Source organism: Haliotis cracherodii, unplaced genomic scaffold (genome assembly GCF_022045235.1).
Source record: "Haliotis cracherodii isolate W230 unplaced genomic scaffold, xgHalCrac1.p SCAF_5, whole genome shotgun sequence".
In the NCBI taxonomy this organism is placed as follows: domain Eukaryota; kingdom Metazoa; phylum Mollusca; class Gastropoda; order Lepetellida; family Haliotidae; genus Haliotis; species Haliotis cracherodii.
The window spans coordinates 24,692,028-24,755,941 of record NW_027266308.1 but is presented as its reverse complement, the minus strand read 5'-3'; the positions used below and the strand labels follow the sequence as shown (position 1 = coordinate 24,755,941).

The following is a 63,914-nucleotide window of genomic DNA, read 5'->3' as shown; positions in this document are numbered from 1 at the left end:
TCGATAGTAGAAGCAGTTGCATCATTGGTAGCTGAACTGCTTGCAAATATTACAAAGTTGGGTTTTTGTACCACACAGGATTTATTTTATCGTTTATCTTGACGAGTAGGAACACTCAAGATGTGACAAGAGTACGTGGGATGGAATAGAGGAGTCGAACACGACTCCAAGGACGTGTCGACAAAACGCTTTGCTTAGACTCTGCCCTTCATGTTTTGTCCCCATATAGTTCAGATCTTATTGATGGCAAATAATGCAGTAAGTTTCTTCAAAAACATAGTTTTTGTAGTAGGTCTGTTGTGTGGGGCATACGCTGTGATGCGGTCATGGGGGGCGGATGTCACAAATTAAGAATAAGGAAATATGCCCACTTAACACAGATTATACATGACATATGTACATATGCTTAAATTTATATACAACTTATGGACAATCATCGCTAAAGTGGTTTAGCTTGAGAATACCCGCACTGATTGAGCCGAAGAACATGAATCGCCATATCTTTGGGCATATATATATATATATACTGCTCCACTAAGTGGATAGTGATATTTATATCTTTCCATGATACATAAACTTATTCTCATTCTCATAAGATGTCAGGTGCTTATTTAAGAAATAAACGAGTGGGAGTTGTTTATCGTACAATAAAACACCGCAGGAAGAATAAACCATGATGGGCGCAGCTCAGAATGGTTTATTCTCCCTGCAAAGTATTATGTACAGCCTCTATAAGAATGATGATGAAATGTACCAGCATTAAACTTATTTACCAGTATTTTAATAATGAGGACTCCCTCTACTGAATCTGACCTCGGCTATGACCTCGGCCATTTTATGCACAGGAGGGTGGGGTGCTCGGTATATATACTAATAAACGTATAATAACAACAAAATGACATCCTTTGGTGATATAGGTTTCTCTTCCAAAATACTGTATCATTCCTTTCAAGGACACTGAATTACAACGAAACAAGATTGGAATCGCAGTTAGCAAAAGCCAGTATATAATAATGGTCATCAGTATGTGCCAGAGACTTGGGTATCGGTGCCAACAGCATGGTCCTTCAGGTGACCTACCCAGATCAATATCGTCAACTTCGTCAGTGGTGTCCATCAATGGCCAAACCAGCGATGGAAAACTGGTTCAGCGAAGAGCTAAGATTTATGCAGCATCCAGCTGAAGAGGGAGACAGGTGCACGTTGGCCCACGGTGTCGTCATCTTCCAGCACGACAATGCTAGACCCCCAAAATCACGTGTGACAGCAGCATTCCCAGAGAGGCATAGCGTACAGGGCCTCCCGTGGCCCTCTTAATCGCCAGATTTGAACCCGACATAAGAGTAACGGCACGAGCTGGATCACCGTACGACAGAATCTCCATGAACCACATACACTGCAACAGCTTGCACACGCGCTGATGACCGAGGGGGCTAACATTTCCCAACATGTGATCCATACTCTTAGTAGGCAGGGGGTGTCAAGTAGTACTTGACGCTAGTGGTGGACACACGAGATATTGAGTTCTCATGACCTTCACCTCTGTCATTTTCCGTTCAATGTCATGTGTCTACAGGTGACTTGTTTGCAATAGAACATGGAAATAATTTCTGTATATCCAAGTTGACATCTCTGTGTAGTCTCCCAGACCCTAGAGAATATATTTTTCATTTTCCGTTCAATGTCTTCATATTGGACACGTGTCTACAGGTGACTTGTTGCAATAGAACATGGAAATAATTTCTGTATACCCAAGTTGACATCTCTGTGTAGTCGCCCAGACCCTAGAGAATATATTTTATAAGAAATCCAACTCATGTCCAATATTATTAAAATCAGATCTCTGTTCTCGCTTCCGCTAAACAAAGATATGAGGACATCCCATTACAGAACGTCAGAAAGACTTTTCATCCGACCAATCAGAGCTTTGCTTACCAGATCGGGAAAGTGACAGTCGGAATGTGTTTTCTAATCATGCAACCTCGAATAGGATAACCCGAGGTATTCCGAAAGACAGCTACCGGCTGTACGACTGATTCCGTAAAAATCATCCCCTATCTCTCGCTTCAATGGGATAATCATTTGCAACGACTTTCCATAGTCTATGAGAATTACTGGAATACAATCAAGGTCATCTATTAGACATTCCAGAATGTTCTTTTGTTCAGTTTTCAAATTTTGAATCGAGAACTTTAAAAACAATTTCAAAATGCATTCTGGAATGGAAGTTTCCAGCTTGAAACTAATGCCGTAAAGGTCGAGAAAGCTGCTTCCTGATTGGAAAATGGAAAACTTCTTGTTAGTCCTTTCATTGGTAGGTTAAAGTTCGCGAAAGGTTGTTCAGACTGACCTGTAACGGGATGTCCTCCTATCTTTGTGTTGCTGTAGCGAGAACTTAGATCTGATTTTAATAAAATTGACTCAAGTCAAGAATGATTTGGCAAGTTCTTTCCTCAGTTCTAATTAAGCATTTTCTGGGCTCCATTTAAATTTTACTTTTTTTTATTTTGTGGATATATATATTTTTAAATGAGATAAGTTTATTTCTGGGACTAAATGTTGAGTGAATTGTGCACTTCTGTGTGTTCTTTGCCACGCGGTTCTTATATATATATATATGTAAAGTCTTGCATAATATCTGTTACTAAATGAGTTATACACAAACCTGCACAACGCATTCTATATTATTGGGGTGTACTGATAAATCGATCTATCGATGCCCCATAACTCTCGATGGCCCGATGGCAATACGTCGACATGAAGGTTTAAATATAAGGGGAAGAGAGTGGACCAGTCGTGTACGGTGAAGGTCACTGGGTATGCTGTTTAGCCGTGCCGGGTTCTGTTGTCGGGGTTCGAATCCTTGACATGTCCTGATTACGATCCTTGGTCTCACACGACCATATGTCCATGACTGTGGTTTTCAGTAAAGTGGGATTTTCCCACAATAAACTAATACGCCGGAATGTAAACAGTGAAACACTGTTGATAATGGCGAACCCAACACATTCATTAAAACACTCCCTGAGAGGTTAACGTAAGACTAGGTCATTTAAAGAATTTTGATCTACTCGTAGAATATTTATTTTAATTTTCGGCTTAGATCGAAAACAATCGCCAGCAGCTTGAGGGATGGTGTCAAACCTGCTGGGGCACCATACAGGTAACAGGTACCGTAAGTCCCCATGGTACCTCGTGATGTATAAATATGTAATATGCACGTGGCAGCCCAGCAAGAGGTGAATGATCAGTTCATTTACTTTTTTTGTAAATCAACGGATCGTTCCCAGTCATCAAAGGATTAACAGAAAATACGTTGATTGATTAATCACTGTTATCTTGCACTGTGGATATGTCAAAAGGGAGTGTTTACATGTCTAGGTTTACTAAAACAAAAGGAATACACTCATATCATGGCGTGAAGTGTCGATGTAAAAACAACATACTTTGTTCAAAGGGTTAACTAATAATACGATGATTGATTGCTCATTGTTATCTATCACTCAATGGATTTTTTAGGAAGCGTGGACGTTATGAAAATAGTTGTCACGTGGGCTTTCTCAGCCGACCCTTGAGACTTGACACCTATGTGAAACACCTGAAACAATCCAAGTGATCAGTTGAGATAGGAACACGGGTTATAATATCCCGAAACGATATATATCTTTTAAAATATGTGATTGTTACAGAGACACGTGACATCGAATAAGTTTCTTTGTACAGCTGCAGACGAGTGGGATATTGTTCCTTTGTGTGGATATTCACGGATACATTCCTCGAACAAGGAATCTGCCTAAAATTTATACACATACATTTGGTAGGTTGTAATTATGGTATTTGCATTTTGTTTTCCTTCATTTGCTGTAGCATTGAACCGATTCGTCCTTGTTTCTCTACGTCTTGGTTGGGAAATTCTTCAATGCGCGATAGACGTTGTTTTCACAGGCCTTTTCCCTTGTAAGCGTGTATATATTACCGTCAATTTGTAAAATGCAATTCTTTCAGGCAATTTATAAAATGTGTAAATATTTCAGTCATTTTGACTAAAAAATCTGTCCAGATTGATGAAGACGATCAAAAGGGCCTACAAACACCACAACAGATTATTATGTAGGATTAGAAGCCAAACAACATAGAAATGTACTTTTCAACGTAACATTTTCAGTCTCTTGGTGATGACATTAAACATCAAAATGTTTGGAATTCTTATCATCAGATACAGATGGAAATGTTTTTCAGTCACATTGTTAAATAACTGAATATTAAGGCGTTTAATAAATTTGAAAATGTTACACATTTTGACAGTAAAAGTTAAACACACTTTCAAATAGCAATGCTCAGGTGAAATATTTACTTTGTGTTGCAAGTCAAAATAGTGTATACGAAAATCGCAAAATTACCAAGCAAGTGACTTATCAAAACTTCGGCACCATTACCGATGCTACCCATAAAGATACCTACATTTCCTTATTATCTTGAAAACTGTATTTCATTTTGTTGATCAATGTGACCATACGCCCTTATTACTACCCATACAAGTGACTAATGCGCTTACGAATGGCGCAGCAGAGGTCGCGAACTAGTCTAGATTTCTGCTATACATCCGGTTACTCACTGGGAAAAAACAATAACAAAGGCAACAACCAGTCCCGGGGAATTGCGTTAGATCAGTGCCCCTTTAAAGTCAGTTAACTCCCTTGCCTCGGGAAGATACGTTTAGAGGTATAAACGTAAAAACCGATGTCCACAAATTGAGTAAATCCGCTTCTTGCATTTACACAGTATGCACACGGGTGTTAACATTTATACCACAATGAAAGCGAAAGATATTGAAGTCATTTTTAAGTAAACATCGAACTGCCCAGAGGTTTTGTGACACAGAGCCGGACTACAAGCCGTTCGTGCCGTGAGAGCTTGATGACTAACTTTAACTCCCTAACGACTGCCCTAGCAACCAACTGAACCAATGAACATTGCTGACGTATTAGGTGCTGCCTTATTCCTTGTTCAAAATACATCAACAATAATAATTTCACAGACTGTTTGTCATTAGAACAAAAAGACTGAAATCAATACGAAATCGGTGACATCGTTCCGCGCAATAATGCAACCCATGCCCCGCCCACCCGATTAGGAACTCATTCAGTCAGGAGACAGTCCGATAGTGGGCGTGGTTTGATTTCTTTTTCGGTTTGTTGGAAATTTGCTTCGTTAGCCAATCAAATGCAATGGACGCATTTGCAATTTATTTACTGCATACCCTACCACTGCATTGTGGGAATGTTAGGTTCTCATCACTAATTCGATAGTTGTACAAATATTCCAACACTGAGGCTGCCTTTTTTGGAACGCGGGATTCAGGGGATTTTCTATATATATTATATATTTTCAGTAATTTAACTTTAAATTGCACTCTTTTATGAGCCAAGAACATGTTTTCTAGGTTTTCATCAGTGATCAACATTCGGCCTTTCTATAGTGAATTCTGACAGTGCTTTCGAGATTTGTGTTGATAGTATTGGGAATCAGGGCAAGCAAATGATACTCAGAGTGATAAATTAAATGGTTTACGGTAGTGGGGTGTTGGCACTCTCAATATTATCTGCTTGTGATTTAAACTGTTGAAAGAGTACCAAGTGTCCTCAAATGACATTTAACAAATGATAATCGTGTTTCCTGCTTAACCATATATTAGAGCGTAGCAGTTCTGAAGGTGTATGCATGTCGTGGTCGCTATTTTATGGTGCATTGATTAGTTATGTACACTACCAAAAACTGGCAGTAGTCTACAATTGCATTAACTTGCCATTTGTTTTATCAGTGACATTAAAGACACTAAGTTTGTGTATGCGCAGGTGGGATATGTATAGCTGGTGTGGTAAGAGCAAAGTTCAACGTGGAATCACCAAATTAATTTATTTTTTTTAATTTATTTATTTATTTATTTATTTATTTATTTATTTATTTATTTTCTTATTTTTTTTTATTCATTTATTTATATCACATAAGAATATCAAATGAATTTAGATTCTTTTGAAAACATGATCCACCTAGCGTTTCAGTAACAGTTGAATGGATGCTCAAGAAAGGTACCATATCGATTCCGTTATAATAATGGTTGACTACATAGAACGAAATAGTTTTAGTCACGTAGATCTCGCGTTGTTTTGTGTGATTGATGCACGTGGGAGTTGACTGAAGAGCTTTCATGGACGTTCGGGTCGGGTTTCTATTGGTAAGTCCGCAACTGAGAAGAAGTGTTTCAATTTGAATATGACTGGAGTTCGATTATGCCAACGTTAACATATTTAGTTTATTCTGATAAGAGATCGTATTGTAACCTTAATATCACCACCTTAGAACTAACTTGCATAATCTCGAATGTCTACCACATAAAAGTCACAGATATGGGTTATGCCAAGAGCAAGTGGCTCGCCCATTTAGGTCATCACTCTTCACCATGATTGACAAGGTGATCATTGGGCCCAGCTTTCTCATCATCACTCAATTTTTGTTTGGGGGGAGGCAAGTTATTCCTGTTTGGTTCATGTAAATATTTTAGGGCCAGGATTTAAAAAAAATAAATCACAATAAATTGATTATTTGTTTTCTGAAACCCGAAAGTTCTGAACATTCTTGCTTGACAACGGTACAAGGATCTATACCGAAACGTCGTTTTTTACATTATTAAAGAAGTTGTTTTCCATAAAATTGTGTGTACCTTGTCATCCGTCAACTTCCAAGTAATCCCTATCAAACAATTCTGAACATTTGTCAAGAAAAAATAGATATTTTTTTGAGAGACACATCGTCAATTTTGGAATAAAGGTTTAATCTGCGGCTGTGGTATTTTCAGCTACTGACTTCAGCAAACATGCAGAGTTTAGGGCCGAACATAAAAACTCTCCTTATTCCTATTATGTCTTGTTATTGATATGCCAAGGTCGGGAATACGTGAATGTCGTGTAACGATACAATGAGCAACAGGATACAATATTACTGCGGTCATCGCGTGATTCGGACAGACTGGCTTTATATTAGATCTGTCACCCTCCCCATTTCATTACTGTCGTATAAGGCAATATGGAGCCAAAAAAATACTTCAAGCTTTTTATGCGATATGAGATTATGTTTTTCAACGGCGTAATAGCATATTCCCGCGCCCTCCCCAGGAAATGAATTTCTTTCCATGGTAAGCTAGTGGATTCTGCTCGACAGTCAAGTGTGCATTTCCAATCTAGATCATGTCTGTTGTTTAACACCGCACTCGGCAATGCCCCAGCTATGAGGCGGGAGTATGTAAATAATCGAATCTGGGCAAGACCATCCAGTGATTGACATCATGAGCAAAGATCTATGCAATTTGAATACGGTGACGTGCATGAACCAAGTCAGCGAGCCGATCCCGTTAGTTACATTTTACGAGAAGCATGCAACGGTTGCTGAAGTCCAAATCTAACCAGGATCTTAGCCGGGACTACATTCAGCCAACGACGTACGTTATCTTGAAGACTGATGGCAGTTATGGTAACTGCTAGGCTGATATGTATCATAAAGTTGAATACCCGAACAAACACTTGACGTTTGAGAGATCCGTCTTTATGTGTAGTGAGTGAGTGAGTGAGGTTATGCGCCGCTTTCAGCAATATTCCAGCAATATCACGGCGGGGGACACCAGAAGTGGACTTACCACATTGTACCCACGTCGGGAATCGAACCCAGGTCTTCGGCGTGACGAGCAAATCTTTATATGTAACCCGTTTGACATAGCAAATTGCATAGAAAGCATCCTGTTTACCCCGTCGGATGATGATGATGATGATGATGATGATGATAATGCTGCTGATGATGATGTAAACATTTACATAGCACTAAAATCCAGCTAATCTGCTCGAAAGCGTTGATGAAGACTGTATCGATGACATAACAGTGAGTCTACATATAGCCTTCATTGAACTGGTGAGTTTGAACAGAGACCATATACGGTATATGGTCTCTGGTTTGAAGTTGTGATTGGAAGATGGTTAGTTCTGTACCAGAATTGTGATGTGAAATATGTGAGGTGGGTGTTGGAAAATCCAAAATGGATGCTACTGACGATATACGGTCTCATATGAGGTTGTTAGTTCTGCTCTCTGATTGGTCAATCTCAGTTTGAGGCATAATAAACACATATATGTACACATATTTTTTTTCTATTTCTTATTAAATTTATCAATCCCAGAATTTATTTTTGGTAAAGTGTCTGGCAAATGTCTATGAACAAACAAACAAATTTCAACTTTTTGCAAATAATGTCTATGAACAAACAAACAAATTTCTACATGTGAATGTTCAACGTTAAACGCTAACAGTATTTGACTTTCAAGGTCGACTTCACGACGGGCACCTGTTCTTGTCACGTGGCATTTCAACCAAAACAAACCCACGTGCTCTGTTACTATACATAGCTATCAGCTATACTTCCGGTAGCTGAGGCTGGGCATTTTGGGAAGGGAAGTCTCCAGTCGATCGCAAAAACAACCGAAGAAATATTGTTTACAAAAACAAGAAATTTGCAAATATTTGCAGCATGGAGACTCTACTCTCCGCTGAGGCAGATTCTGCGGGGTCCGATACGGTCACCATGGAGCTGAAAAACGGTAAGCGAGTGCCATTTTCTGGGTATGCGCCCCCAGAACTTGTTGCAGTGTCGTGATGTCGCGAGTTGATCTCGAAATACGCAACTTGTCGCATCAACGTGCTGCACACAGGTGTTTAATCCGGTACAAAAATACGCGAAGCCATTCCATCGTGGACAAACACACTCTGATCACATTCAGTTATTTCCGGGATGTCGGTGTTTCGAGTAGGGAAACATATAGGTCGCGGTTAATAAAACCAGATCAAAATCGTCTGCAAAGGTTGAACAAGATGCACTGAAATTGACCTTTGGGTGCTTCGAGTGTTGTTAGTATAAGTTGTTTTTGTTGATGATACCAACCAGACTAGACTTGTATCGTTATGTTGGGCATGACTAGTGTTTAGAATGACGCAGCAGCTCTCTTACAAGGCGAAGCCTCGACGTTATGTCACGAATATGAAGTTGACATGTCACGCTTGTTTACATCTACCCATCCACGTATATAGGTGAGGCTGCTGAACTTTGTATTTGTTTCCAATTTTATAAAACACAGAACTAGTAAGTACTGACGAACTGGCGTCAGGAATAAGGTTATACCATAGAAACTCTGTTGGTTTTAATGATTTGCAAGCATTAATGATGAATTTTAACAGTGCTTCTGAGCAACATTATCAAATGAGAAAATGTAAAGAGTTACGCAATTTAGTTGGCATCTACCTGGCGGGTCTAGAGGGTGGGTGCAGGATTCCCAAACCCCCCATTCCCAGTTTGTAGACACCTTACATGTTAACTGCACCCTTGGCTAAGTCATTTATTTCAAAGTCCTGGATCTTGGGCCAAGTCTTTATTTTTCAAAGTCCTGGATCTGCCTCTGATCGTTTCATGTAGTAAGTGACATATTTTGAATCCATACCCAAAGATGTACTTGACCCTACTTGGCCTAGATTAGGACCAATTAAAGCAGCTTTGAACTAACACCAACCTGCTCACCCATGACATGTGTACTTTTGAATGTAAATTGTGGTCACAAGACCCTACTGGCAAGTTAAATCTCAAACCAGAAACAAATATTTCTGGATAAATTCAAGTTATTTTTGCATAAACATGATAAAGTAAGTTACAAACTCGTGAGTTCTTATCATATTTTTGTGACTATGATACTCTCTTACATGTCTTATAATTATATCTTCAGATAAAAAGGTACCCCTGCGCTAGTTGTATTCATCAGGGCTACAACTTAAGTAGTGAAAACGGCATGTTTGTAGCCGCTCTACCTCATCATTGTCAAAGCTGATGAAGCTTTTATGTTAATTCTTGATGCTGTAATTAGTGTAAAGGTGTTGGTGACCCTGAAGTCTCAAGACAACATTTAGGTCATAGTAAATATGGTTGCGGTGGGGTAGCCTCGTGGTTAAAGCGTTCGCTCATCACACCGAAAACCCGGGTTTGATTCCTGACATGGGTACAATGTGTGAAGCCCATTTCTAGTGTTACCCGCCGTGATATTGCTAAAAGCGGCGTAAAACCTCACTCACTGACTCACTCATAGTAAATATGGCTGAACGATTCATCAGTACACTGTGATATTTAACTCAACAATACAATATACTGTATACTTTATGTTGTATCAGAGCACATCGTATCACATTATATGGTTAACAAACTACTCCTCAGAGTGGCATCTTCCCGAGGCAAGGGAGTTAACTGACTATTAAAGTCCAGTTTCCACCCTTGCCGATCTAATCTGGAATTCCTGGGCTCGACCGTAGTGCCACCAGTGGTTATTACTAGTTTTGTTCCTTCTAAGCCTCTCCTATGGACCAATCAGATTCCACCTCTCGTATCACTTGCATTTGTTTCAAACAACATGGTGGCGCCCAATCAAAACGATCTGATTGATAATCAAGATCTATATTGTGATAAAACGGGTTTTACATAGCGAAGTGATTCAAATCACTTGAGCACCTTGATTAAAAACATGAAAAGACTTGGAAAATATCTGTTGACAGCAAGTTTGCGGTGCACATGCTTTGCATATCCTGCAATCAACAGAAATCTGCACGACATTTTACAAACTGGATTTCGATTCCGGTGCGCGATTTTGATTGGACTATGCATAGACTCGTTAGCCCAGCCAAAATGTAACTCCATAATACCAGCCTAGTTCGGCAAGGGTGGAAACTGGACTTTTATAGTCAGTTAACTCACTTGCCTCAGGAAGATGCTGGGTGAAAGCTGGACTTTAAAAGTCAGTTAACTCCCTTGCCTCAGGAAGATGCAAATTACTAGGATCTGCATTTAGCTGTATCATGTGATTTTGCCGAGACAAATGTCAGTAGGATGCTGAAGAAGATGCAACTTGCAAGTCACATAACTGTTTTTTTCCCTTGACTTACAAAACTGAGGGTCAAGAGGACCCCCAGTAATTAATTTCAAGGGTCCTTACAGAAAATATGAAGGTACTGTGAAGCAATAAAATGGTGTAATGTACTGTACTGTTAAGATTTGATAAGAACCTTAAGCACAGGGTCTTTATATTTCTTGTTAAGAATTTGTTATAAGGAATGTTACTTTACAACATACTTACAACGCCCTGTGTATTGTTTGTGTCCATTCTCTACATTTGTGAGTACTGGGTGCATATTGCTGCATTGTGTAAACCCTGCATAACCAATTTAACAAAAAAAAAATTGGCCAGAAATCCCATTTGTACTAGGTCAGATAATCTCACCCGTGTGTCTTTTGATATCAAATATATCAACACGAGTTGATACAAGTGGGAAAACTCCCTTGCCGAGGTTTTTTCCCCACTTTTATCAATGATTGTTGATATATTTGATATCAAAAGACATGAGGGTGAGATTTTATTTATCATCCAACTTTTTCAGTTTGTAGAAAGTAATAAGCAGTGTCTTAAGGGTAAAAAGTACTGCTAACAGCTTCACAGAGCCATTTGTGATGTTATTTGATTGTGGTAACCAATCAAATAACATTCGTCTGCAAAGCATTGTGATGCAGTTTCATTGCAGCGTTATCTACAGTGTAGATATTGCTTGATCTCACCCAAGCGATATCTCCTGTGGGAGCCATTTTTGGATGATAAACCACAATAATCATTATTCGACCTGACATTTTGAGGGGTGGGGTATTTACAGATTTTTGGTCCAAAAATTCCAGTTGGTAGGTCAAAAAAAATAGTTTTAAAAATGGAAATAGTTTTGTTGATCTCCTCAACATGCTCAAAATGATAAAAGTGTGCAGGAAAAAAGTGTGTGGAAACAGCAAGATGAGTTTAGAGTTACTTCCCTTCCGCTAAAGACACTGATCTGTCATGATTTGTCATAATATATTCAATATATTGTGTTTTGAAGTTTTTAAGCATCTTAAGATAGATTTTAAGCTGTTTTAATTTTAGTATATTAACTAATATGTTTGTATGGAAGCGACAGTAAATGACTGGTTTGAGTTGTTTTTTGAACATTTCATCTTTTGGGATTCTCAGATTTGTAAGCCAAATTGTAAAAACGTTGACCTTTTATGAATCAGTTATTCATGTTTGTGTGTCTGAAAACCACTTTACAGGACATGCTCAGGTACTTCTTGGAGATTTTGTGTATTCTTATTGTTTATTTTTTATGTACAGAGTGAGGTCATGCACCGTCTCGAGGTGGAAATGTGTTGTATTTGTTCACAAGTATTGTGAAGCATGTAAACACAAACTCACGAAATTCTGAGTAGTCTTTTACATGGTAATGTTGTGGCATTTTCTTCTCTATTAGTATTTTCACTATTGAAACTACAGTGGTATATGTTCTTTAACCACTTAATAATGCTCATGCTGCTACATTTGACTAGTTAACGGCAACAATAGAACAAAATAATTGGAGATCCATGGCACCTTCGGGATTCAGACCTTTTCTCCTGAGCAGCTGCATGGTGCAGCTGGAGCTCCCGGCATCTCTGGGATTCAGACCCCGCCCTTTCAGCTGGCCCCTCAATAGTTCCTCCAGGCTTCCTGTATTGATCCCACCTGGTTGCAGATGATACAGTCCATGTTCCAGCAGACGCCGACCCGAGCGTGGATAAACAAGACACTATTGGTCAAAGCCTACCTCCATTCCGCCAGACCTGATGCTGAAGGATCTGGTCTCAGCTTTGGATGAAGAATTTGCGATATTATCTATTTATCATCAATCTTCAAGGTTCCTCGGTTGAGGAAGGATGATTTCCCCATCCATGCTTTGGAGGTGGTGGACATAGCACACACCCAGGATGAACACGATCCTTGTGGTTACATGCTCTCATCCTCCAGGCTTATGAGGCCCCCAGATTGGGCCTCCCTAGGCCCAACACCCCTTCTGAGATCAGAGCACTTAGCTTTCATGCAACAAAGGTCCAAAGTTTTCCTCCACCCCTTGGCAGTACCTGGCCTCATGGTGAAAGTTCTGCCAACTCTCCCTGTTTCATCAGTGCTGATCAACATTGGCTGAATGATTCCACCTTATCTACTGGATGTGTCATTGATTTTATCATTCTTCCCACAACTGTTACTTCGACCTCCGATGACTACACGCACCTCGATATAAGAACAGGAGTGCTTATACGATGCCTAGGGGATGGAAATGATCACCTTTCTTGGGACGAGATGATCTTCCAGACCAAGGAACTATTTATAACAGTTCCTGGCGCCTTACATAAGAGTTCATGACCTTGGTGTATCTGTTGCTCTACCCCCTTACCTCATGAGTCATTTCAGCTGGTGGTGGTGAAGTTGAACGTCTTAGGAAGTGTCTCCATAACAGAGTTATCCCCAATGTCCCACCTTTTCATAGACACCTCTAAAGGTTTAGGTGTGCATCTTGAGGCACAGTGAACTTGGCACATTAACAACTTGGAGTTGAAGATGCTCGGGCGATATCACACTGGCAGGAGAGCCTCCGGTACACTCAACTCGCCATCTCCACCGACAACATCACGGTGGTCTGGGGCCTGCACAATCAGGGCATGACACACTCTCACTCCCTCCTTCAACAGATGTTCCATTTCTTGCCTCTGGTAGATTGGTTGGGCCTACATGTTCTGGTCCAGCACATTCCCGGATGTCAGAACGTTCTGGCAGACAATCCTACCAGGCCAGACAGGGAAGCTCTTGGTTGAATACCTCCCTCATCTGCGTTCAAAGCGACACCTGAAAGGAAGCGCCATTACAACCTATTTTGGTAAAGGCCAAGTTTCGTGTAGTTACATTGTTGAATTACCACACCAAGAAGACAATCATCTTATTGGCACTGGCCACAGTGGCAAGAGTTAGTGAGGTTCACACTCTCGCCGTTACCCACATACGCTTTGAGTGTGGTATGCACAGAGCTGTTCACTTCGGGTTGTGCTAGGATTTTATTGCCAAGAATCAACTAACAGAACATCATTGAATGTGGGAACTGAAGACGATGAGGTACTCCCATTGTGCCCTGTGCACGCACTGTTAGTTTACATCCATCGTTCTAAGACTCTGCACAGTGCTTGGACACGCATGTTGTTATTCCCGTCTTCCAGACCTCCACGATTGACGTCAGCCATAGCACGCAATCATCCTTCAGGCCTATGAAATCGTCAACCTTGATCCACCAAGAGCTAACAATCCTCATGTGATCTGGGCGGTTGCCTCAACACTGGCTCTTCACAGTATTTGCTCCATTACAACTATCATAGAAAGATGCTTTTGGATGTCTTTGCAAGCCACTACCTGAGGAACATGGCCTAGGAAGATGTCAAAGGCGTTCATAGTTTTGGCCCTCTGGTAGTAGCCCAATGCTCAGGTCAACAATCCCCCTCGCCATTAAGTAACTCCTGTCTAGAGCTAGCCTTACCTGACTTGCACAGTGTTCGCCCGACAGGGGGGTTGTTCTGCTAACCAGCAGTTTGGCTTTGTAAATCAGTTTCTAGACATTAGCAGATGCTAATTTCTCTTGCTGCCTTTTACTGGGACGTAGAACAAGCAGTAAATGTATTAAGGAGTAATGCAGGATAAGTATACAAATAGAAAAAAATCTCTAGATTTTACTAGGTTTGGCTCTGTAAACTTCTCCTCAGTTAGTTTACCTCAGTATTTATTCAAAAAATATTTGACAGGGGTTGACAATTCTTTCCAAAGTCCGCTGGTCCCGGACCTCTTAACAGTAATAAAACGTCCGACATGCAGGTTTATCTGGTCTCACTCATTTCTTTCCTTAAATCATAGGGGCAGTCGTGTAGCCAAAAGGTTAAAGCATTCCCTCGTCATGCTGAAGACCCTGTTTCGATTCCCAACATGGGTACAATGTGTGATGCCCATTTCTGGTGTCCCCTGCCGTGATATTGCTGTAATTTTGCTAAAAGCGGCGTAAAACCATACTCTCTCCACTCACTCCTTAAATCATAATTTTGTCAAAATCCACAGTTTAGGATACTGTGACCTAGAAATACATCAGACTTCTCCGTATGCAAATAATAATTAACAATCAGACTCTTTCACTCATGTTTGTAAACACATTTTGCAATGATAAATGGTGTACTTTTGATGGTATGATCATATCCAGACTTTTTTTTAAAAACAAGAAATTGTTTTTGGCTTCAGTAACATTCTCAGACAAATATCAGTTGCCCTAAATATACCACAATATTTTGATTTTTCAAGAGCCACCAACAGTCTCATTTTCTCCTATACGAACACTACCTCATCATACTCGGCCGATTTGTTCAATTAAACAATGTATGGGAGCGTGGTGCAGAACATGGAACATTCAGCTCATGATGTAAATCCCACTATTTGTGGTAGCCAGAATGTCGTTCAGAGTGAGTTGAGTTAGTTCATGAATGGTGTCATTGGTAGAATGCACAAACTGAAAAAGAAAAAATGGAATTGTAATAAACCCATTCTGACCCAGCTAGCTGTCATCCAATGACATCATATAACATAACCATTAAGCATCACTACATTAATTGTTTGATTGAAGAACATGGTATAAGTGGCATGTCAAATAATACACATGTACATGATGCAAGGCCAATGTGTTAGCAGAGGAAGAAATCGGCCAAAATCATGCATCTGTGCAATCAACATTGGCCTTACTAGAAGCCCTGAAGATATGTCTACTCTCTTTTGTTCCTGGATTCGAAAGTCCCACAGAAATCCATACAAAGAGAGATTTATAGCTAGGTCCAGCAAATGTATCACCACATCCCTGTTTCAAAAACTAGCCATCTTTATATCCACATAAAGTTTTTGAGATAAGCAATACTATGTGGATTCTCAAAAAGTCATTGGATTTGCTTTGAATTTTTGTATTCTCAGAAAAGAACCAAGTTTAATTATGTCAAAATATTTGTTTTGTCAACTTTTTGCACCACTATTCCACGTGACAAACTTAAGGACAAAACTGATTAGAAATTCTCTCATCAAGTTGGACTTAATGTGACCTTTGGAAAATTGACAAATGGAGGAATGTGTAGTGATGAAGTAAGGGCTGAACACCAAAGCCATCCATGGAAATATAAGTAAAACATTAGGGAAGGATGTCCCTTCCTATGCCTATTCACTTGGTACCACCACTACTAAAGAAGGCAAAGTCTGCCAGTTCAGTTGGATAGGTTATGGCCTCCATGTTCTTGCATGCCATCATGGTGTGCCAAGGGTACCATCATGGTGGACTATTGACCCAACAATAATGGTGCATATTACACTGCACTTGTAGGGCAATTAAGGGATGAAAACAAAGACTAGGATACTTTGGAAGGTGAGGAAAGGTGTGCTCTTCCATTGTTTTGGCAACAACCCACTGATGTGGCTTTGAACTCCTTCAGCACACACAGCATTCTCCTGACCTGGCTCCATCTTGTTCAAAACAGGCAGAGATTTCACTATATACCTCTGTAGTAAAGTGAGAATTTGGGGTGGTAGTGCATCAGGGTCAACATGCTCAATAGACAAGGTAGATGAACACTAACCCCCTTCTTGCAATTGGAAAGTTAGATAAACTCGTCTAAAAGGTCGCATACTCTGAATATTGACCAGAGGACATCTTTCAGCATGTTAAGAATGAATCAATGAACATGGAGCAGTTTTTTAAATTTGCACATTTTGTTTACATGTATTATGTGTCGGATGCATGTATTAAGGTCATTGTTTAGAGGTTATAAATGCATCCTTTCTTGCAATGGCTGCAAGTTAGGTTTGTGTCATGTAGGAATTGCTGTGCATACGATTTCAATGCACTGGCAACTTTGAAATTCAATTCATAAATATTCTTCATTTTGGAGAAGAAAACTGTGTTACAATGAAATAACGTAAACTTTGTATGGATTAAATAGAATTGAAAATGTCACCTGTCAAAGAAAACGTAATTTGATACTTGCCATAATTGAAAGGATGCTGAATAAACTGACACAAACCACCTTTGTCTACTCAGTAATCTAGGCAGTTTGCAAATGGAAGTCAGAAAGTCAATTTCTTTTTCAATCAATGTCAAATTTAATTACAAGTAAATGTAGGTCAGTTTGGTAACTTGTGAGTGTTGCAGTCCTGTCTCATTAATCACCAGCCTTGCTGCAGTATGAACAAACTATCTGCTCGTTTTAGATAAATAATCAATATTCAAGTTCCCCCGTAAGTCGTGGAATTGTTTTTGCCAAGTCATATTTTTAAGGATGTGTCAAGTGTGTCAGGTATGAAGTTTGGCTCGCAACTTACCCTGCTGACCTCGTTCTTCTGTGATCAACTTAATCTCCATTTGCTACAATACAGTTTAGTCAGCTTCAGAAAGTTGTTATTTTCAAGGGTAGTTCAGGGGAATTGTGTATCATACCACTCCTTATCAGTCCAGAGGTAGAAATTGCCACTAGTCCTATAGTCCTTGCCAAACTGCCCAATAGTTAAGGTATCCTAAGGACTAGTAGAAATTTGCCATTTTTAAGGGTTTTGCTACATGTTATCGTTATAAGGACTTGTGGACTTCAAATGGTAGTTTCTATCCCTGCAGTCCCATCTGAAGGCCCTTTCTCGGCTTCATGTTCTTCCATGAAACATTGAACAAGTCGATTAAATTGTAATGCTCTTCTTTTGGTGGCCATATATCGTAACACATCGTATGGGATATATCCTTGGGAATTTGAACTCAGTGTATCAAATTTCAGAAGTGAGGACGTGGTCATAGAAAAATGATGATCTTGACTTTTTGTAGGTCTCATTTCTGACTCTGATAGTAATACGAGCATGATTAAGAATGACTATCACAGACAGTTGGCAACTAGGACTGCAAAAGTTCAAGTACTATTGCTCTACTTCTGTAATAGTGGAGCAGGGTTGACTAACCGCTGGTCCTTTGGCCTCTGGCCAGGAGAAATAGCAGAGGGCATGCTGCTTGTAATACTTTAAGTAGAATGGACGGGCATACAGTAGGCCAGTCAATAATCTGTATGTATTGCGTCTTGCATTTTAGTTGTCTTTGGGCATGTTGAATATCTTTTAACTATACTTAAGTACCTCATCTATCCACAGACTGATTATTTAGACAGAATACGACACACCTTTTTAATCTCGTAGTGTAGGTCAGGATTCTACAACTCTCTTTACAGAACCGCACCTTTAAATCGAGTCATTGGCATTGATCCATTTCTTTCCAAGCCAAGGTGTGAATATTGTTGAAATAGTGACTGATTTGTGACAAGAACAGCAGCTGGTACCTTCAGACCAAACCCAGGTTTAACACTGAGGGCCTCAACATGAAAGTGCAATACACTGTGATACACAGAGTTTGAAATCAAGCATGAAAGTCAGGGGTCCTTGTCACTGACCTAGTGCTCATGAAGCTGAAGTGAGTGAGTTAAAGTTTAATGTCACATCGGCATTATTACAGTCATATAAAGAAGAGTCATGAAGCTGAAGTGAGTGAGTGACTGAATGAATGAGTGAGTGAATGAGTTAAAGTTAAATGCTGCATCAGCATTATTACAGTCATATAACGATGAGTCATGAAGCTGAATTGACTGAGTGAGTGAGTGAATGAGTTAAAGTTAAATGCTGCATCAGCATTATTACAGTCATATAACAATGAGTCATGAAGCTGAAGTAAGTGAGTGAGTTAAAGTTTAATGCCGCATCAGCATTATTACAGCCATATAGCAATGAGTCATGAAGCTGAAGTGAGTGAGTGAGTGAGTTAAAGTTTAATGTCGCATCAGCATTATTGCAGCCATACTGTGACAGTCTTGAAGCTTGCGTGAGTGAGTGAGTGAGTTAAAGTTTAATGTCGCATCAGCATTATTGCAGCCATACTGTGACAGTCTTGTAGCTGAAGTGAGTGAGTCAGTGAGTTAAAGTTTAATGTCGCATCCACATTATTGCAGCCATACAGTGAGTCTTGTAGCTGAAGTGAGTGAGTCAGTGAGTTAAAGTTTAATGTCGCATCAGCATTATTGCAGCCATACAGTGAGTCTTGTAGCTGAAGTGAGTGAGTCAGTGAGTTAAAGTTTAATGTCGCATCCACATTATTGCAGCCATACAGTGACAGTCTTGAAGCTGAAGATTAGTAGGTCCCTAGATTCAAATACTATGGGAGCAGACCTCAAGAACCCTAGGGCCATTCCCCACCCTCCTTATTTTGACCACTGAATATGCATGCTGAAATATTTTCTACTTATCAGACAGTCAATTTTGGAAGATAACTTGCTGAAGGACAATTAAGTTTGTTTTCATTTCTATGCACTGGCCTTAGACCTTGATAAGAACAAACATGATATACAAATTATACAATATCACTCAGTATAAATTATAAATACAAAGATTTTCTTTCAATTCAAACCAACTATCAGTGAATTTCTTTTTAAATGTTGTCATTTTACTTTCTAAGAATACCTGGCATAACACCCAGTGTAGCCATGGTAATAAGAGATGATTGATACATACAAGAGATGCTGAAGGTCAAAGTTGCTTGGGAACGTATGCTCTCAATTAAAATGATTAAAATGATTAAGGTTATTGTAATAGTGATGGAACAGTAAACAGGCGGTAAGTAAACTTGTTATGATATATGCACATCTAGTCAAGGTCGCTGGAACCGCTGTTGTTGTTGTTGGGAGTGCTGTGTAATACAGTGTTAGCTTCGGCGTATTGTGGCTGAGCACAGTAAATAACACTAGGAGATACGGAAGGTCGTTGTGATTCATCATCAGTAGTGATTGATGTGTCTAACCATTTTGTAGACAACTGTTTTTCATTATATTTTGATTGTTGAACCCACTGTTTTTGTATTGTTACTATAATAAGGGTAATCTTTGCAGTTTCTGTGAATAAAGCGATTAATATTGTGAAAGCGTAAACTCTTTTTTAACATAATTTTTACAAAAGAAACACTTTATTGACCTTGTGCCCTGTGGCCAAAAGCAGGAATTACTTTGTCGTGGGCCAATATTAGCATTCCATTATATGTATAATGTTTCATTGAGTGAAGGGGATTATTGATTGGTTGCGAGTGTGATTACCTTGACCTTTATCGATTGATGTAAGTGTCCATGATCAATTGTGGAGAAATATGGTATGTAATATTAATCTAGCTGCCATGATTGGTGTCAGCCTTTTCTATAATTATATCAAAGATTTATTCAGATGCAGCAGTGAACAAATGCAGTGTTTTGACTTGGGCATGATATTCATGCGTATAATATTTAGCCTGTTTTGCAATTTTTCCGTGCTGGATATCATGCTCAAAGAGCTCCAATATTACCCCAGTCAGTGGATCAGACGTTTTTCATTCTCAGCTCCCTGGGGAGTGTACAACCCAAGCTGACTGTGAGACGCTAGTAGGTTAACAGTCCCATTACCATCTCTTACCAGGTGCCCTTTCACTGCTGGGTGAACAGGCATATTTTGAAAAGTCACTTCCCCAAGGAGACACCAAATGTGCTACATGTGCTTCAGTGTCGGGCAGGACTGAAGCTCTAAAAACTCTCTGGAGTCAAGTGGCAACCACAGTCACCCATCCAACTACTCTCTGAGACCAGAGTTGCTTAGCTTCTCCTGATTTGTATGGAACACTGTGCACAGGACCATGTGCCTCCACATACACACGTATACACTCACCAACACTGTTCACTGTTCCTTTAGCATTTTTAGACAATATTTGTTGGGGGGTACATCATACAAAATGGTCTATGTTATGTATACATTAACCTATTCCTGGTATCTCCCATCCCCAGACTGCCTCTGGAGAGCAGAAGGTCCGGCGTTCGATTCCCGGCCAGGTCATACCAAAAGACATTAAAAGATGGTACTTGTTGTTTTCCCTGTCTGGCGCTCGGCATTAAGGCACTAAAACAAAGGCTGGTCTGCTTGAAGTCAGTATACTGTGTCTGAGTGGGGTATTCATGTCAAACTGTGGGATGGTATCTCAGTGTGCCAGCTCTATAAAAATGGCATTTAGTCCGGACTAGTACAAGCAGACACACATGCATGCAAGTAAAAGTGCAATAATCTTGGACACGTTGTTAAACCCCATTTTACCTCCCATCCCCTCACCTCCTATCTCCTCACCTCCCATCCCCTCACCTCCCATCCCCTCACCTCCCATCCCCTCACCTCCCATCTCCTCACCTCCCATCTCCTCACCTCCCATCCCCTCACCTCCCATCCCCTCACCTCCCATCTCCTCACCTCCCATCCCCTCACCACCCATCCCCTCACCACCCATCCCCTCACCACCCATCCCCTCACCTCCTATCCCCTCACCTCCCATCCCCTCACCACCCATCCCCTCACCACCCATCTCCTCATCACCCATCCCCTCACCACCCATCCCCTCACCACCCATCCCCTCACCACCCATCTCCTCACCTCCCATCCCCTCACCTCCCATCCCCTCACCACCCATCCCCTCAACTCCCATCCCCTCACCTCCCATCCCCTCACCTCCCATCTCCTCACCTCCCATCCCCTCACCTCCCATCTCCTCACCACCCATCCCCTCACCTCCCATCTCCTCAACACCCATCCCCTCACCTCCCATCTCCTCACCTCCCATCCCCTCACCTCCCATCTCCTCACCTCCCATGCCCTCACCTCCCATCTCCTCACCTCCCATCCCCTCACCTCCCATGCCCTCACCTCCTATCCCCTCACCACCCATCCCCTCACCACCCATCCCCTCACCTCCCATCTCCTCACCACCCATCCCCTCACCACCCATCTCCTCACCTCCTATCCCACCTCCCATCTCCTCACCTCCCATCCCCTCAACACCCATCTCCTCAACACCCATCCCCTCACCTCCGATCCCCTCACCTCCCATCCCCTCACCTCCCATCCCCTCACCACCTATCTCCTCACCTCCTATCCCCTCACCTCCTATCCCCTGACCTACCATCCCCTCACCACCCATCCCCTCACCTCCCATCCCCTCACTTCCTATCCCCTGACCTACCATCCCCTCCCCCTCACCTCCTATCCCCTGACCTACCATCCCCTCACCACCCATCCCCTCACCTCCCATCCCCTCACCTCCCATCCCCTCACCACCTATCTCCTCACCTCCCATCTCCTCACCTCCTATCCCACCACCCATCTCGTCACCTCCTATCCCCTGACCTACCATCCCCTCACCACCCATCCCCTCACCTCCCATCCCCTCACCAACTATCTCCTCACCTCCCACCTCCTCACCTCCTATCCCCTCACCACCCATCTCCTCACCTCCTATCCCCTCACCACCCATCCCCTCACCACCCATCCACTCACAACCCATCCCACCACCCATCTCCTCACCTCCCATCCCACCACCCATCCCCCTCACCACCCATCCCCTCACCTCCCATCCCCCTCACCACCCATCCCTTCACCTCCCATCCCACCACCCATCCCCCTCACCACCCATCTCCTCACCACCCATCTCCTCACCTCCCATCCCCTCACCACCCATCCCCTCACCTCCCATCCCCCTCACCACCCATCCCCTCACCCCCCCATCTCCTCACCCCCATCCCCACACTCCCATCCCCTCACCCCCTATCTCCTCACCCCCATCCCCTCACCACCCATCACATCTCCTCTCACCTACCATCCCGTCACCCACCATTCCCTCACCCCCATCCGCTCACCACCCATCCCCTCACCACCCATCCCCTCAGCCCCAACCCCTCACCTCAACTCACCTCACCTCCCATCCCCTCACCTCCCCTCACCACCCACCCCCTCACCTCCCATCCCCTCACCACCCATCCCCTCACCACCCATCCCCTCACGACCATCCCCTCACCTCCCAACCCCTCACCTCCTATCCCTTCATCTCCCATCACCATGACTGCAGAATTGTTACATACTGAAGCGAGTTGAACCTCAACCTGTCATAGTAGCTTGTACAATTATAGCTGAGAGAAAACACCTCAATATTATCATGTTAAAAGATGGATCCGTTTGTTTCATTTTCATTTCTGGAAATGGTATGTGCAGTTGTGTGTAATCTTATCAAACAGTTCTACCTAAAGGTGTGTTATCAGCATCTGTTTGAGGACTCTGTGATTAGTGGTCTATGTTTATGTACTTCCAGTATATTTGCTGTATCATCTTGTTATCACCTGAATAATATATTACCATCCCTTTCAGTGCATGGATTGTTATGTTATGTCAGTGTTCCCACTGGCCTTTGAAACTGCCAGTCCTCCCCTAATTTTTGTAATGATGTCATCTCTGAATTAACTTAGTTAGATATACATGTCATTCACACAAAGTTCAGTCACAGTTTTCTTTTCTTTTCTCAATCTTTCGAGACTAAGTCTCTACAAATATATGGTTAACCTCGAAGCAAAGCGAAATGTTATTTCCTTGCCCTAAAAATAAAGGGAAACCCTGATGGTAACAGACAAGCTGACTTCATTCGAAAAATATGCTTATATGAATAATGCCGGTGTTTTGTACAACAACAAAGGTTGATTGGATATTTTATTTGCTGGTCCACAAGGACTGGCAGTCAAATGAATTACCGATCCAAGCCTAATTTTACCAGTAAATAACAGTAATTACCGGTAAACGGAAACACTGAACAATGCTTCCAAATAAGGCTTTTTGTGTTCGTCAAGTAACTTACAACCGCTTCATTGTTATTACATGAAAAATATATAATACTCAAAAAAGGTTAAGGCCCACCCATTCATATTTAACTATTGCAGCGATGGAAACTAACAGTTTTATGGCAAATATCCTTGTAATAACAAATAGCATACCCTTAATAAGGCCAAATTTCTACTAGTCCTTAGGATGCCTTAACTATTGGTCAGTTTGGCAAGGACTATAGGACCCGTGCCAATTTCTAACGCTGTGTAGTTAATCTTTCATGCCATGTCATGATGTAATTTGCTACTCAAATGAAGTTAAGGACACCCCATCACCACCACCCATCCCTGATTCTTTCATATTAAAATAGTCTAGTCTGCCATGCCATGACTGATAAAAGATGGTAATATTAAAGAATCAGGTGGTCCTTAACATCTTTTGAGTAGTATATATCATTCCCATTCAGTGTGTGGACCATAATGTTGATTATTGTCACACAATGCTTCCAAATAAGGCTTTATGAATGTCACACTAATGATGTAGACCTGTCAAAGTTAAAACAATTGTCTGATCAGATACTGGCCATCTGGTGTGTTATGTCATTTATTGCCCTCCTGGAGCTATGGGCACATGGACCAGGAAGTGGGGGAAGTGCTGTTGCATGCTGGGACATGTGTAAGCAGCTCAGTAATGAAGATGTTTCATGTCTTGTGTTGTTGATGAGATATATATATAGTGCCTGGTCTTTGGGGACTATTTCTGGACAATTAATCTGTGGGTATTAAAGGTGTAGTCATTGGTGATATGGGGAGGGGGGAGGGATGACTAGATCTAGATCAGAGGTTGTAAGTCAGGCTGATGAAGTTATACTTCTGAATCAGGGTATGGCCATCATAGGGAGGATATTTTCTGTATTGACTGTTTATTGACACGTGGGAGTTATATTTTAGAATGCACATTATAACATGTTTCGTAATAATTTGGGCGAGTCCTATTTTTACACTTGGGATATGAATCTGCAGATTCCCAAAAATTGAAATGTGAAAAAAAAAAAAAAATTAAATATGACAAGGAATGTTTTTTATAACATTCCATCAGCCAGAGGCAACTTATTCCCTGTCAATATCAATATAAATAAATTATTTAGAGTACTATGATGAAAACTTGTTTAAATATTATCTTAAAAACTCCCTCCTTATTTTATTTTATTTTTTCAACCTAAACAAATGCTAAACATTGCTAAAGAAGTATTTGACATTGGATTTTATTCATTAATTCTATATATTTTTTTTCCGACCTGCCAACTTGAATTTTTTGGCAAAAAATCTGTAACACACATGCAACTATCAATTATCATCATTCATTTGGTTTTGGCAATGTATCTTTACAAGACTTTGCAATTGAAGAAAAGTATTTTGTCTCAGTATCATTTGTTTATGCAACTACTACCATAGGCCAATTGCCTGTATCTGTGCTGAGTAAACATGTTGAGTAAGACATTTATGCTGTGGGTTGCATTCATATGGGATTGGTTACCGTAATGTGTAATACTGAATAATATATTATGGTATTGAACCGACTCTTAAATTGGCCCTCAGTGAGTGTTTCTGCATGTTTGAATGTAGTGGACTTGACATTTAAAATAACTGACTGTAACAGTATATGATTCAGTCTACCTCTGCACAGTGGTCATAAACATAATATCTTATGTAATTCAGGATGAATTGGGTATACCCAATTACCAATTACTGGAATATCAAGTTGCAGCCTATTTAGATAAAGCTTAAATATGGCTAAACAACTGATTTATGCCAGATTATGTAAGTCAGTACTTCATGCTTGAATGATTGCACTTTGCTGTTGGCTAGTTACCCTTCACTGTGTGGGCTCTGTCCCTAGGGGTTATAACACTTCTGTCATGTCTGTATATCACAGCGGTCAGTTAGGCCATGTTGACCAATGGCCAGTGTATGAGATCAGGGTGATATAACAGTCAGTGGGTCAGCCAAGAAGCCTGGGGCAGCTGTAGCTTGAGGAAAGTACTGCCATGCACAGACCGTGGTCTCAGGGGCTGAGTCCGCATCAGGAAAAGTAGAATCGGCTGATTGATAGATGCTGTGCCTGCTCTGCCCTCCCAGTGTGGGTGTCGGGATGTGAATAGTATTGAGGAGGATTGTTGAGGTGTTCTGTGGATGTACTAGTGATACAGCTGTATGATGGTACCGTGTGATAATGGTATTGAGTGGTGCATGACCGAGACGAGACTGACTGCTGCTGCAGTCGCACCTTCAGGTGAGTTGGACACCTTTTATCCCGAAACCATTGATGTCATCAAGTGTTTTTTTAAATGATGGTTGGATTTAAGATGCAGGTACATCGCTGGATAGCCTTTGAAGTTTAAAGTAGTGTTTGTCTGTTGTTTTTACGCTGCACTCTGCAATATTTGGTAAACTTCCACTGACTTGAAATCTTTGAAAATTATACCCCCTGGCAAGAAGTATTAAAAAATCATCTTAGGGTTAGGGTTAAGTTGGTTTGAATTGAAAGCAGGGGTTATGTGCAGACATCTTTTAGAATATTCCAGCTGTATAACAGTATTCTGTAAATAATCGAGTCTGGACCAGACAATCATGATTGACATCACAAGTATTGATCTACAAAATTGGGATACGATGACATGCATAAACCCAGTATGCAAACATGACCTCTGGATCCCATTCCTGATGACAAGCATGGGTTGCTGAAGACCTATCTAACCTGGATTTTCAGGGGTTCTAAGTAGAGAAGTGTGTTTGAACTAACTCATGTATAAGTGACCCTGGTGTGGTAATAACAAAATCATTCATCTGCTGGTGAGCAGTGTCGGAATATACTTGATCGGATCAGGGGCCAGTTGCTTGTCCAGCAGCATAATATAATAGGTCATCTGGGTCAGGCATGGCATTTCCACACGCCTGTACAGCAGTTAGACGTTATGAAATGCTGCGTTATGTAATGTGATTATGATAAGAACATTGGCTAGAATTCTATATGTACTGTTACTAATCCTCTTTGCTGTTGAGTATGAATAAGTACGAATTGTGAATGATAACAGTATTATTTCCCTCAGGAATGTGATATGAAGACCAAACTTTACTGTTATACATTATGCTTTGCCTATTCCTTCATCTCCAATCATTATGGAACACTTATCTTCCCTTTATCAATACATTGTTCCTGGCATTGTTCCTGGCATAACAGGAAGTGGTATGTCAGGCAGATCAATTGTCCTTTTTGTTGGTAGTTTTTCAGAAGGATATTACAATTGATTGTGTTGATAATACACATGATGACACGTCTTGTCTCAGCTAGCTCTTGAAGTTGGACCTGGTGATTTTAGTATCGAAACGAGGCTTTTAACTTCACCATGATTGCTGATGTTCGGTTTAGAATTTAATTATTTTCAATTAAAATCACATTTATTTTTTATTTTCACTCCATTAGATGATGGAGGTTTCTACTTCAATGAATTGGTGCAAAGATCTAATCTGATTTCTTTATGTACATGATGCAGCCATCAACCTTATCCTCTCTCTTCTGTGTAGTGAAGGTTTTGGCTAAAGTATCTAAATCCAGGGAAAGAAATGTTGTTGTTTGTTTCTAGTGTGCCAAATTGCACTTGTAAAGATGTTTAGTTGTGCACTTTGGAATTTAAGTGTGTCAACTAGGAGACTAATATTGATCCATCATCGAGCTCGGTGAATGTCATTTCACCAGGGGGCGGTGGGGTAGCCTAGTGGTGAAAGCGTCGCTTGTCACACCCAAGGCCTGGGTACGATTCCCCAGAGGGTACAATGTGTGAAGCCCATTTCTTTTGTCCCGCGCCGTGGTATTTCTGGAATATTGCTAAAAAATGCATACTCCGTCTTACTCACCATGTCTAGACGTCGAGCTGTTGTCATTATGAAATTGTAGCCCCTTTCCTCTTCATCAAGATTGATAATAATCTTTTTCATTTTTGAATATCCAAATATATTTTATCAAATGTACTGTGTAATAAGGCTGTTACAATTCACTCGTGTATTTGGTGAATCGAACCGTATCCATTCATGAATTGAATTCGTTATTCAAGACCTATAGAATCGAATATTCATGAATATGCAGTCATGTTCATTTACATACCCTGTATCTAAAAATATCCATAAGAACATATTATGTGCATAGATTTCTTGAAAGACAACACAATTTGACAGTAATGTGGTCACTGGTCATTGTTGCAATTGAGCAGATACTAGCACCGGATAAGGGAAGTATATAAGTGTATAATATGTTAATAATTAACAAACCATGTCCAATAAGTTGTGTTGCTTTTGTTTCACCGAATATAACAAATAATACATCAACAGCTGACTTGTTATTGTATTCGTGAATTAATATTCATATTTGTTACCCTATATTCGTGATACGAATCACATAGTGTATACATTGCAGCCCTACTGTGTAATAATGTTCAAATGTTCATAATTTTCTATTTGTTTATTTGTGTGTTCATATTGTACATGTTGTGAACACGAGGTATGGTTGTTAAATACATGATTTCTAACAGTGGCATTCAGGTACCAGGAACTTACTGTAGCCATGCAATTGCAATGTTAACCATACAAGAGACGTAGAGCAATCTGACATGTGACCCGTGAAGATCCAGGGTGGAATAGGTCTTCAGCAACCCATGCTTGCCGCAAAAGGTGGCTTTGCTTGTCGTAAGAGGCAACTTTGCTTGTCGTAAGAGGCGACTTTGCTTGTCGTAAGAGGCGACTAACGGGATCGGGCGGTCAGGCTCCCTGATTTGGTTGATGCATGTCATTGATCCAAACTGATGTTCATGATGCCAATCGCTGGATTGTCTGGTCCAGACTCGATTATTTACAGACCGCCGTCATATACGAATGATATAGCTGGAATATTGCTGAGTGCGGCGTTTAACAACAAACAAACAAACACTCACTCTGACATGTTTAACTGGTCTCATGGTAACAATGGTCAAATGGTAACAATGGTCTAATGGTTCAAAGGATTTTTATGATATAAAATGAATCTTTGACTTGCAACCTTAATTCAAATCTTTTGATGTTTGCCTGACATGACAAAGTTTTTCTTTGTCTTTATTAAAACAATGCTAAGCAAGTTAGGGTGTTTAGTTAATCAGGTGGAGAGGTTATGATTTAAACCTGTGATCATCTTGGCTACACATGCAGACCTGTAGCTCCAGGAATCATGATAATTTTGGGAAAGAACTTCCTGTGTTCAGGATTGTATTACATGTGACAGTGGTAAATTAAATTTGGTTGTTCAGGTAGTCTGGTAGCTTGACCTTTATTATGTAATACATAGACCTACTTTAATGTCGGTGCAACAGTAAGAGAATTTCTTGTTCTGTTAACCATTGTTACATAAAGTGCTGTTCATCAGCAATGTCTGTGTAACGCTGTTTCCTAGACCACAGCATCAGGATCTTGGATCCTCATGACAAGGGTATGTTGAGACTTGTTGTATGTCAATAGACTAATAATGCATTAACATATGCAGTTAGTGCCAACCACTTTCGTGTCCACTCACCCGAACTTGACTACAAAAATCGTTTTTTGTAGATTTTGATGTTAGTCGACTATTACCAGCAGACTTTACAAGACCCAACAGAATTTTACTAGACATGGGCTTCGGACTAGTGGCTGATGTCATAGACTGATGTATGTCGCACTTGGGTTGACTGCAAGCTGGTTTTGATTTGTAAATTAATTTTTTTAGTTGATGGTCAAAACCAAGACCAAATAGCCTCTTTATTATGTTGGAAATGCTGCTCTGTTTGAGGATATCCATCCCATGTTGAAAAAGCCCAGGAAGGTGTCTTGGCCCTAAAAATAGATCAGATCTGCCTCTAGACATCATGAGTGTGACACAATGTAACTATAGCCGGGAACCTGGCTGTGTGATAACAGTGCATGACACACTTGTTGAAAACCGATTGCTTACCATGCCTACTGAATATACAAATATACAAATTGGTGATGTGCATCAGTGAGGGGGTGTGTGTTAAACATGCTTTGTGGTGGCAAGTAGATTAGGATAGTTGGGTATAAAAGTCTTTCAGAACATGCAATATTTGTATGTCATAGAAAAATGTGCCAATCTTTTTGTCTTCGTTGTATTTTGATGTATCGTTGCATTGGGTCAGGTTGTCATCACATGATAGTGATGAAGCCTGAATGTCATCCGTCTTGATGGTCATAGTTTTTATTTATCCTATCTTTCAGACAGTTGATTCTTGTCAATAAACAGCCATTGTGACATCCGCTTTCTTTCCTGTTTGATATCTGGCAACATGCATCCATCAACAGTTCCTGTCACCAGTGTGAGGTGTTTACCTACCTCCCTTCTGGAGCCTGATGAAGTGGCCTACATACTCTGCAGCAGTGCCATTAAGTAGGGCAGTGAATTAAGTCTTATCCCTGACACATATCTGGTGATCTAGAAGCCGGTGCAGTAGGCTGTCTTGTTCACTTGCAGCTATTGATCAGACAGCTTCACCACCATCTGCACAACCCACACTTGCTTTCTACAGTAGTTTTCATGAGTGAAACTAGAGCCACACATACAGAAATATCACTTGAAACATACACAGTTCTGACTTCTCCACGCAATTTGAGCAACTGTTGAGATCTTGGGAGAACATACACAGTTCAGATTCTTGTAGATCATATGGAAGTAGTTTTTATTCTGTATTTCAAGTGACTCATCTAGTTCACATCCAATAATACTAAGCCAAGGTCAGACACACACTGTTCACATCCCTGCAACAATACTAAGCCACGGTCAGACACACACAGGTCACATCCCTGCAACACTACCAAGCCACAGTCAGATACACAGTTCACATCCCTGCAACACTACCAAGCCACAGTCAGACACACAGTTCACATCCCTGCAACACTACCAAGCCATAGTCAGACACACAGTTCACATCCTTGCAACACTACCAAGCCACAGTCAGATACACAGTTCACATCCTTGCAACACTACCAAGCCACAGTCAGACACACAGTATTCAGAGTTTTGCAACAATACTAAGCCACGGTCAGACACACACAGTTCACATCCCAACAACACTATCAAGCCACAGTCAGACACACAGCATTCAGGGTTTTGCAACACTACCAAGCCACAGTCAGAAACACAGTTCACATCCAAGCAACAATACTAAGCCACAGCCAGACACACAGTTCACATCCCTGCAACACTACCAAGCCACAGTCATACACACAGTTCACATCCCTGCAACAATACTAAGCCACAGTCAGACACACAGTTCACATCCCTGCAACACTACCAAGCCACAGCCAGACACACAGTATTCAGGGTTTTGCAACACTACCAAGCCAGTCAGACACACAGTTCACATCCCTGCAACACTACCAAGCCACAGTCATACACACAGTTCACATCCCTGCAACACTACCAAGCCACAGTCAGACACACTGTTCACATCCCTGCAACACTACCAAGCCACAGCCAGACACACAGTATTCAGGGTTTTGCAACACTACCAAGCCAGTCAGACACACAGTTCACATCCCTGCAACACTACCAAGCCACAGCCAGACACACAGTTCACATCCCTGCAACACTACCAAGCCACAGTCAGACACACAGTTCACATCCCTGCAACAATACTAAGCCACAGTCAGACACACACAGTTCACATCCCTGCAACACTACCAAGCCACAGTCAGACACACAGTTCACATCCCTGCAACACTACCAAGCCACAGTCAGACACACAGTTCACAATCCCTGCAACACTACCAAGCCACAGTCAGACACACAGTTCACATCCCTGAAACACTACCAAGACACAGCCAGACACACAGTTCACATCCCTGCAACACTACCAAGCCACAGTCAGACACACAGTTCACATCCCTGCAACAATACCAAGCCACAGTCAGACACACACAGGTCACATCCCTGCAACAATACTAAGCCACAGTCAGACACACACAGTTCACATCCCTGCAACACTACCAAGGCACAGTCAGACACACAGTTCACATCCCTGCAACACTACCAAGCCACAGCCAGACACACAGTATTCAGGGTTTTGCAACACTACCAAGCCAGTCAGACACACAGTTCACATCCCTGCAACACTACCAAGCCACAGTCATACACACAGTTCACATCCCTGCAACACTACCAAGCCACAGTCAGACACACTGTTCACATCCCTGCAACACTACCAAGCCACAGCCAGACACACAGTATTCAGGGTTTTGCAACACTACCAAGCCAGTCAGACACACAGTTCACATCCCTGCAACACTACCAAGCCACAGCCAGACACACAGTTCACATCCCTGCAACACTACCAAGCCACAGTCAGACACACAGTTCACATCCCTGCAACAATACTAAGCCACAGTCAGACACACACAGTTCACATCCCTGCAACACTACCAAGCCACAGTCAGACACACAGTTCACATCCCTGCAACACTACCAAGCCACAGTCAGACACACAGTTCACAATCCCTGCAACACTACCAAGCCACAGTCAGACACACAGTTCACATCCCTGAAACACTACCAAGACACAGCCAGACACACAGTTCACATCCCTGCAACACTACCAAGCCACAGTCAGACACACAGTTCACATCCCTGCAACAATACCAAGCCACAGTCAGACACACACAGGTCACATCCCTGCAACAATACTAAGCCACAGTCAGACACACACAGTTCACATCCCTGCAACACTACCAAGGCACAGTCAGACACACAGTTCACATCCCTGCAACACTACCAAGCCACAGTCAGACACACAGTTCACATCCCTGCAACAATACCAAGCCACAGTCAGACACACAGTATTCAGGGTTTTGCAACACTACCAAGCCAGTCAGACACACAGTTCACATCCCTGCAACACTACCAAGCCACAGTCATACACACAGTTCACATCCCTGCAACACTACCAAGCCACGGTCAGACACACTGTTCACATCCCAGCAACACTACCAAGCCACAGTCAGACACACAGTATTCAGGGTTTTGCAACACTACCAAGCCAGTCAGACACACAGTTCACATCCCTGCAACACTACCAAGCCACAGTCAGACGCACAGCATTCAGGGTTTTGCAACAATACTGTGTACAGACATTTCCTGATGGATTCGCCAAGTCTACCACTTTCCATGCTTACAGCACAGCAGAAATTGTTACATCACTGACAGTAATATTAACATGATTTAAAGGAAATATGGCTAGTAGAATCTTGAATATTACAAAATGTTACTCTGGTATCTGTGTATGATACAGTATTAGGATACTCCCTCCTGTCGAAGGTCATTCAAAGTAGAGTAAGTTCAATGTAGCCATACATTTTTATCTTTAATGTACTTTTATAAATCCTTGGCTTACTTAACATGGCTCAGTGACACGTAAATACCACTTTCTGCATGAACCCATAGGGGACACATCCTCAGGCGTGCTGGCAGCTGGGATAGGAATACCTTTATCAGGCTATTTATTATCTCCCCCCCCCCCCCCCCAAGTGGAAGGGGGACATAGGAATGGGTGCTGTCCTTTCATCCATCCTTCACACTTCGTTTCCGGAGCAGAACTTAAAAAACCATGAGTGATATCTTAACCAAACTTGGCAAATAAATAGGTCTAGTGGTGAAATGGGGCATTTTGATAGTTGATAGAGTTTCCATGGCAACAACTTTGACTTGGACTGAAAATGGTGGTAGTGCATCTTTCTGGAGCAGATTTTGAAAAACGTACAATATTTTCTTCACCAAACTTGGCACAGAGATAGGTAAAAAAGTGGTGGTGCCTTTTGATAGTTTTGGATTTTTGAAAAAAATATTATTTGAGTTTCCCAGTAACAACTTTGACTTTCCGGAAGGCTAATGCCCTGCCCAAAACGGGAAATGTCATATTGGCAGGGTATATGAGTATTTCATGCTTGTTTATCATGTGTTAATTTCCAGGCTCATTGAATAATATCCTTGAGCTATGCTTCAGATTTAGTGAATACAATGTACTTCTGTTAACCGTGTCAACTGAAATCCGGTATCGTACCTGTCCGTGTGGACTTGTTTCCATTTACCAAAGATCACTACCATTGATATCATATAGACAAATTACCACTGATATATGTTGTGTAGTAGTTGAAGGGACCTACGTAACTACTTTGAGTTATCTGAGGTTTGTTACAAGAAAATGAAGAATAAAGAAGAAATACGCAGGGACCAAGTTTTTACTTCAGGACAACTATTAGTTTGATACAACAGTGTTTGACTGTATAATCAAATTAACCCTGATATCATATAGGCACGTACACTACAACTGATATCACATGGGGTCACTACCATTGTCACCTGTGCAGATCCGGGGTAGAATACGTCTTTGGCAACCCATGCTTGCCATAAAAGACGACTATGCTTGTCTTAAAAGGCGACTAACAGGATCGTGCGGTCAGGCTCGCTGACTTGGTTGATGCATGTCACCGTATCCCAATTGCGTGGATTGATGCTCATGATATCAATCAATGGATTGTCTGGCCCAGACTTGATTATTTTAAGACCACTGTCACATAGCTGGAATATTGCTGAGTGCGTTGTTAAACAACAAACAAACACTACTGTTGATATATAGACAAACTAGAACTGATATATGGACACACTACTGGTGTACCAATATCACTACCATTGATATCACAAAAAAACTGACACTGATATCATATAAACAAACTAGCACTGATATCATAGAGAGAAACCAACACAAATATGAAATAGATACGCTCACAATAATATGAAATAGATACACTAACAGTAATTTCGCACAGTTTTAATTCTATACAGAATCAAGTGACATTCCTTCCGTTACATGTTGACAATCAAAACAAATATTTCATAACAGAATGTTTACGTTATACATTCTGCATCTGTCGGTGACAGACTAGGAATACCCACAATCCCGTTGGGAAAGATGTTTCATAACGTTGTATCAGAGAGCTACAGCCAGAGGTTAACCAAGGCCCGGATCTATACCGGGTGCTTTTGTGTCAACCCAGCTCAGCATTATAAATAGTTGCCCAGGTAATAGAGGCACTGTGCAATCTACCTCCCGAGCTCTCTACACTGTATACATGTTTTACCTTAAATCGTCAGGAAATCACCAGCAAACAAACACAGATAGTGGCCGTAAAAGAATATTCATGAATGAGCTAGCGCAAGTTTTAAACTTGTTAATAAATAACCTCCGCTCAGCTGGGACAGCACATGTTTGCAGTGTTGGTGGCTATGGCTATTTATATCCCAGCAATCACCAGAAACAGAATGTGCTATTAATAGACCAGGGGAGTCGAATACCTGGGACTGAGATGCGACAGGCTGGTGCAATGGTGGCCTGCTGTTTCTTCCCATTTAAACACGAGTGTGGACACTTCACTGATGGAGCAACAGATTATGGAGGTAATATTCGCCAGCTCTCACAATGTTGTGTATGCTATTCTTCATGTTGCTCTGTGACTGCAGTTCCCGATATCAACTGCTGGTATCTGTACCATCTTGGAAAGTGGTCAGCAGCCATACGACCTGTGACCTGTGTTAGACCAACTCCTAGTCACATATTTGTATTTATTTCGTATGGTCAGATTTTCTTGAATGTTTTCAGTGACCTAGCTTTGAAATGGAAACAAGTATTTGTGTATAGGGATGTTAGTAGGTTTGGGAAATGCAAAGGGTATTTCCAGTTTTGTGTTGCTGTTCAGTATGATTGATGCATCATGAAACAGAGGCATAGCCTTTGATTAAGGTGGTCAGTGTTAAAGATAGATTTGGCCGTGGATTTTCATTTCTCAAATAACATTTGATTTTATTATTGTTTTCCCCTTTCATCATGGTAATCAATTTTTTACATACATTTAAGGAATTTGTATTAATCCTTGTTTTTTTATAGATTGTTTCACAAATAATGTTTTTCAATTGGCTGAAATAAAACCAGATCTATATGGAATGTATTTTTGGGAGCTGAACATTACCATGATTACATGGATCAATCAAGGAAGTGGGGACATTATGCACTAAATATGTGCTTAATGTTGACTGTCTCTCCATAATGGTATTCACTTCTGGGAAGTTTGTTTTCTGTTTAACATAACTCCCTCCGCCACGGGCGTTTTGTTACTGATAAAACATGATGCTGAATAACACACTAGTAAATACACATATATTATTATATACCGCTGTGCTGTTGGGGAGGGGGTGTCAGAGATCATGGACTCTCTCTACTTTGTCTTTTATCAGACTTGTTTTATACCTTAAATACTCAATTTTTGCCTTCCACAGATTTTTTTATGAATTAATATAATTGCACGTCTGTGGGGAATTTAGTTATGTTTATCAGTTGTATAGGACCATGGGGCTATGTGATTTCTTTAATTACTCACCCGTGATTGTGATCAGTTGTGAAATTAATCAGTCAGCACTATGATTAGTGGCAGTGCAGTAATGAATGCTGTTCAAGACCTATCGCAAAGAGCATCAAATGTTTTAGGCGGAGTATGTTGACAATGACACGATCCATCGCTCAAGTTATTTCAGCAATAAACACTGAACTCTATGGATGTTTTATAATATATAAACTAGCAAATTCTACAATTAAGACATTATACTATCAATATGTAAAAATTAAAAGGTTTGAACAATTTTTAAATGACGAGCTACGAAAATAGATTCGAAAATTGTTTAAGTGTATACCCATTATCGTTTTCCTTGATTTACATATATGTTGTTTAGATTTATAAACTTTAATAACATAGTTCTTGATTCCTTGACTATAGATATTCCTTGTAATGTGCACCATATATGGAAAATCATCTTTCACAGACAAATGAAGCATCAATTGCTGCTGTGAGATGTGTTCCTTGGTGAGCACAGGAAGGAGTGACAACTGTGAAATTTAAGTCACTTATATATGTAAGTGTGAAAGACTGAGATCTTTAAAGTTTAGAAAAGTGATATTTTTACGGCAGGGACAGAAAGTGATGTGGGACAGGGACTATGCTTGTTGTAAGCGGCGACTAACGAAATTAGTTGGTTGATGGTTAATGCATGTCATGGTATCCCAATTGCACAGATTGATGCTCATGATGTCAATCTCTGGATTGTCAGGTCCAGACTCGGTTGTTTACAGACTGCCGTCATATAGCAGTGTGCGGAATTAAACAGGAAACAAACAAACAAACACTTATGTGCTTCCTGACAGTGAAACCCTTGAAGATCGGGGGTAGAATAGGTCTTCAGCAACCCATGCTTGCCATAAGAGGCAACTATGCTTGTCGTAAGAGGCGACTAATGGAATCGGTTGGTCAGGCTTGCTGACTTGGTTGATGCATGTCATCATATCCCAATTGCATAGATCAATGCTCATGATGTCAATCACATGATTGTCTGGTCTAGACTCGATTATTTACAGACCGCCATCATAGAACTGGAATATTGCTGAGTGCAGCTAAAACAACAAACAAACAAATCATGACAGTGACAACATGTGTATCAGAACAGAATCTCAGTGCAAATAGGACTGAAAAAAATAGTTTAGCATCTTACATTTTGGTTTCTGTGTGTCAGAATTTCTGCAGTCACGTTACTAATCTGTGCCAAAACACTTTGAGTCTTCTAGCCTGAACTGGTCACCTGACATCATTTTCAGTAGATCTTTGTGTGAATGTATGGATTTCTCTTTGCAAAATTTACAAAACCAAAAGAAGTTTTACTAGACTTGGGATAAGGATCAGTGACTGAAGTCACAGACTGCCTTTCCCATTGGCCTTCAGCACCATATATGCCTTAAAACATGTTTAGACATTGTCATTGATCATAGGGCTGAAAGTGTGTTAGCTCAATGATGAATCTAAGTGAACTTTGACCCAAGTTTCCAGCACTGTGACTGGTGTTTGATTATGTGGCCACATGTTACAAGACATTTATTTGATTGCATTGAATATCTGATTTGTCTAAAGTCATCTGCAACACCTGTGCTTCATTGTGTGCCCCTGTGTTGGATAGAAGATCCGATGAAACAATGCACAACCCATGTATTGTTTAGTGGGTTGACATGTAGAGCACACTGACTGCACTCAGGCTTGCCCGTCACAATGGATGGGTTTGAATTGGTCTTCAGCAACCCACACTTGTCAAGAGAGGCAACTATGCTTGTGGAGAGACGACTACCAGGATCTGGTCGTCAGGTTCACCGATGCATGTCATCGCGTCCCAATTGTGTAGATCGATGCAGATGATGTCAGTCACTGGATTGTCTGGACCAGGCTCGATTATTTACAGACTGCTGTCATATAGCTGGAATATTGCTGAGTGCAGCATTAAACACCAAACAGACACACAAACAAATAAGGGGAACAGGTGGCCCAGTCATCTAAGATGCCTCAATTCGCCGTGCAGAGTTGCATCCCTTGGGCACGCCAGAAACCTATGATTGTGGGTCTGAATCCTGGTTCGCCCCAATTATGTTTCTAGGTTTGTCAGCAACATACCCCAGCTCGTGGGTTTCACCGAAGTGGTAAACGTCTTAGACCTGCTTTCCTCCCACATTAAGCTGACATGCCACGATATAACTGGAATGCTGTTAAAAGCTGGCATGAAACCCAACTCTCTTACGCACAAAAAAAACAACTAAAGACAGCATGGTATTATTCCACTTCATCATGCAGCACTGTTACTCTAAGATGTTCAATTGTAGTTGGTTAATACAGCAGTGGTTGATACAATACTCATGTGCTGCATTGTGCAAACAATTAGATCCTGGTTAAAAAAAAGTGTACTTTGTGTTGGCATTTGTGCATACCTACACTTCAGTGAACCATTTGCACCACCCTACGTATTATTTGGGTCATTGATTTCACCAGGTTCAGCATATCATTTAAGCTGCCTTGCTTATCTGCTGTATGGTCATTGAGTTCACTATGTGTTACCAGCATGGCCAGGACATTTGCACTAAAGTTCATTAGACTTTCAGTCAGCAATATTAACCAACCCTGCTTAATTTCTAGGCCTGGGACGATACACTAACTGTGCAATCCGATACGTATTACAATACCTTACTTACGATCCGATACGTATCATGCATCTTTCCGAGGCAAGAGAGTTAACTGACTTTAAAAGTCCAGTTTCCACCCTTGCCGAACTAGGCTTGAATTACTGGGCTCGACTGTTGCGCCCCCAGTGGCTATTACCAATTATGTCCCTTCTAAGCCTCTCCTATGGACCAATCAGATTCCACCTCTCGTATCACTTGCGTTTGCTTCACACAAAAAGGTGGCGCCCAGTCAGGACGATCTGATCGATAATCAAGATCTATATTGTGATAAAACGGGTCTTACATTGCAAAATGCATCAAATCACGTGAGCACCTTGATTAAAAACATGAACGGATTTGGAAAATATCTGCTGACAACGAATTGGCTATGCACATGCTTTGCAAATCCAGCAATCGATCGAAATCTGCACGACAGTTTACGAACCGGATTTTGATTTCAGTGCGTGATTTTGATTGGACTATGCATAGACTCGTTAGCCCAGACAAAACGTAACTCCATAATACCAGCCTAGTTCGGCAAGGGTGGAAACTGGACTTTTATAGTCAGTTAACTCTCTTGCCTCGGGAAAATGCGTATCATGATACTTGCACATGCTGTTATCTGTGGTCCCTAAGCCATCTTTTGGCAGTGTGAAGTATGGCAGAATGGATAAAAATATTTACGTTTTCACTATAAACTTTCGTTACTAATTAGCTTTCAGTGTAACAGTTATCAAATGAACATTTAAGGTAAGAATCGATACTTTTTACTAAGTGTGCGACTATGATCGATACTAGTAACGAGAAGTAAAAAAACGCGATCCACCAATACATTGGTGTATTATCATACCAGCACTATCAATTTCACTATCCCAACCTGGTAGAGCTTGCAGTATACTGAAGTATGGAAATGTTAATCCAGACAATTTCATTGAAGATGGTGACATCCAGATTAACAGGCTTTCACTCAATGTCCATCCCAAAGATCAAGATGCCCAGTTCAAAGAAATCTTAGCCTTGAAGGGTCTATTTACACTGACCTCTACTGACCAGTATTAATTAGAGACAGACAGAAGTATGTCATATTAATGTTTTATGAACATAACAGACTCTCTTCAGTTAGCAATCAATCATCAAAGACCAGTCATGAAGCATGACATGCCCCAATACTTTTCTGTGTAAAGAAAGTCGTGGAAACAACTGGTGCCGACGATACTGGGATATGAGTGTGAGGCATGGTGCCATACAAGGCTTTATGAACTGATGTAATAACATGCCACATATTGAAGAGAGGTGCCAATGCCATTAACTTAGTATGGCAAGCTGGCCAAATGTGTCCTTTGGGTCATTTTCGATAGATCTTGCTTTCAACAGTGACAAATGAATGATATCTAGCTTTTGTTAAAAGTACAAAAGAATTAGTTTAGATTCTGGTGTTAATTTTCAATACACGTTTTCGTATTTTGTTCTGTCCAAATTCAGATACATTTTTCAGCTGAAAACAGCTCTGATGACACAATCAATGGTCTTCATGGTAGTTTCTGTTGTGAATTTGCATGATGTTATACCCCTAGGAATTATTTTGTTGAGTAATGTTGTAATGGTAATTTAATAATTGAATGTTGTTTTTCCCCATTTCAGTGAACATGACTGGCAGTGGGAAGGAGAGGGTTGGCATGGAGGACTTTGAGTTGCTGAAAGTTTTAGGAACAGGAGGTGAGAGGCCACTGTTTTTTGTTCAGTCTTTCGTGATTTCTGTTTTGACGATACTGTCAATGATGTAAATGTTCTAAATCTAACAGGGACCAGGGTTGAAATACCATAATCCCAATCACTCACTTTTCTCACTCTATTGTTTTTTTTCGGCTCATTGTACCCCAACATCGGAAAATGGTCATGACGTCAATCACTACCAGCAGTTTTGTGTGGCCAGACTTTGCTCATACCATCAATCGCCATCAGTAGTTTTGTGTGGCCAGACTTTGCTCATACCATCAATCGCTACCAGTAGTTTTGTGTGGCCAGACTTTGCTCATACCATCAATCGCCATCAGTAGTTTTGTGTGGCCAGACTTTGCTCATACCATCAATCGCCATCAGTAGTTTTGTGTGGCCAGACTTTGCTCATACCATCAATCACTACCAGTAGTTTTGTGTGGCCAGACTTTGCTCATACCATCAATCACTACCAGTAGTTTTGTGTGGCCAGACTTTGCTCATACCATCAATCACTACCAGTAGTTTTGTGTGGCCAGACTTTGCTCATACCATCAATCACTACCAGTAGTTTTGTGTGGCCAGACTTTGCTCATACCATCAATCACTACCAGTAGTTTTGTGTGGCCAGACTTTGCTCATACCATCAATCACTACCAGTAGTTTTGTGTGGCCAGACATTGCTCATACCATCAATCACTACCAGTAGTTTTGTGTGGCCAGACTTTGCTCATACCATCAATCACTACCAGTAGTTTTGAGTGGCCAGACTTTGCTCATACCATCAATCACTACCAGTAGTTTTGTGTGGCCAGACTTTGCTCATACCATCAATCACTACCAGTAGTTTTGTGTGGCCAGACTTGTTAGTTTACAGGAGTTTGTGATATAGCAATAGGAGTTTTTTTGTGTTGTTTCTGCAGCCTACGGGAAAGTGTTCCTGGTGCGTAAAGTTGGTGGTTCAGATGACAAGAAACTGTACGCCATGAAGGTTTTGAAGAAGGCCAGCATAGTCCAGAAAACAAAGACAACAGAACACACAAAGACAGAGAGACAAGTTCTCGAAGCTATCCGGCAGTCTCCCTTCCTGGTCACACTCCACTATGCCTTCCAGACTGACGCCAAGCTCCATCTCATTCTGGGTAAACTCACTTCTTCAATGTTTATTTTGTTGCAGGAAAAAAGTCACATTGTCACTGACCCTTTTGTGCCCTGCTCTGAGAAACAACAGGAAGATTTATTGGCTCCAGGTTTCACCTCCTGTTCACACCTGAACTGACAGCATGATTCTCTGTCGCCAAAATGATCAATGTCTCTCACAGGTGTGACAGATAGTCTTGTCATTGTCAAGGTCCTATCAAGGAAGATTGCACATATTGATCAAGATCCCCTTCTATAAAGTGATCATATAGCTAAGCCTTGACACTTCCAATACACAACATAACTCAACACAACTCATTCAGTCATTACACTGTGAATCAAGGCCCTTTTTGGTTCTACTGATCACATTAACTGGCCAGTTTGTGCATCAAATGGATTGGGTGGTCCGACTCAGTGTCTTGCTTGACTTGCATGTCATTGTATCACAATGGCGTGGATCGTTGCTCACCATATTGATCACTGGTTATCTGGTCTGTACTTGATTATGTTCAGGCCATTGTCATGTAGCTGGAATATTACTGAGTGAAGTGTTAAGCCACACATGATAAGATGTACTTATTGTGATTAGAGATAATATGTCCTCTTCTTGTTTCCTGACAGACTACGTTGGCGGGGGTGAGATGTTCACACACCTCTACCAGAAAGAACATTTCAGAGAGGCTGAAGTTAGAATTTACATTGGAGAGATCGTCTTAGCCCTGGAGACCCTTCATAAGGTGATTGAGGGTGTGGGTTGGTTGAACTTTCACTAGTAACACGAGGGACCTGTTTCACATTGAGACCGTCATGCTAGGACTATGGTAACCATGGTAACTCCTGTACCTCATCATTGAATTGATTTTCAATAGTCACAGCACTAAGGTTGCTTTGGATAATTGAGCCCCGGCTGTTTGAGTTACTATTTTGGTGTGATGTGTAGCACTTGACTAGTGGAACACACACCTCACTTGTTGTCTGACCCGTGAAGATCCGGGTTAGAATTGGTCTTCACCAACCCATGCTTGACGTAACAGGCGACTATGCTTGTCCATAAGAGGCGACTAATGGGATGAGGTGGTTAGGCTCGATGACTTGGTTGATGCATATATCCCTATTGTGTGGATCGATGCTCATGATATCAATCACTGGATTATCTGGTTCAGACTCGATTATTTACATACTGCCGCTGTATAGCTGGAATTTGCTGATAGTGGCATTAAACAACAAAGAAACAATACACTTGTTGTCTGCAGAAACAGGATCATACACAACAGTTAGATCATCATGAAGATTGAGTTATTCTAGCAAGATTTGAATCAGTAACAATCTGTGGTATGGATGTGGATGGGATGGACCAAAGATGACTATTTTAGTCCTGAGAACATGTTGAGTAGTATATTTAGGATTTGTATAGAGTGTATTACATGATGGGGACGTGTGTTTTGGCTTGAATAGAGGGAAACTTCATGGATTCCCTTTGTTTCAACATCTGAGTATTCCGTGAAGTGTTATGTGTGTACAATGTGGGGCTTGTGTTCCAGCTGGGCATCATCTACCGGGACATCAAGCTGGAGAACATCCTGCTGGACTCCCATGGACATATCATACTGACCGACTTTGGCCTCAGCAAGGAGTTCCTGGCCAGCGATGCTGTGAGTTGCCCTTTTAGTGTAGTGGGTTTTCAATTCCCTGCATTAGTACAATATGTGAAGTCCATTCTTGTGGCCCCGACCCCTGACATGGCTAAAATATTGCAGCTTAAATGTATACTCACTCTCTTTCTGACAGTTGTATGTTAATTCTTTCCTCTGAAGTTCAGCAAGCTATATTTTTGTGTTAAATGGTGTAATTATGTTGTTGTTTGTGTACAAGATGTGTCATCTGTCAATCAACATTTTTTGTTGATGTGCTGTGTATGGTGTATTTTATATTCTTGTTAACAAAACTATTGTGTATAAAATGCTGATTTCTCCCCTCACAGACACATCGAGCATACTCATTCTGTGGGACAATCGAATACATGGCACCTGAGGTTGTTCAAGGAAGATCTGGCCATGATTTTGTGAGTTTATATACTGTTTTGAACATTGGCTCCTGGTTGTTACACTGTGTAACACTGGCTCCTGATTATTATGCTGTACACAAGTAGATAGTGGATTTGTGAAACACTGTGTAACACTGTCTCTTGGTTGTTATACTGTGGAACACAGTCACCTTGTTGTTACACTGTGTAACACTGGCTCCTGATTAATATGCTGTACACAAGTAGATAGTTGATTTGTGAAACACTGTGGAACACTGTCTCGTTGTTGTTACACTGTGTAACACTGGCTCCTGATAAATATACTGTGCACAAGTAGATAGTTGATTTGTGAAACACTAGGTAACACTGTCTCCTGGTTGTTATACTGTGTAACACTGTCTCCTGGTTGTTATACTGTGTAACACTGTCTCCTGGTTGTTATACTGTGTAACACTAGCTCCTGGTTGTTATACTGTGTAACACTGTCTCCTGGTTGGTATACTGTGTAACACTGTCTCCTGGTTGTTATACTGTGTAACACTGTCTCCTGGTTGGTATACTGTGTAACACTGTCTTCTGGTTGTTATACTGTGTAACACTAGCTCCTGGTTGTTATACTGTGTAACACTGTCTCCTGGTTGGTATACTGTGTAACACTGTCTCCTGGTTGTTATACTGTGTAACACTGTCTCCTGGTTGTTATACTGTGTAACACTGTCTCCTGGTTGGTATACTGTGTAACACTGTCTTCTGGTTGTTATACTGTGTAACACTAGCTCCTGGTTGTTATACTGTGTAACACTGTCTCCTGGTTGGTATACTGTGTAACACTGTCTCCTGGTTGGTATACTGTGTAACACTGTCTCCTGGTTGGTATACTGTGTAACAATGTCTCCTGGTTGTTATACTGTGTAACACTGTCTCCTGGTTGTTATACTGTGTAACACTGTCTCCTGGTTGTTATACTGTGTAACACTAGCTCCTGGTTGTTATACTGTGTAACACTAGCTCCTGGTTGGTATACTGTGTAACACTGTCTCCTGGTTGGTATACTGTGTAACACTGTCTCCTGGTTGGTATACTGTGTAACACTGTCTCCGGGTTGGTATACTGTGTAACACTGTCTCCTGGTTGTTATACTGTGTAACACTGTCTCCTGGTTGGTATACTGTGTAACACTGTCTTCTGGTTGTTATACTGTGTAACACTAGCTCCTGGTTGTTATACTGTGTAACACTGTCTCCTGGTTGGTATACTGTGTAACACTGTCTCCTGGTTGTTATACTGTGTAACACTGTCTCCTGGTTGTTATACTGTGTAACACTGTCTCCGGGTTGGTATACTGTGTAACACTAGCTCCTGGTTGTTAAACTGAGGAACACTGTTTGCTGATTGTTATACTACATGTATATAACACTAGTTCCTGTGTTTTTGTGTGATTGTGCTTGAAGTTTATAGATCTTGTGATAAGTTTGGGGCATTTAGTGAAGATTTTGACTGGGCTGCTGACACACTTGTCAAACGTTTATTTTTGGAAAGCTATTGATAACATAAGGGAGAGCCTCACCCATCACTGCAGGATACTGTATAGCCTGCGATGCCTGGTGTCAGGGATTTATCGAGAAATGCTCAGAGGCCGATATTCAGCCTCAAGTGTGCAGCAAAAGTAAAAATGCCCAGTTTGAATTTAGAATTTCCTAATTCTTTCCAAATTGACAAAAATAAAAACATTAAAAAGAAAATCAAATTTGGACCAATAACGTGATTTGTTCCCAATTTTTTTTGCCAAGGGGCACTTTGTTTAGAATCCCAGATGAATCACTGTCTGTCAGTCTGTCTGTGTTTACTTCTCTGTACATGTGTTTACGTTGTCTGTAATTGGTTCACTGTCCTCTGTTTTCAGGCTGTAGACTGGTGGTCCCTAGGGGTCCTGACATACGAGCTGCTCACAGGGGCATCCCCCTTCACTGTGGATGGAGAGAAGAACTCACAGTCAGAAATATCCAAGTACGTGAACTATACACAAACATCATCACAACAGTATGTCATCTGTCTCAGTTAAGGCTGGGGCAGTAACTCGGGGACTCGGGTCGGGTGGGTACTGAGTAGGACCTGTGTACCCACAGGACTACCGAGACCCGTGGTTAGTCATGTGATATATTGTTTAATGACAAAAATTCACTTTAACTCCATGGTAACACTACAAGTCACTAATGTTCACATTTCTTACTGACTATGCACACATTCCTCCTGACTTTCATATTTTTTATTAAAGATAAAGCTTCAGTCATCAACTTCAGTTTATGTATGACCAGATCGTTTAATAAGTGTATATGCCAATGTTTATGGTTTTAAAACGCTTAAGAAACATTCTTTGTTTTCTCTCTAATCACATGAGGAACTTTAAAACATCTCATTCTCTTATGAAAGACAAATTTCCCTTAGAAACATCATCTGGCTATTTACGATGTCTGTGTGATGCTACACACCCCATTATAGCGTGAGTAATCGCCATAAACATGGCCGTCCGAAAACATATGATGTCAGAAAACCTAGGATCTAAATAGTTTTTGCAAGGATCAGGTAAAACAATTCCCAATCAGACATTTTGTACCCAACTTTTGAGAGCTACAGCAGGCACATGGGTAGGGTCGGGTAAGAGGGGGTCGGGTACATGGGTAGTAAATTTGGACTTGTTCCAGCCCAAGTCTCAGTGTTCATGTAGTGATCAACATGTATTTTACGGGTTGCCACATTTAGTCTTGACTGTCTCAAGGTTCATATTAGTGTTGTGATGAATATGTATTTTGCATTTTGACACATTTTCTGAACATAGGAATTTTTGTTTTTGAAGTTGCTTCTTGTTATTTGTTGTACATTTGCCTACTGTATTTGCCAGGAGAATATTGAAGTGCAACCCTCCAATTCCAAGTGATTTCTCAGGGGACGCCAAAGACTTCATACTGCGATTGTTAACAAAAGATCCTTTGAAGCGGCTTGGCTCTCAAGGGGCTGAGGGTATCAAGAAACATCCGTTCTTCAAGGTGAGAACAAACTTTCCTTGTCTCCCAGGTCCACAATCATGGATTTATCTTCAACTCACTTATGGAGGAATATTTTAAAGGAGATACTAAACAAAGGTGTATGCTATTAAAGTGAACAAGCAATATTTAAACAATATGGACATAAAATTCTTGTCTGAAATATTTATGCAACTTTGTTTGACAGAGGATCCTTCCAATTTCCTAAAGGGTAGAGGAATCATTTGCTGTGACACTAAATTATTTTAAGACGATGAGAAGTCAGTTTATTTATGACAGCATTACAGGGCATAGATGATCTGAGAATTGCAAACAATATGCGAGTGAATGTTGTTTTATGCTACTGCAATATTACAACTGTAGCATGGCGGCTGTAGTTGTTGGGGATCTTTTCTACCCCAGAAACCTAACAGGTCCTGTAAAAGTAGTGCTTTGGTTCTTTGATGTAAACAGTTTTTGTCTGTGGTCTTTTTCAGGGTCTGAATTGGCAAGATCTGTCACGGAAGAAAGTTCCAGCACCATTTGTGCCCAAAATCCGACATGAGCTAGATGTGAGCAACTTCTCGGAAGAGTTCACAGCGATGCAGGCTGCCGACTCCCCTGCCATTGTTCCCATGAATGGGGAGAAACTGTTCAAGGTGAGATCATACACGTGAGTGAGTGAGTGAGTGAGTGAGTGAGTGAGTGAGTGTGTGTGTGAGTGTGTGAGTGAGTGAGTGAGTGAGTGAGTGAGTGAGTGAGCTTTCAGCATGCTAAACAATGTTTGAGTTTATGACTTAAGCAAGTGTTGGAGAATGCAGGTCCTGGATGGTTACTAGTTTGGTAAAACCCTCAACATGCAAAGGTGCTGACAAATCAGGAATCATAATCAAAGCAAATCATAGGATCCTGACACACCTAAGGGACATAACTCTGTACTATAAATTCCAGTGCCTTGGACAATTGGGCCACACATGCCACCATTGTGCAGGGACTGAACCCTTCTCAAGATTGTCATCAAACTATCACCATAGTTGTCTGTTATACAATCTTTATTCTGATTTTAAAATTACCTCATATCTTGTGTGGTTTACAAAGAAGTGTGTTTGTTATTGCCAGGGCTATTCATATGTGGCTCCGTCCATCATCTTCACTGAGAACACGATCAGCAGTAGTCTACTCCACCCCACCCGAGAACATCAGCCCGATGAGTCAAACCTGCTCTGTACTAGTCATCTCAAAGTAAGTGCTTGACAGCCATAAGTGTACTAGTTGTCTCAAAGTAAGTGCTTGACAGCCATGAGTGTACTAGTCATCTCAAAGTAAGTGCTTGACAGCCATAAGTGTACTAGTCATCTCAAAGTAAGTGCTTGACAGCCATGAGTGTACTAGTCATCTCAAAGTAAGTGCTTGACAGCCATAAGTGTACTAGTCATCTCAAAGTAAGTGCTTGACAGCCATGAGTGTACTAGTTGTCTCAAAGTAAGTGCTTGACAGCCATGAGTGTACTAGTTGTCTCAAAGTAAGTGCTTGACAACCATGAGTGTACTAGTCATCTCAAAGTAAGTGCTTGACAGCCATGAGTGTACTAGTTGTCTCAAAGTAAGTGCTTGACAACCATGAGTGTACTAGTCATCTCAAAGTAAGTGCTTGACAGCCATGAGTGTACTAGTTGTCTCAAAGTAAGTGCTTGACAGCCATAAGTGTACTAGTTGTCTCAAAGTAAGTGCTTGACAACCATGAGTGTACTAGTCATCTCAAAGTAAGTGCTTGACAGGCATGAGTGTACTAGTTGTCTCAAAGTGAGTGCTTGACAGCCGTGATTGTACTAGTCATCTCAAAGTAAGTGCTTGACAGCCATAAGTGTACTAGTCATCTCAAAGTAAGTGCTTGACAACCATGAGTGTACTAGTCATCTCAAAGTAAGTGCTTGACAGCCATGAGTGTACTAGTTGTCTCATAGTAAGTGCTTGACAGCCATGAGTGTACTAGTCATATCAAAGTAAGTGCTTGACAGTCATGAATGTACTAGTCATCTCAAAGTAAGTGCTTGACAGCCATGAGTGTACTAGTTGTCTCATAGTAAGTGCTTGACAGCCATGAGTGTACTAGTCATATCAAAGTAAGTGCTTGACAGTCATGAATGTACTAGTCATCTCAAAGTAAGTGCTTGACAGCCATGACTGTACTAGTCATCTCAAAGTAAGTGCTTGACAGCCATGAGTGTACTAGTCATCTCAAAGTAAGTGCTTGACAGCAATGAATGTACTAGTTGTCTCAAAGTAAGTGCTTGACAGCAATGAATGTACTAGTTGTCTCAAAGTAAATGTTGACAGCAATAAGTGTACTAGTCATCCCAAAGTAAGTGCTTGACAGCCATGAGTGATATTATAGATGACCTCTATGTTATGACATCTCAACAACTTTTCACACAGCATGTATTACAATCTTTTGCACAGGTTCCATAATCCTGATAATGTGTTTGAGAATAGATTCTGTCCAATGTTTCAGAACTCCCCATTCTTCCAGCACTATGACCTTGACTTGAAAGATCCTCCATTAGGAGATGGGAGCTTCTCTATATGCAGGTCAGTTGGAAAATGCACCCTCAGATTTGAGATGCAAGACTCACAGTTATTTAAATAAATACTACAGTAGGTGCAATTCAACCCCATCTCTTGGTTTCGCTCTCTTCATTTCTGGCTTATGATGTCTACAGTTTCTGGGGGGCATAGGTGGCCCAGTTGTCTAAGGCGCCATGATTCACTGTGCAGAGTTGTGTCCCTTGAGCACGCCAGAAACCTGTGATTGTGGTTTCAAATCCCGGTTCGCCCCGATTATGTTTCTAGGTTTGTCAGTTCATATCCGTGCTTGTGGGTTTCACCGAAGTGGTAAACATCTTAGGCCTGCATCACTTCAGGCTTTCCTCCCACATTAAGCTGACACGCCCTGATATGACTGTAATACTGTTAAAAGCGGCATTGAACCCAACTCACTCACTCACTCTACAGTTTGTGTTTCTGAAATTCCTTCTTATGCAAGCAACATTTGTTGCACCTCTTACAATTTGGCCCACCTCCTTTCATTATGATAGGCAACATTAAGCAATCATGACAAGCAAGTATTCGAGTACATTTCTTTCCCTTGTCAAATTTTGGAAAGAGTTTATGATTCAACTGGAACATTGTTCTAATTTTGTTTTGTTAATAACCATGGCCATCTTTCAGTGCTTACCTTTGTCTAATATTCATTATCATGATCACCCATTACATGTGGATGGACATCTATCATTTACTATGACCTCATGTTAAAGAATGGGTGTAAACCTTTGCTAACATGGTTTCTCAAATGTATGCATGTTTACAGAAAGTGTCGTCACAAACAGACCAACATACAATATGCGGTGAAGATAATCAGTCGGCGAGTGGAATGTCACCGGGAGATACAGTTACTTAGGATGTGTCAAGGTCACCCAAATATTGTACAGCTGCAGGATGTGTATCATGACGAGGTTTGTGCAGAAAGCTGTTGGTGTTACTTACGTCAAGTGAGGATGCTGAGTCCACATGAGTTCCAGACCGCCTCTAGTGGTAGAGCGTCCGCCCGGAGAGCGGAAGGTCCGGGGTTCGATCCCCGGCCGTGTCATACCAAAAGACGTTAAAAGATGGTACTTGTTGTTACCCTGTCTGACGCTTGGCATTAAGGGGCTAAAACAAGGACTGGTCGGAGTCAGTATACTGTGTCTGAGTGGGGTGTTCATGTTAAACTGCAGCATGGTATTTCAGTTTGCTAGCACTATAAATCGGCATCAGTCCGGACTAGTACAAGCAGCCACACACCCACACGTGCATGCACGTCGCTATATAATTGCAATAATCTTGGACGCGACGTTAAACCCCATTTCACCTCACCTCACCTCACCTCACCTCACCTCACCTCACCCAAATGAGTTCCTAGGCCTCAAGCAGACTAGGATTTTCATGTGTAGTGTCAGAATGTCATCTTGCACTCATCTGACCTGTGAAGATCCGGGATAGAATAGGTCTTAAGCAACCCATGCTTGCCGTAAGAGGCGACTATGCTTGTCGTAAGAGGCGACTAAAGGGATCGGCTGGTCAGGCTCACTGACTTGGTTAATGCATGTCATTGTATACCAATGACATAGATCGATGCTCATGATATCAATCACTGGATTGACTCGATTATTTTCAGACATCCATCATATAGTTGTAATATTACTGAGTGCATTGTTAAACAACAAACAAACAAATCTCACACTTATTCAGTGATTTGGTTCTGACAGACTTGAATCTTGAATAGAATATAACGTTCCACTAGTGGTGGATTTCATGGTTTCTTTAAGCACTGTGTTGATGAGTTGTCTTGTTCTGCACAGTTCCACACCTACATTGTGATGGAGGTACTCAGAGGAGGGGAACTATTGGATCGAATTCGGAAAAAGAAAAGCTTCACTGAGACAGAAGCCAGTGAGATAATGCAGAAGTTAGTGAGAGCTGTAGACTTCATGCATGCCAAGGGAGTTGTGCACCGCGATCTGAAACCAGAGGTAGGCATAGCAGGGACAGCTTCCTTTCCATTGTGTCTGCTTGGCCATCTCAAGACCCATGGTCACTGACCAAGCTTCAGTAGTCTTAGATATGGTTGAGGAGTAGGGCAGTTTGATATGTTTAAGGTGTAGCGTAGTCTTAAAAAGGACTCATTAAGCAATAGTCACCCACCCGTGTATAGTTAATCCTGTTTAATTGGCTTCCTCATCATGTGTTCTCTGTCTATCATGTTGTTGCAGTATTATCTTCTGTTGTCATTATTTCACCTACTCATGTTAATCTCTCTCATGTATACAATTGTTGTTACTGTTAATTCTGGGGCGGTCGGGTAGCCTAGTGGTTAAAGCGTTCGCTCGTCACGCCGAAGACCCGGGTTCGATTCCCGACATGGGTACAATGTGTGAAGCCCATTTCTGGTGTCCCCCGCCGTGATATTGCTGGAATATTGCTAAAAGCGGCGTAAAACCATACTCACTCACTCACTACTGTTAATTCTCCACCTACTATATATATTCTGTACCATTTTCATTATTCAGCCTTGCTTGACAACAGTATAAGAATCTATACTGAAACGTCGTTATTACAGTAAAATAAACAAGTTGTTATCCATAAATTGTGTCTACTGTGTCTTTAATACGGTTAAGGAGTAGCTCTTAGATATGGTGAAGGTGTAGCACAAGTTTTGTTTTGTTGTGCTTGCTGTTGACCCCCGTGGTGATTCCGGATTGTGCCTAGCAATCTTTGCTGGTTCATTGCATGGTCAGTGTCAGTGACTTGGTTCATCATATCAGTCACTTGATGTACACCGGCCACTGTCATGCAGCTGGAATAATGATGAGTTCAACTACAAACAAACAAACAAACCTGTTGAGTCAGGATACTAACAGGCAATAATGTTTTTTGTTTCAGAACCTGATATTTGAGGATAATACTGATGATGCTGAGATCAAGATTGTTGACTTTGGGTTTGCCAGACTCAACCCCGAGAACCAACCCCTGAAAACTCCTTGTTTTTCTCTTCCCTATGCCGCCCCCGAAGTTCTCCGACAGACAACGAGCCGGGAAACAGGGTACGATGAGTCATGTGACCTGTGGAGTCTCGGTGTTATCCTGGTGAGTAAACATCATGGATATGTTTCCATATAGATACGGTTCACTGTTATCACGGGTAGCAACTTCAAGGGTGAAGTCAGTTATTGTTACAAGGACCCATCCTCGTCAGCTTCACTAAAGTGAAAAAATCTAAGACCTGTATTATTTCAAACTTTCCTCAAAATGACAACACAGGGATATAACTGTAATATGTTCAAAGCCATGTTAAACCAACTCTCGCTCACTCACTCCCACCTCTGCACGCACGCACGCACGCATGCAGACACTGTGACATGGCTGATGTTGTGCCATTCTACGTCATATATAGGTAAACAGCATTCACTGACTTACAAGACCGCCACCGTGATCTAGTGGTAGAGTGTCTGCCCGGAGAGCAGAAGGTCTTGAGTTAGATCCCTGGCCTTGTCATAGCAGGAGATGTTAAAAGTTGGTACTTGTTGTTACCCGGCCTGGCGCTCAGCATTATGGTGCTAAAACAAGGACTGGTCCGGACACACACAGGCATGCACGCACTCCAGACTAGTACAAACAAACATGCACGCACACCAATATAGGTGCAATAATCTGGTGTTCCCATTTCACAACACTTCACCTCACAATGTTTGTTTATGTTTCAGTACACAATGCTGTCTGGGAAGGCCCCCTTCCAGGCAAAGAGTCGAGAAGACACTGCTGAGGCGATCATGTCGAGAATCAAGGGAGGAGAGTTTGACATGTCCTTGCCTGAATGGAAGTCTGTGTCAGAACCAGCAAAAAGACTTATAAAGGGTAGGCATTGAAAACAAGGACTCTTCTTCTCATATATCCTGTCTGGGCCAAAAACGTTTGATTCCACTAACCCGAACTTGATTCTTAGCATCATTTTTTTTTCACATTTCAGTGTTATATGGACTGTAGTCAGTCCTTGATTTAATGCTATTTCTGTCACTATTTCTCTGTAGTCCGTCCGTCCAAGGTTTAGTGTTATTTTGTCATCTGTCGCTGTTTCCCTCTTGTTCAAGTTCTGTTGGGGCTGTGTAGGAGGATTTAGCACTGTTCTTTGCTGTTTCCTTATTGGCAACACAAGATATGCATCAAAGCATAGGTATTAAAAGTGTAACAGAACAAGTAACTTGGTCATGATGTTAGAAATCAATTGTGGTATTGAACAATTCTCACTAAAACTTTCACAGTACATACTCATCTGGAATGCAGGTCAGAACTGTGACTTTCATTATGCCAAGATCGCTTGTTGCTTATGCCTTCAGTCACTGGTTTGCGTTGTCCAGACTCATTTTATTTACAAGCTGCCATGATACAGCTGGAATATTGCATTAAACAACTCCCTGACTTTCATAGTAAAGAAGTCTTTGATGTCTGTTTGTAAGAAGTTAACACCACTTTCTTTTTTGGCAGGCTTGTTGCGCGTAGAACCAAGGAAAAGGTTGACGATGTCAGATCTGCAGAAGAACGAGTGGGTCAACGGCAGCAACTTACAGCTCTTTTCTCACACACCGCTCAAAACTCCCGGCGTTCTCTCCACCACCAACAGCTCTGTCAATGTGCAGTTGTCCGTAACAATGGATGCTTTCCACATGGCTACGAAAGAGGGCTTCCGGCTTCAAGACGTAGCCACTGCCCCATTAGCCAAACGACGTCGAGCTAAGAAAAGCTCAACAGACAATCGTAGTAGTTCTACAGACAGTAATAATTCTAGTTCGACTGTTTCGTCTGGGCTGACACAGTCTCCAGTGCGGCAGTCGCCAGTGAGGACTCACTCCAACACCTCGAACACCTCCAGTACCTCTCAGGGTTCCATGTCCAGTATGGGCTTTGTCCCCCAGAAGGGTGCCACGCCCCGAGTGGACAGCCCCTTGTCCTCCACCTCCAAGGAGAGAGTGATTCATATAAACTCCACCGACACACCAGAGGTTGAGGTGCACATGACTCGCGGTATCAAACGCAAGTTGGACATTGAACAACAACGCCTAGCAGAAGAGGATGAAGATGATGACTGTATAATCATTGCTAACACATTCCCCTCTTCCAGAACGAATGCTGATGACAAATCGAAAAATGGTTCCACCAAACGAATACGGACTGATACAATTGTTATTGATGATTAGGTGATCTGTGATATTGACCAGTGGTCATGGTTTATAAAAGATATGTTGCTTTTTTCAGAATCTATTCCATTTTGATGTATTATTAGTGTCTTACTCCTAGAACACATATCTGGATTTGGTGGGAGCTGGTGCCCTCTGAAGTGTTTACATGAGTTGTCTCCCCTTGACTTCATTTCTCACAATTGAAGCTACAGTAACTGGTTCACAAATTAAAACTTGGTCAGGACATTCCTATCAATTCTAAACAGTTCAACACTTCCTGTGTTTACTTACAATATATCCGTCATTTGGTTAAAAATCTGCAGGGAATTTTCAGTAATGCTGCATAATATATACCCCTTCTATGACCTCATCTGTTAAATTAACAGTTTTCATCTAGTGCTTTCAACTCTTTCTACATGTATTTATACAATGATCATAATGAGATCTTCAGGAAGGCAACATGAAGCTACTGAAGGCAAGTGCGTGAAATAGTTTCAAAGTATTGCTCGCCTGTTTGGTTAGCCTAGCTATAAAAGTTACTGGTCAGTTTCAAATGTTACTTGCTTAAATATGTGAGTTTATTTTAAACCCGTATCGCTAATTGTGAGTCAAATATTATGAAAGGTTGTGACACTGCAACCTCAGTTCGTTACGGATATTAATTTGATTTTTATGGTCATATTGATGTAAATGGGAGAACTTTTTTTTATTTAGATCGAAAAAGAGCATACAAAAATCACAGTTAAAATTTCAGTAGCCCGTCAGGTCAGGGCTATTTTTAGTACAATCCAAATTTTGCTAGCCACGAGCGGCTATTTCGCACACTGCTTAAGGCCATGCTTCTCTCATAACACTGCCCCTAGTGGGTGTTGGAGTCTGGCTAGATAAGGGAGATAAGTCTTGTAAATATCTATGTTATACCTTGCCACACCCACCCTTTGTTTGAACATTGACTGTGTATAGTGCCTTAACTGTGCTTGTTGGCAAATCCCTTATAGAGTATCACGGATGTGCTGAGAATCAGGGAAGATATTACAAAGGCAAAGATTTCTCACTTCTACATTGTCATTGCTTATTGCGCCTAATTAAACCAACAAGATCAGATTTAAAATGGGTACTCTTTGGATGGATTTTGCATATTGTAATGAAGAAATACAGACTGACCATTTGATGTTCATGGCGTGGGGTGGGGCTTGGGATTTTGTTTGGACACTAGATATTTCTTCAGCCACAGCAGGGGGCACGGGTGGCCCAGTCATCTAAGGCGCCATGATTCCCTGTGCAGAGTTGCATCCCTTGGGCATGCCAGAAACCTATGATTGTGGGTTCGAATCCTGGTTCGCCCTGATTATGTTTCTAGGTTTGTCAGCACCATACCTGGGCTTGTGGGTTTCACCGAAGTGGTAAACGTCTGAGACCTGCATCACTTCGGGCTTTCCTCCCACATAAAGCTGACACGCCGAGATATAACTGGAATACTGTTAAAAGCGGCGTTAAACCCGTTAAACTCACTCACTCACTTCAGCCACAGCTACAAAACCACATATTTGGTTACTTGAAACTAAGTCTAAATATTTTTTTTCTTCTAAAAAACACCATGCAACAATGGGATTTTTATTACACAAATTCTATATAAAAAAAATTCACCCCCTCCCACATCAAATGGTCGTCCGCTAACCAAAATTATTTAGATTTAAAGGTAAAGGCACCCGTTGAGATTCATAGTAAAAGTATCACTGAATGTGACACTTAATGGTTTTGTGTGTCTACAGACCTCAAACAGCTTTGTGCAATACCTTAAAAGAAAAGAATTAATGACTGTGTGCTACACTGAAACCTATCTTGTTAGATTGGCTTTGGATTGTTTCAGATTAATCTTGTTTATAATCTGTAGAGAGATTGATAACTGCAATATATTCTGATGAATCCATTTGTGGCTGAACACATATCTGGATTGAATATGAATATTTTATCACAGCAGAGGAAGTAAATGTCATTATTTGAAGTACATGTTCCTACATCAAAAGAAAATCAAACAAAGAAATATGTAAAATCTGATCTTAAAACTCTAAGATACTTTAAAATTAGGAGAAACAAGTCTTATGTTTCTGGTTTTTGGTTTGGTCGAAGATGTGAGGGTTATTTTGGTATGTTTAGAATCTGTCATTTGCCCAGCATCAATAGTGGTTTGAATGGCTTAAAAGCTTGTTACTGTTTTTGCTTTTAGGTTGGCAAATTAGAGTTACCTGCCCTTTGTTTAAAATCTGGAAAGGAATGGCCAGATTCAGTGTTTGAAAATGAAGAATGCAGAAGCCAGAAACATAAGACCTCTGGGGGACGGGGAAAAGGGGGATTTGCTGACTTCATAAAATGGGGAGTAGATTGGATCTGTGTGTGTCGTTAAATGATCTGACCCCCCTGATCAAAGTTCTGCAGCAGCTTGGCATACAATCTTCTTGTTGACAACTTTGTGTTTAGACTGTTGTGAGGTATTACCTTTGTAACATGAATCCTTTATCGCTAGGACCCTGATTTGTCTTTTAGAACATAAATTTATTTTTAAAAATTGTTAATGAATTGTGTATATGATACAACTATTTATTGACTTTTACATCATTTTCAAAATAAATTGATGTGATATTGTTACTATTTATCTTTTTGAAGTTCAGACTTGTTATATATCGTAATGCCTTTCTGGAACTTTTAATTCATGAAGTGGAAGTACGTGTTTGTTACAGAAGCTTTCTATGTAGATGATTTGGTCGTTATGTGCTTTTTCTTCAACAGGAGTAACATTCTCCTGAATATATTTCATTATAAAACATCAGAAGATGTTCTTGTGGATGTCTTCACTGTGCAGAGTTGCGTCCCTTGGGCACGCCAGAAACCTATGATTGTGGGTTCGAATACCGGTTCGCCCCGATTATGTTTCTAGATTTGTCAGCACCATACCCGTGCTCGTGGGTTTCACCAAAGTGGTTAACGTCTGAGACCTGCATCACTTCGGGCTTTCCTCCCACATTAAGCTGACATGCCATGATATAACTGGAATAATGTTAAAAGCGGCGTAAAACCCAACTCACTCACTCACTCTTGAGGGTGTCAACTGATTATCAAAGAGTTGATATACAAGTGTGTGGATAGAGCACTCAGATACTGCAAATCGATTCGCACCGTAGTGTCAAATGCTCTCTGTGCCTCGGTACCAGCTCTCATGTTACCTGAAGCACATACACTACTCAAGAGAAGTTAAGGATTAATCATTTCTCCCATATTTCTATAGTTAATCTGTCATACCAAGACAAAAGGACCACGCAGTTCCTTTATTTTACTATAGATAATCTGTCATACTATGACAAATTAACTACAGTAATATGAAAGTGAGTGGCTATCTCAGTCCCTAATCTTTCAGATCAGACAGGTTAACTATAGTAAAATGAAAGAATTGGGTGATCCCTAACTTCTTTTGAGTAGTATACTTATACAACGGTAGGCTGACACTTTCAATACTAACAGTCACTGTTTTGTGTGACCCTGCATGATGATTGATTCTCACACTAGCGCCATAAGAGGGTTCTTAAGCCCCTGGAATGGAATACCTCTTTTTGCAATTGTACAAAAGATGAAATTACTATTTTTGATATGAGTTGTAAAGAATTAATTTTGACATATTTTCAGGTAAGTTCTTGTACATGTCACAAAGTAAGATTTTTACTTGAAGTAATGTTACTGGTCACTTTTGAGGTATGTTACATTAGTCCTTTGAAAGGCAAGAGTGGCACATATTGAGAGAGTGTCTCTCTTAGTCCCGCGTCCCGCGTCCCGCGTATCACTGGTAGTGCAATATTGTCATGTGCACAGCATGTTTGTCATTTCAAGCATACCACATAAGGTGGTCATGTCAAGGACCACATTCCTTATTGTGTAAACAGTTGGTTCTATTTAGTAAGATTCAACATGTGTTTATGTTGTTTCTTATCTAGGAGATAAGGCCAGACACTCTCTTTTTAGCTTGGTTTACAAATCCAGCAACTCCAAGATATTGAAAACAGTACGTGAAACAGTGTAAGGCAGTTGGAATTTTATGAATAAGTTAAAGGTTAAAAAATCAAACTCATTTACTGTCACTATCACAATGAATAAATCATTAAAATACAATTGAAACCTGTTGGAAATTTATCTTAAAACACATGACGAGAAGTGACAGATTCATGTCTATTACAGAAGGGAGGTAACTCTAAACTCACCTCACCTCACCTCACCTCACCACATCCACACACAATCATGACCTACCTACTTAAAATTTTGCGGAAATCAAAAAAGATATTTGAAATTGGATTGTTATTATTTTTTTAAATATTTGACTGCTGACCTGAATCTTTAGGCAAAAAATCGGTAAGCCAAAAAGAAAGAAAAACGTCTGGCCTGATATCGAAACATGGAAGCAGGTGGTCTGTTTGACGATGATAGTACATACGTCTACAAGCCTTGGAGGCAGTTCTTCCTAAGAGTGATCATGGTGTTATTTAAAGTCAATTTCATGTTTCCTGTAAGAATCTGCTGGCTCTGGCAGGGGTTTGAATCCTAAAAGTGCCTGGCAGAGTTATGGCCCATGGCATGTTAGAACCATGCTGCACAAAAGTGGTAAACATCTATATCCTGCACAATACGATATGACATACTGTTCCATGCAGCTCTACTTGCTCTCTCTCTTACCTAGGTCTCGAGTGTAACCAGCGTAGCTGATTGTGCATAGTGTACATACATCATGAATGCATATGATTGGGTCTTTTTTCAATGACTGAAAGATGTGAAAGAAATTAGGAATTGTTAAGATGATTGGTATTTGATTTGGGAAGAATTGGCTGCTCTCCCACTCCAGCATTAGAAGTATGGAACAAGATATGTGGAAGATTGATGACATACAGTTTGACATTACCACACACGATGGCTGCTGTCTTGTCTCAGCTGGCCTTGTGTCTACTTTGTTGAAATTTCAGCAGGTTCTCCAATACAATATTCAAATATTGTGTAACACCTGTGACATTTGTTAACAGTATTCAAATATTGTGTTACACCTGTGACATTTGTTAACAATATTCAAATATTGTGTAACATTTTCCACATTTGTTAACAGTATTCCAATATTGTGTAACACCTGTGACATTTGTTAACAATATTCAAATATTGTGTAACACCTGTGACATTTGTTAACAATATTCAAATATTGTGTAACATGTTCCACGTTTGTTAACAGTATTCAAATATTGTGTAACACCTGTGACATTTGTTAACAATATTCAAATATTGTGTAACATTTTCCACATTTGTTAACAATATTCAAATATTGTGTAACATTTTCCACATTTGTTAACAGTATTGAAATATTGTGTAACACCTGTGACATTTGTTATACTTTCCACAAGTTTGTTAGTACCACAGCAGGATATTTATGTTCTTATAGACAGTGGAGTGAAATGTGATATGTATCTGAAGTGACCTGCAAGATAAGAAGTTATTAGAGACTGACCCTGGATTAAGTAATGTGCTGGTCAATCTGTAATAATTTCAGTATGATCTCTTAGGGCTTTTCTGGACTGCAACACTTTTATGATGATCTCTGATATGAATATGCAAATGTACATAATAGTAGAAGGAGAAAGGTCAGTACTGAAACCTGCATTGAGGGTGTTTTAACAGCAGGTTGTGTGTCAGGCAGAGATACCTAACAATATTTTCCATCAACCAATTGTCCATCTTCCCGAGGCAAGAGAGTTCACTAGCCTATATCAAAGACTACTTTTTAGAAACTAGACTTTGATATATAGGCTAGTGGACACTCTTGCTTCGGGAAGATGCTTATATTGTAAGGCTCACTTGCACAAGGCGAATTATTTGCTATTATTGTAAGTGTTTTTAGTCTATGATTCTTTGTTTGTGTTGGTCCGGGGTGACCATACAGTTCCTAGTCTTTGTGTTAGTGTGTGCATGGCTTGGTGCAGGTCTAAGTGAGTGAATTAGTTAAATGTGTGGTACATGTGTTTTGGGGCCCATGGCTGTGAGGGACAGCTCTCGGGTATGGGATGTGGCTGTAGGGTACGGATGGAATAAGAGGGACAGGATTTGGGATGTTAGGGACAGGATTTGGCTGTCATGATGTGGCTGTGGTGTATGGAGTACCTTTGGGGTATGGGATGTGGCTGTGAGAGACAGAATGTGGCTGTGAAGGACCGGATGAGGCTGTGCTGTGATGCATATAGGATGCTCTATGTTGGTAAATGTACTTGATATGTTATGGTTACAGTTGCAACAACAATTCCCAGTCAGAGTAACCATGGTTCTGCATGGTTTCCCTGAAAGTTTATCTCATTGCCTGTGAATTAATTTGAGGATTTTAGAGGACATTTTGTATTACTTTCGCATAATGTGCCAACATGTGCATTCAGCCAATGTCTACATGTTACCATGACAACATTGAATAACGCATGACCTCTGAGGTTTGCATATGTGTGGATGCTGTCAAATACGTCAAGTCGTCAGTTTTACCATATCTTCAGCATAAAGGCCCTAGTGTGGATGCCGTCAAAAACGTCAAGTCATCAGTTTTACCATATTTTCAGCATAAAGGCCCTATGGGCAGAACACTCTTAAATGCCACTTTCAGTTTTACAGGTTAAAGTTTTAGTGATCTTTTATATGTTTTTACAAGTTTTGACTGTTTAACCTGGCATTGTGTTACGCCTATGCCAGGAACAGCAAGTGCTGTATGACTATACAATAACTTATGTCTATGTGCTCTATATAAGTTATTATATATACATAATACTTGCTGTTACTGGCATAGGTGTAACACAATGCCAGTAACAGCAAGTGTTGTATGACTATACAATAACTTATGTCTATGTGCACCATATAAGTTATTATATAGTCATATAATACTTGCTGTCACTGGCATAGGCATAACACAATGCCAGTAACAGCAAGTGTTGTATGACTATACAATAACCTATGTCTATGTGCACCATATAAGTTATTATATAGTCATATAATACTTGCTGTCACTGGCCTTGTGTTACGCCTATGCCAGTAACAGCAAGTGTTGTATGACTATACAATAACTTATGTCTATGTGCACACAATTGTAATTACATTTTTATGACAATTTGTTACATTAATATATGGATTGTAAATAGGATTATACTAAGTAAATGGATGTTTATAATATTTATTGTGTATATCCTCCAGGCTGAGCACTTGATCTGGTATTTTAGTACTTGTTCCCTATATTTGATACACTTTTTCTACACTTGCGGGAAGTCAGAGGCATGTGTACAGCTTAAAGAGATGTAAATAAACTGGATCTAAGAATGTTCATGATGTTTTGTTTGTGTTGTGTTCATAGTCACTGGCTCCAAGCTGGTCCTGAGGTGTCGGTGAATACATGTTGAAGACTTGTCTTGAAAAAGTTGAACCGAAGTATTATGACTGTCCGTGCAAAGATATTGTACTATTCCAGAGTTATGCCAGTTTTTTAGTGCTAGCCCACTGAGATGACATGATGCCGTTTAACATGGACACCCCTTGTTTGTGTTGTGTTCATATTCCCTCTCTTCCAGTGTGTCCTTAGGGTGTTGGTGAACACATGTGGCTGTTGGTTTCCATGTATGCAGCCTGACACATGGATGGATTGCTATGAAGTCTTGCCGAAACATTGTATGATATGCTTCATTTATTATTTCTATAGATGCAGACATTAGCTATGACATGATGACACAAAGTGAAATTTACTTCAGCATCACTGAATGATGTCAAGGATAAAACTATATATAAACTCTGTTATACGGCAAAAAAATAGCATATTTGCAAATTTGCACACATATGCAAATTTACACACGTGAGCAAAAGTATATTTGCTGTTTATTTAATATGAAGTATAAATCCCATAAGTAAATTTGGAGTAAATTGTCAAAACCATCCATTTCTGTCATAGCCATGGAAAAGATCAGACTGGAAAGTTTCCGCAAGCGCAGAAAATTTCCCTATTTCCTTTGTGTAGCTCTAGCTCTGAGTTGTTCAAATGTTAGAGAAATAAGAAGAAAACCCTGGTCAAAGAGGTGGTGTGACATGGTTTTTCTGCAGCACTTTGAAGAGACAGACTGGCTGCATTGGCTGCTGATATATTGATAGTTCATCTTCACACATTATACCTGATATTCTTATAGTTCATCTTTATTTGTACTGCCAATATCCATCTAGTTCATCTTTACATAATACACCTGATCTTCGTGTAGATCATATTTACACTGACCTCCGATATTCATATATTTACATGTACTGCCAATACCCATCTAGTTCATCTTTACATATTGCACCCGATAATCCTATAGTTAATATTTGTGTACCCTGGCTTATATTTGTGTAGTCTATAAGCCCTGTTTATACAGCGACATTTGCACATGTGTGTATTTTTTGCATATGTGCAAATTCGCTTATGTATTACTGTATTGACGCACTTACTCATGTGCAGATTTTACTCATGTGAGTAAATTACACCTATTTAGTTGGGACTTGGTGCAAATTTGCTACAGCCTGTGAGTATCTGCAGTTTAGTTGTGTATTTTTTGCTATCGTGAGCAAATTTGGTAGTATGGACACATAGCAAATTTACATACAGTAAGTATATTTCCCAACTGATTGCATGATATTTATACTCAAAAACAAAAGTTCCTGTGACACCAATATTTTGGTGTATTTTTCAAACAAGTAAAGTTTGGTTTTCAATCTTGTAGTACATGTATGGAATCAAGTCACAAAAACGCAACTGCTACAGAAAAGCATGGATTCCGTGCAAAAATTGACTTTTATGCAAGCCCCGTGCATTTCACTACCGAAGAATGGATATAAAAACGTGTTTTAACGGGATTCCTTATGCATTGTTTAGCATCGTGCTGACAACAACCACTCAGAAAAACAACAAAATTACGCAATTATTCAACATTACGAAATGCCACGCCTGTCCGAAAATGAGCGTCTGCGAGCCGTTGGTATGCTTGAAGCAGGATCGAGTCAACGTGATGTTGCAAGACAATTTAACGTCCACAGAAACACCATTTAGTGTTTATGGCAACGTTGGCAACAGACGAATGCAGTGAGAGACCATCCTCGGAGTGGCAGACAACGTTTAACCAATAACCGACAAGACAACTGGATTCGAACAACACACCTACGAAATCGATTCCAGCCAGCAACTGTGACTGCAAGAAGTATCCCTGGCCTTCGACGAATATCTCCACAAACCGTACGTCGTCGCCTCAGATGTGCAGGGATTGTCGCTAGAAGACCCGCCAGACGTCCCATTTTGACAGGAAACCACCATCAAGCACGTCTACAGTGGTGCAGACAGCGTCTA

General features: G+C 40.8%; 2 protein-coding genes across 2 annotated transcripts; both read left to right on the top strand.

The window, feature by feature from the left end:
- The first annotated feature begins 21,100 nt into the window (after positions 1 to 21,100).
- Positions 21,101 to 22,006, top strand: LOC139443619 (uncharacterized). Its single transcript, XM_071224575.1, has one exon. It carries the CDS (start codon positions 21,101 to 21,103, stop codon positions 22,004 to 22,006), a length of 906 nt encoding a protein of 301 aa, XP_071080676.1.
- A 13,116-nt stretch (positions 22,007 to 35,122) lies between these two features.
- LOC139442064 (ribosomal protein S6 kinase alpha-5-like) lies at positions 35,123 to 58,325 on the top strand. Its single transcript, XM_071222847.1, has 16 exons — positions 35,123 to 35,213; positions 40,480 to 40,554; positions 41,478 to 41,696; positions 42,316 to 42,431; positions 43,236 to 43,346; positions 43,676 to 43,756; positions 45,621 to 45,724; positions 46,617 to 46,761; positions 47,235 to 47,396; positions 47,857 to 47,979; positions 49,249 to 49,325; positions 50,104 to 50,248; positions 51,134 to 51,304; positions 52,215 to 52,418; positions 53,036 to 53,186; positions 53,814 to 58,325. The coding sequence occupies exons 1-16, from the start codon at positions 35,123 to 35,125 to the stop codon at positions 54,521 to 54,523; spliced, it is 2,685 nt and encodes an 894-aa protein (XP_071078948.1). The 3' UTR covers positions 54,524 to 58,325.
- The last annotated feature ends 5,589 nt before the right edge of the window (positions 58,326 to 63,914 follow it).

What these genes read in the sequence shown, in the direction of transcription:
- LOC139443619 (XM_071224575.1), top strand. Translation starts at nt 21,101, where the DNA reads ATGCATGCAAGTAAAAGTGCAATAATCTTGGACACGTTGTTAAACCCC.
- LOC139442064 (XM_071222847.1), top strand. Translation starts at nt 35,123, where the DNA reads ATGCGACAGGCTGGTGCAATGGTGGCCTGCTGTTTCTTCCCATTTAAA. An exon ending in GAAGATCTGGCCATGATTTT is followed by an intron (nt 43,757 to 45,620) that starts GTGAGTTTATAT and finishes CTCTGTTTTCAG; the next exon opens with GCTGTAGACTGGTGGTCCCT. An exon ending in TCTGTACTAGTCATCTCAAA is followed by an intron (nt 47,980 to 49,248) that starts GTAAGTGCTTGA and finishes CCAATGTTTCAG; the next exon opens with AACTCCCCATTCTTCCAGCA.